Source organism: Rhinolophus hipposideros (genome assembly GCF_964194185.1).
Source record: "Rhinolophus hipposideros genome assembly, chromosome: 5".
NCBI classification, from domain to species: domain Eukaryota; kingdom Metazoa; phylum Chordata; class Mammalia; order Chiroptera; family Rhinolophidae; genus Rhinolophus; species Rhinolophus hipposideros.
The window spans coordinates 19,655,323-19,727,411 of record NC_138051.1 but is presented as its reverse complement, the minus strand read 5'-3'; the positions used below and the strand labels follow the sequence as shown (position 1 = coordinate 19,727,411).

At 42.5% G+C, this 72,089-nt stretch overlaps 1 protein-coding gene across 1 annotated transcript; it reads right to left on the bottom strand.

Annotated features, from left to right (window-relative positions):
• Positions 1–13,757: 13,757 nt before the first annotated feature.
• On the bottom strand, positions 13,758–38,469 carry EGLN3 (egl-9 family hypoxia inducible factor 3). Its single transcript, XM_081047788.1, has 5 exons — positions 37,656–38,469; positions 19,765–19,884; positions 18,142–18,278; positions 16,332–16,405; positions 13,758–15,430 (listed from the first exon to the last, which is right to left on the bottom strand). Exons 1-5 carry the CDS (start codon positions 38,010–38,012, stop codon positions 15,399–15,401), a joined length of 720 nt encoding a protein of 239 aa, XP_080903914.1. The 5' UTR covers positions 38,013–38,469; the 3' UTR covers positions 13,758–15,398.
• Between the last annotated feature and the right edge of the window lie 33,620 nt (positions 38,470–72,089).

The window sequence follows — 72,089 nt, the reverse complement described above, 5'->3', positions numbered from 1 at the left end:
CAGTTCAAAAAGTATGTGTGTGTGTATTTATAATATATATGTATAATATAAATATGTATAATATATATGTATTTTATATATATATATATTATACATATATATGCATATATATATGTATTTGTATATACACATATGCATAGAGAGAAGGTAGCAGAGTGTTAATGGTTGATAAGTCTAACTGGTGTTTATTATTCTTGCAAATTTTCTGGAGATTTGAAAGTTTTCAAAACAAAAAGGTGGGGAAAATTTAACTGAAATGCTGATTCATTTAAAAGATAAAGATTATTATAATAGATTAAAAAAAAGAAAGTCCAATTATATGTAGTACATTAGAGAGCCACATTTAAACCTAAGGATAATGAAAGATTGAAAATAAAGATTAAAAAGAAGAAAGCTCAAGTGGCTCTATGAGTATTAGACAGTACAAATCTTAAACAAAAGCATTATCAGAAAGAGTTATCTCTTAATAATTTTTCAGAAAATTCAATCCACAAAGAAGATACTTTAAAATTCCAAAATGGTGTATGTCTATTTAAATGGCTTCAATATATAAACCAAAACTGACACAACTACCAGGAGAAATAGAAAAATCCACATTCATAGTGAGAGATTTTAACCTAAATCTCAGTTATCAATAGACCAAGGAGCTAAAGTAGCTTTCAAATGAGAGGAGGAAAAATCACACGCAGGATCTGAAATTTAGCACCATGAACACCTTCCAAAACACTATAGGATGATCTCTTGCCAAAGAAAAAAAATGAATCCAAAAGGAAGACATAAAATACAAAAAACAATGGGAAACAAGAAAACAAAACTAAACAAAAAGCATCTGTAATCTTTATTTATGACAGAAAAAAATAATAACCCTAGAACTAATAATATCTGAGATTATCTTAATGTGAGAGGTGGATGGAACAGAGGAAGAAGGAACTGCAAACATGATTATTTTGTGCAAGAAGAAGTTATAGATTCTGATTAACTCTAAACGATAAAAAAAATATTAACTCTAGAGGATAGACACAAGTCAAAAATTTAAGGTTAACTACTAAAAAAATACAGTGTATTGTTTCTGAACCACTAGAGTAAAAAAAACCAGGAAGAACAAAAGCAAACAAAAAATTGATCAAAGACAGGAAGGGATCAAAACAGACAAGAAAACAAGAAGCATGGTAAAATATGGCATGTCAACCCAAACACGTCAGTGATAAAAACAGATGGTTTGTGTGAGAGAAAGCAAAGCTCTGGGCTATTTATAAGAGATACCCCTAAAATAAAATGAGCCCAAAAATTGAAAATAAAGGGATGAAATCAATATAGTCCAGAAAAATGTTAACTAAAAGGAGATGGATAGAATAACTTTTTAAGATTTTTATTAAAATATAGCTAAGATGCAATATTTTCAGGTGTCCACCATAGTTATCCAACATTTATAGACCTAAAGAAGTGATCGTGATAAGTCCAGCAACTGTCTGACTCCATATGATACCATCACAATATTACTGACACAAAACCATCACAAAATTATTGGCACAATATTATTTCCTATGCTGTACATTACTTCCCCATGACTTATTCGTTTTATACCTGGAAATTTGAACTTCTCACTCTACTTCTTCACCTCCCCACACTTGTTGAATTTTTCAATTACAGTTGACATTCAGTATTTATATTAGTTTCAGGCGTACAGTAGAGTGGTTAGACATTTATATAAATTAAGAAGTGATCCCCTGAGTAGTCTAGTACCCACCTAACACTATACATAGTTATTACCATATTATTGGCTGTATTTGCTATGCTTTTCTTTACACCGCATGACTATTTCATAAGAATAGAACAATATTAATCTCAGACAAAACAGAGCTCAAGGTAACAATCACTAAGAGGAGACAAAGAGGACTATTATTACTTTTAAAAAATTACAATCCACAAAAATCATTATCGTCACAGAGAGTTGTGCATTATCCCCAGAATTTCAAAGAGCATAAAGGACTTAAAGGCCTTGTAAAAATGTAAGAAAAAAATTCATAATTCCAATAGGTCTAACACCTTTGGAATTTACTCCCATACATATTCTCCAGGTTTCTCCTGATACATTAGCAAAGTCTTACAATGAGTTTAGTGTGTAAGTTATTTCTTCCCAGGTCATAGTAGATTCCTGACCCTAAGGCCTGCTGAAAATGGACCCTACTTACAGGTCTAATGACTGGTTGTGGGTCTTAAGAATGAACCCCTTTTAAGGAATCTACTCCCACATGAGGTTATCATATATCCTCAGGAGGGGTTTTCAAGCAAAGGAAGGTGTGTCTCTTCCAATATCAGAAGGCCCGATACTTCCACTGTCCAGAGAAGCTCAGAATGAGTTGAGGGGGGCGGTCTCAAGATTGTTAATTTCGTCAAAATCTACGCAGATGTTCCCATTCCAAGTTTCAGAATGTCATTTTTTCCCAGTCAATACCCTCAACTTGAACATAAAAAACTTGGCAACACTGTGAATTTTGCAGTCATAATTCAACAACCAACACAAGTAAATTTTGTATCTGATTTTAGCAATATCAGTCCTGTAGCTACTGTCATTCTATAGTCAGAGCATGACTTGAGCTGCATTAAAGGGCCTGAGCTTGGCATTTTCTTCTGTAAATACTCTAGTACATGCAGGAGAACCCACTCCACGTCTGCCTTGGTGGTTTTCATTATCACCACAGTCAAGCCCAACAGTTGCTTGGGATTCCGAGGCATTGGTTTCCACTGACATTGCATCACAGGTGACAGCCAGCCTGATGAATTGTGACGCTACTGCATGTCACAGATTCCTGGCATCCTCTTTCCCATTGGCAAGAAGTTGATCCCTGCACATAAGCCCAGACAATTCCCAAAACACCATTTGTGGGAGTGTGTTTTGTGTGTGTTTGGGGGTAGGGGCAGGAATCCATCTTCTGGGACCACTTCTGGTACCAATTCTGTATCAGTCAGAGTCCCGATGGGAGACAGTAACTACATAAGAATTTCAAGATGGAAGGTTAATATGAAGAACTATTTACAGCAGATCTATACAAATAGAGAAAGAATACCCTGGGGCTGAGAAAGAGTAGCTAAAGAAGCAACCAGCTTGGAAGGGGGTCCCCTTCCTCAGGCTGAGATTCACATCTCCTTCCAGAAGACAAGACTGCGGCCTGCTGGACGGTGGCGAAACACTCTAGGCGCCCAGGGCCAGTGGGTGAGCGGAGGCTCCAAAGTGGGTGAGCGGAGACTGGTGGTGAGCAAGCCTCCTGTTGGGTGCCACAAGCAGAGCGCATGGGTTGGGACTGGCAATAAAACTTGCGTGAGAGTAAGGCCACTCAAGTGTCCTCTCCATATTCTGCAGGTGACGGTAGGGTAAGCAGAATAGAAGCACACTGCAAACAGGAAGACTCCCCTTTCCTCCTGCAATGTCCCTCCAGCAACCTCTACTGACAAAGTATGGTGTGTGCCAGCTGGCAAAGGAGGAATGTTTACAGTGTCTACCTCTGTTATCATGGCAATGGAGAGCAGAGTTGGAGCTGAGAGGCAGTACATTATTAATTGTCTAACTTGTTTGTTCTCTATTGCAACCCCTTTTCCTTCAGCTAGCTCCATAGAGGCTCTTTACCTGGAACAGTACCCTACACTCTCATTCTCAATAGAGATGAACACTGGGCAGTGCTGCATGGGGCATGCTGCCAGAGCTGCCCTGTTGTGTTTATTCTGGGCACAGTAGTCCTAGGACACCAAGGACAGACTCCCGGGGAAGCCCTGATATCCTCTATCCATCTTTCTCTGAATCCTCCTTGGGCAGCATTGACACAAACTCTCCCTTGCCAATTTCAGCAATGACTCCAGTCTGCACTGGGCTGTATTGTTGTCATTCATTTTTGCCCATCGACCTGGTAGTGACTCCTAAAGCCACAAAAGACCAGGCAACTCTCTCAACACAGTGCCTCGCGGAGGAAGCATCTGTCCCGTGGGCCCTAAAACCTCTAAGCCAGCAGAGCCCAGATCCAAGCAGACAAGAAATGCTGTGTAAGTAGGTGAATCATTAGAAGGAGCGGAGGCAAGGTTAGAGGAGGAAACTGAGGCACAGATAGCTTACAGAGGTTACACAGTTAGAAACAACTGAACTGAAATTCAAAACCAGGCCTGACTCCAAAGTCCACATTATTTCCAGTATACCATGTCGCTTCCTTCCCATCTGTGAGAGACTATGAAGCATTGGTCACCAATAGTGTCATAGCCCAAGCAACAAGTGCTTTGTCAGCATCTCAGAGAACCATCTCCATCTCACAGACACACAACATCCAGAGCAGTTCTTAGCAGCTCGCAACATTTCCTGCCTGTTTGTGTTGTTAATCAGCCCCCAAAGCAGCACCGTTTACCCAAGAACATCCAAACAAAGTGTCTCACCTGTGTAGCAGGAGTTCCCTGCCCTTATCTCAGAGTTGCACCTTTTCCAAGCTTGAAAATACTACAGCAAGACCTAGCTCATGGGTCCAGACCTTCAGCAGGGTATGACCACACTTCCTCCCCCGTGGGCAGGGGACATAGTCTGGCTCAAATGTGGAGAGAGTGGTCTTGCAGGAAAAAGACCTAACTGGTGATGAGCGTGGGGAGGAGTGTAAGCTTCTGGAGGAGAAACAGCTGGTCTTTAAGGACACCTCTAAGCCCAACCTTGGCTGTTTAGAAAAAGGAGCCACAGCGGGAAGGGGCTCAGCCCTTCTGGGTGGTTAAGCGTCACTCAGGCCTCTCCTTCAAAGATGGTGTGGTGCGGTTAACACAGCCTTGAAACGTCTCTATTTTATGATGATCTCTTCTTCCACGGCACACTAATCGGAGCAGGAGAAACCCATGGCTGGGATTTGGGGAAAATGATAACTAGTACCTATAGTAAAGGCAGAGTTCTTTTTTTCTATGAAGCAGTTGGTTATAATCTAATAGGGAAAGAAATGGCCATGATGTAATTATTCTCCTTGAAGATGAAACTTCATAATAATATTACTTTGATTTGTATAGGTCACTCCCAAGCCCAAGCTCTGATGGGGGTTTTAGAGACATTATCTAATTTGTACAGCTCAAAGTGCTCAGTCCAGTCAGACATTATTCATTCCATTTTACCAATGAGTCAAGTGAGGTACCAGGCCCGCCTGGGGAAATATGCAGAAATGAGAAAAAGTGCCTTCAGCTGTTGCCGCCCAGCAGGGTGCCACCCCTCTACCCCTCTCTCTAAGCTCCCTAAGGAGCTCTGCTTCCTCCTGATGGAAACTTACTTCCTGCATCTCATGTTCTCAGAACCAGGATGTCACACAGTGAATCGGATTCACAAATCAGTGCGCATGTGAAGAAGCAAATGGGCAGCCTACCACTATTTCAGTATAGTATTTTTTAGTAAAACCTAGCTTTCACCTCTTGTTTAAGTGAGACGAATTGCAATTACTTCACTTCTGCTTTTCACAAAGACCAAAAGAGTGAATGTGACCCTGTGTGACTTGGAGGGGCCTGCCCTGCCCACACCCCCTTCTGAGAGAAACAGCCCTAAACAGCCTTATAGGGAACTATGACGCTCCCCTTCCCCTCCACCTGCAACAGTGGCGAACACCTGACCACAGAGCTGTCAGCCCAGACCTCTGGGCTACACCAAAAAGATAAACTTTGCAAATCATATTCTTAGGAATTAGAAAACTGAAAGCAGCTGGCATGTCACGTAACTGGAAAGTCACATAGGAAACTCTTCAACTGAGAGAAGGAGCGGGGCTGGAGAGAGAGGTGGATGGCTGTTCTGAGGGCTTCCTCAATCCCGGACTGCTCTCTCGGCTTCCATGGCTAGCCCAGTGAAGCGTCCAGTCTTTTGACTGTTCTTGGAAGTCCATGCCATTTCCTCTTGAATCCAGACACCATGAGAGCGCTACCGAGCTAGCAGCAGAACTTGGTACAAAACCTTGTCCTCCAAAGCCAAACGGATGTGTCTGTCCTCAAAAGCAGGGATGCAAATACTTGACAATTGTATGGCAGAGGTCCCACTCATCAGAATGGAGGTCTGCCCTGTCAGATGCCAGCAGGGGTGTCCTGGCTGCCAACTTAAGTCAGGAAAGTCATGGCAGTTGGATGAAGGCCATCAAGAAGGTCTTTACGCCCTTCCCTAAATAGGATAATGCCCCACAAGCTCACTAGAAATTATCAAGTGAGATACAGTCTTCAAATAGCTCTGACCCAGACTCGGCTCCTCAAGCCTCACTCCCTGGTCAGCGGTGCCTATGGGGGATGGGGTGGGGGGAGCCCTTCTGAAAGACAAGGGAAACCCTCTGGTCTGGCACACCAACCAAATCCTTGGGTGGAACTAAAGTAGTCATTTCAAAAGTTGCTCCACATCCAGAGGAGTTAGAATGGGTCAGGGCGTAGCCATCAGAGCAGGGAGAAAATCTCTCTGCAGCTCCTGGGGGAGATTTGGTAGCTCCCTGTAGACAAAGGAACACGGTGCTGGTGGCCATGGCAAACAACACAGGCACACCGCCATGCCAGTAGAGTGGGAGGCCCACTCACTCACTCCTTCAAACAACCCCTGTTGAGCACTTAGGCTCTACCTGTGATGTCCAAACATTTTTGCACACCCCAAATGAAATTTGTAAAAATAGGTACCCTTTGCATATCTTTTCAGCTGACATCTAGATTTTTCATCTTAAGCTTAAACATTTGCAAAGAACACAACTTCCAGTTATATATCAACATTTTAAAATAAAACTTTTTCATTACTCTTAAATACAAATATAAAACTGGATAGTGAGACAGAATATGAGTGGAGGGTGAGATGGGAGGAACCTTAGAAGTAGAAATGACCCATTATGATCCATGCAAAGCAGTAGGGGAAAAACGCTTTAGGCAGAGGGAGTAAGTACAAAGGCCCTGGGCAGAAACGAGCCTGCCTTGTTTGCAGAACAGAAAAATGCTAGTGTATTGGGAACATAGCAAACAAGGGAGAGAGCAGTAAGAGATAAGGCATGAGGAGTAGGTGAGGCGGAATCATGTACAACTGGGGAGGCCATTTGTGTTGATTCTCTTTTTTCTTCTTTTTTTTTGCCCCTCCACACTCTCCACTCCACCCTTAAGCCCCTGCTCTGAGCCATGGGAACCTGATCTGTCTGCCTGTGGACTCGGTTGACTGGTGACTTCTAGATGTGCTTAGCCAAGAGGACACTCCGGCAGGTCTGAAAAGGGAAAAGCAGGAAGGCGGGGTATTTATTCCCTGGCTCCCTTCTTGTTGGGTCCCATAGGCCAGCTGGGTTCCTCCAGCAAAGGTCCCACCTCCTGTCACAGAGCCTCTCTATCCAGCCTCTGTTTCTGATTACACTTCTTTTCCCTCCTTTCCTGTACCCCATCATGCCCGGGTTGATACCACCTGCTGCTATAGCCTTGGGTACTGCACAGTCTCTTATGGTTTCTGTTATAGGAGTCTCGATTCTTCTTGCCAACACAGTGAAGAATCAAAGGTCAGCAAGTTGATTAATACACAAGCAGCATGTATTAGTGATACATTCCAGGGAAGGGAAGAGAATGGGCACAGCAGAGGTTGGGGAGAGGGGGAGAGAGAGAGAGAAACCTAGGTCCCCAGTATTAGTGATACGTTCTCAGGGAAGAGAACAGGTCTAGCCAAGGTTGGAGAGAGAGGCCTAAGCCTCTGGTATTAGTGATACATTTAGAATGGGCCTAGCTGGGGGGTGGGGGAGGGGAGAGGGAGGGGGGAGTGGAAAAGAGAGGGAGAAGAGGAGGAGGAGGGAGAGAGCGTGTGGGCAAGAGAGTTGGTGCAAAACAGGGTGAGAGAGTTCTTGTCTTGAGGACTTATAATTTGCTGGATGGGGAGATGGAGTTACATGTTGATTTGGTGGGAAAAGTGGTGCATGATTTTCCACAGGAGGGCCGGACCTCCTCAGATGGGTGGAGGTCTGTTGTCTCAGATCCTTATCTTGCTCTTCTGTTGTTGTAGAAACCAATACAAGGCTGGAAGCAGTTAATCAAAGCTATTTATGAGCTTTTTCTATAGGCACTATGGACCCCCTCTCACCCTTCCTCCTTCTCCTACATTTTCTAACTTCTACCGAACAGTTTCCCTGTTTCCTCAGACTGGTAAAAAGTCCCTTTATTTAACTCTCCTCTACTTATCCTGATTTGTATGTGTCATCTATTTCTTCCTGGGACCCTGGTTGGTACATGATAAAGTGCTTACATTTAATAGTATTCTTAGACCCTTTGCTACTAGTCTTCCCTCCTGTGAAGCTACATTACAGATCTTTTTGTTTTTTAGCTTGTGTTTCCAAGTGCCTATTATAGTGTTATAGGAAATGCACAGTGACTATATACGTGACACATGACAGTGAAGTGATACTTGAGAGACAACTGGTCTACTGAGAACAAAATGCAGTTGGAGGCCATGAAGTTCAAGTCTCAAGCACATTCTCATGTACAACCCTCTCTGGGGAATGCAGCCAGTCACTGCAAACTCCATTCCCCTCTCAGGTTAAAAACTTTCTCTTCAGCCTCATGTTAGTTGACAAACTTGCAGCCACAGCCATATTTAGTCATCTTTGGGGAGGGGGGAGTGGCAGGGCAAAGGTTAAAAAGAAAAAAAAGAATGTATATGGACTTACATAGCTGCGATCAGTTTTCTCTTAACATGCTTGTCTGGGAAACACTCAGTCAGTGGTCACATGACAAACAAAGCCAAACAAAGCCTTTTTCCTTCACTTGGGTGGACATTGGCTGCTTTCATTAATCTCAATCCAAGAATCACCCTGTCAAGTCATGGCTTTGTCACAGGGTGGGAGCCCTAAGTGGCTGCAAGGCCACCGGAGATGGTAGACTCAGTCCATGTTAATCACTGCAAGCCACAGTTGTCTTGTTTATTTTTCAAGTGTGTTTCCTTCATCGAGATAAGATAAATTTACTGGCAGAAGGAAATTTACAGACAGCCCAGAGGGGAAGGAGAAGAGCGAATTGCCCAATTTAATGCTAGAAGGAACCTGGGCAGAGGAGAAAGTTTCCCTGACCTCAAAAGCTGAGCCAGGTTCCCAGCACCCTGAGCTGCTGCTCTGGGACCAAAAACCCCTGGTGCGATATGTTGTAACCAGACGTTCTCCTCACACCTTCTGAGGAAGCCAGAGACAGAAAGGAAAAAAGGCAGAGAAGGCTCATGAAAATAAGAAGCGGGGATGAAAGGATATAGAGGCTCGTTAAAAATAAAATGTATCAGATGAGAATTAAGTCCTGAGAATGTTATCTCTCCCCACAGGAGGGTGGAAAAAAATAGGCATGTCAAGGAGAACACAGGCCACAGGATGAATAAGCATAAAAATAGAAGGAAATGACCAAGCAAACGTGCCAACTACGCAGGGGGAAGGCCTATCTTGAGGTGCTGACTTTTCAGGATAAGCAGATAACCCTGGAGGGATACAGAAGAAAATACCCAAAGGGCTGTTTCCAGGGGAGACATCTTTCCCTCTGTATGTTTTTCAAACTGTTTGCGTTTTGTTTTCCATGTGCATTTACTACGTTTCAGAACAATAAAGATCTTTGGAAAAGGTTCTTGGGGAATTCCTACCTCCCAGAATTTTTATAGTGGGTCACCTGGTCTCCAATGAATTTTCCAAAATCTAGATGGTTGACAAATATGAATACTTAAGTCCTTCTTGGCTGCTGTCTCCTGCTTCCTTCATCCTCACCCAGGCCTCTACCCCTAGAAACAGCTACACCCACTGCCCCAAAGCTTTTGAGATCTGACCTGAGTTTGGGCTGCTCCCAAAACTCTTTTCCAAACAGACCCACCACCCCCAGACCCTGTTCTTTTAACTCCGATTTCTCACTACTGATAAATGAAATGTTCCTTCCATTCTTCAGTCCCAAGTCACCTTCTACATCTACCTCCGCTGTTCATCCATCATAAGGGATATGCTGTTTGCCCCGAAACACATAGGCACAAAACAAAGACTACTGTTAAATTAATTTTGAATAACCCAGTGGTTATCTGCTCCCAAAATAATGAATTTCTCTCCACAACTGCTCTTAAATCTGTATGCACAATTGGGACAATAAAACACAACAACCCTTCTGTGAGATGTTCCTCACAAAATGTTTATAATTTTTCTTAAAAAATCTCAGCACTAGGGAGCGTGAGCACCAATGATTTCAACAACAACAACAAAAAGGTTAAAAAGCTGACTTTTCTAAGTGCTAGATTTATCAAAGGTCAAACAAACAGGATTCAAGAAAGCAATCTGGTGCTTTTTCACCCCTCATAGTCTTTCACAGCATTTAAAAAAGCAAAAGCACTGTGTGTTTTAAAGTGATTAAAATGACATCCTACAAGACATCTTAAAAATTTTAGGTAGAGATCACCCAAGTGCTTCTGAGAATTACAAATGTTTGTAAATCTCCACTCAATGTCATTCAGAGGTGATAAAAGTATTCTGAGATGACAGGGCCTTGCTCAGTCTCTTCCCTTAGTTTCCATTTATCAGATGTTTTCATTTGTAAGTAACAGAACTCCACTAACACCTCAGTTCTACCTCAAGCCCAAACTGGAAAGTTGACTATATCAAGAAGAAAAAGAACTGTTTCCTTTCCTCCCCTCAGATTGCACTGACAGAGGGACATGAGTGTGGCAGCTTGCACACCAGCTGAATGTCCCAATGCACTATGGCCTGCTGGGAGGCCTCCAAATTGCACCCAGGAAATCCAAATGTTTTCACTTCCAGATGGCCCACGCTGCTTAACTCTGCCATAGGTGACAGCACACCCCACACAACTCATGCCCAGCTAGGGTTTCCAGGTGGGAATTCCCTCCCATTCTCAGGAATTTTTTCACTTTCTTATTCCCGAATCCCGAGATAGTATAAACTATTTTCTGTTCTCCATGATAAATTGTTTCCACAAAGTGACAGCCGATACTACCAACTACCTGGGTTTAAGAAGCCTATTTTCCTGATTTCCCAACCATCTTTTCTCGGAATTCGGGAACGAGAAAGTGGAAAAAAAATTCCCATTCCCAAGATCGGGTGGAAATTCCCGCCTGGAAAACCTATGAATAGCATTAGCCCCAGAGGCCAACGTTGGACGTACACCCAAAGTTTCTCCTGGATCCTGTGAGGCAGGCAGGAAAGATCCCATTGCACAGTCATGGGAGAATTCAATTATGAAGTTGGTGTTTTCTGTTTATGTGGTTTATATTGAAAGATTGACATTCCTTTAGGGTGCTGGGCATGAGAACCTTGTTGATAACCAAAATATATAAAAATATCAAGCAGCAAGCAGTTAAAGCTTCCTTCTCCCAACTCCACTCACTCCCACTCATTTGGCATCTCCTCTGCAGGAAGGAGATACCAAAGAACAAATGCTAAGAAGCTGGAAGTCTTGATTCTGTTACCCCATCACCATGTAACCTTTGACAAGCCAACGAACCACTCTGAGTACAGTTCCTCATCTGTAAAGAGGAAGCACTATCTCAGAGGCTACAAAGAATAAACACGTGAGAGTACGTAGCACAGACATGGCATAGATATTCTCTGAGTACTTAAGACTCATCAATTGTTTTATATCATGACTCTTTAACCACTGAACTTGGTCTTGCAAACATAAAGGAGATGGGCCATAGTAAATCCAGCCTCTTAAAGGGCCTAACCTATCAGCATGGTGAGACAGCAGCATATTAAAAATCACATTTGGATAGTAGATTGGGTCTGAAAGTAGATTGGGTCTTTAATATAAACCAGCATCTATTATCCAATGGAGTTCAACTAGAGCCAGCTTCATTTTGAAAAGAATTACTTCTACTCTGTTTTGACAAATCTAACCATCTCACTAATCAGTATTCTTGTCATGCCACTCAAGAGTCAAGATTGAAGCTAAGTGATTTTGTATTACTTTCATTTGAAATAACTTTACCAAGAACATCCCTTGTGCTTATCCTCATGGTTATCAAATATAAAAGTATCTGACATGTCCAAACTCCTATTTTATACAAACTGCTGACTCAGCATGGCACTTCCCATCATTGCTTTCTAAAACACAAGAAATTTCAAGACTGAATGGCCAAATAAAAAACCTGAGTTATTTAACAAAGGAAAAACAAAATCGTATCTGAATGGATAATTCGTGATTCAGACAGCCTAACATTTAATTGGTATTAACTACTCTACCAAAGATCTATTTAATGCACTTAGGTAAGACTTTTTATTTCCATGAAATTGGATCTTTGGTTCAAAACTTAATCTCCTGCCAAGGACTCTGTACTATATAGGTGACGTAACACTAAGTTAGGCTCTTATTATTTCATTGCCAGGAATATAAAGGAAATTGATCAGATTATTTGCCAAATAATATTGCTTCAGCCAGGCTAAGTCCTTCCTTAAGTGGGCTGTCAAAGAGAGAAGCGAAATAGCAGACACTATTAGGGTTGCATTTTCCAGGTTAATCTTCCAGGACTTAAATTCAGCCCTGAAAAAAATCTGTGCATTAAGCTGATTTGAGGGGCGGCCGGATGGCTCAGTGGTTGGAGTGCAGTGCTCATAACACCAACGTCGCCAGTTCGATTCCCACATGGGCCAGTGAGCTGCACCATCGGATTGAAAAATGACTTGATTTGGAGCTGAGCTATGTCCCCCACAACTAGACTGAAAACAACTTGACATGGAGCTGATGGGTCCTGGAAAAACACACTGTCCCCCAATAAAAAAAAAATTTTTTTAAAGTTGATTTGATATAGAGTTTATTATTTTATAGGATCTTTGTCTGGAAGAAATAAGCAAGGTCTAGGAGGTCAGATCTTTTGGCAAATCAAAATATTGACTGAGGGCCGGCCTGGTGGCTCAGGTGGTTGGAGCTCCACACTCTTAACAACGCAGGCTGCCGGTTCGATTCCCACATGGGCTAGTGGGCTCGCAACCACAAAGTTTCCGGTTCAACTCCTCGAGTCCCGCAAGGGATGGTGGACAGCGCCCCCTGCAACTAAGATTGAACAAGGCACCTTGAGCTGAGCTGCCGCTGAGCTCCTGAATGGCTCAGTTGGTTGGAGCACGTCCTCTCAACCACAAGGTTGCCGGTTCCACTCCTCGAGTCCCGCAAGAGATGGTGGGCTCTGCCCCCTGCAACTAGCAATGGCAACTGGACCTGGAGCTGAGCTGCGTCCTCCACAAACTAAGACTGAAAGGACAACAACTTGAAGCTGAACAGCACCCTCCACAACTAAGATTGAAAGTTCAACAACTTGAAAAAAAAAAAATATTGACTGAAATGAAAGATACAAAACATACTCTTGGAAAGACACGATATTCCTTCAGAATATTGTTAGTCATTCTCATGACACTAGTAATCATGGAAAAAAACTTCGTTACAATTTGATAGAGTATTAAATTCCTAATAAACAACCTTCTTTCTTTGTCTCTTCATGAAGTTTTTCAAAATTGTTCCAAAGGAGGAATGTACTCTATCTATCCCATTTGAAGCTGTTCATGAGTTACTCCTGTAGTCCCAGTATACCAAAGGGCAGAATTATTCTTTGTTCAGTGTTTATATTTATAGTGGTCAATGACCTGTTCAAACAGGTAAACAAATCTGAAACGACACAATGATCAAAGCTTTCAAAAACTATTAGCCTAAATTTTTAAATCAACAACACAAGATGGGTGTGCAAAAATTCTAGTGAACCCTTCCAGCCTGAGATGAAGGAAATTAATCAAACCATTGAAATGCTAAGGTAGGAGAGTGAGTTTATTCATTCCATAAGTATTTACTGAGCCTTTACTGTGTGCGAAGCACTATTTTAGGTGCTGGGAATACATTCCATTGATTAAAAACATACAAAAATCCCTGTCTTCTTTGTGCTTACACTCTAGAGGAAGGATACAAGATAATAAACATAATAAATAATTACATAGTAAGTTAGAAGTTGACAAGTACTATGGGAAAAAGAGAGTAGTTATGAGAATGAAGACACATCTTATTTCAAAATTTTCTAAAACCAGAAGAAAAAATAAGCTTCTTTCTTAGAAAGCCTATGTATCAGTAAATGACAAAATATTTCTGGCTCTCTGATGTTAAAGCAGGAAATTAAAAGGATTTTAAAACTATAAAAATGCAACTGAAAACCAGGAAGAGTAACATTCATAAAATAGGCACTCGATAGAGTTCTTGAGGCAGCGGATTCTGTGCTTCTGCAGTGATAGGACCCTCCAGAGTTATAGCAAACTCCTGATTCTGGCCACACTGGATCTGGACAGGCAAGTCTGTTGAAAAAGGCAACTAAGGGGAGAATATAGGAAAGAACTCAAACAGCTTTTCAGGATTTTTTGTTTTATTTCCACTTCCTTTTTAAAATACAGCACCCTATTTTTTGTTATTTTCTTATTTTGCTGAAGAAGGGTGAGCTCATTAAAAAGGAAAACTGAAAAATAAGAATGCCCAAATTTCCAACTTCACCTCCACTCTCAGACTGTTCAAGATGCACACATTTGTCGTATGTCGGAAGACCCAGGTCTTTCGACACCATTATCAGAGGTTGCTGACTAAAATACCAGGTAGATGTTTTCCCCCTTTGATATAAATTCAAAGTCCATTTCAACAAAGCAGCTAAAACAATTAATGTTTAGTTTTTGCCTCTGAGGAATTAGGTTCTCCAAGTAAGAAGTGAAAATTGAAAATAAATGGTGTTGTCATCTTTGATCAGAAGGTCATATTTTCAGCAAAATGGGGCGGAGGCAGAAGGTCCAGGTTGCAGGACCAGGAAAAAGGAGTGTCTACTCTCAGGACACTTATAAATTGATGATAATGACAGCAGCCCTTTCTAGAGGTAATAAGGTCATTAAGTTGTGATAACTCTCCAGAAACCCCAACAGCCCTGGATTAAGAACATCTGGAAATTGTTCAGATGACACAAATTTCTGTTTCTTACTGTTAAGGCTTCAATGACACCTCTCTATGGCATCTATCATCTTTTTTTTTTTTTTTTTTTTTTTTTTTATCTTTGCAAACCTCCTCCTTTCAAATCAGGAAGTGTACATAAAGTGCAAGTAAGATTTATTCCCTCACCCATGTTTCCGGACTCTCATTTTGATAGACAGTGTTACGAAATCTATCAGCTAAACCACTGGCCAGCGACGTCGTCTACAGGTATTTTTGGAGTTAGCAAATGAGTTCATCTGGCAAAGAGAGTGTCTGAAGGTGGACGCAGTCTTGGCAAGAAAACAAAAAGTACCACTCGCAAAACAGGGATGTGAATGATATAAGCTGTAGGGGGGTTTTCTCATCACAGAATCACTGAAGAGGCCTTCTTTTTCTTTGGGTATCAACTCTTAGGATTCAGGAACCGTTGCTAAACTGAATGAGGCCAGCAGATTTCAGAGCACACTCTGTCAGTCTTCAGTGAGGGCAGATTCTGTTTTCCCTGGGTTGGGGACAGAAAATAAAATGAAATGGGTAAGGAGCCAGATCTGATGAATTTAATGTCACAACTGTCATCCCAAAAGCCTCCAGTAAATATTTCCCATCTTACAGAGCAAAGCTGAGCAGCATGCCTCCCACTAGGGCTTAGCAATATGTGTTTTCGTAGGTGTTTGATAGGTATAGAGTCCAAATGAGTCAAGCATAAATTAGGCAATGTTACATATGTCTCTACTGCAGGATTTCTTGGACTGATTTTTCTTGATTGATATTTTTCTTGATTGACAGTGCCAATGAGCACTGTGACCCTTCAAGAGAGAGAGAGAGACATAGTATGTAACCTTTCCCCCATTTTAGGGGCCAAGAATTTTCACAAACCACCTTGGCAGGTTGAGCAGGACTTGTGTTTCAGTGCAACATTATTTTGGGAAATACTGCCTTACAATACTAGTTGGAGGAAACAGTAATAATGTTAAGTCACATTCACTTTCTATGACATGAACCCAGTTTTTATATTGAGAGTAACAGTCCCACACCAATATAATAAATTAACTGTTATAGCTGGGTTCCACTGTATTTCCTTTGCAATGTGCCAAAATCATGGGCAAAATTTAACGTTATGTTTGATGGGTGAACATTAATGATCAAAAGTGACCAATTTCCCATCTATTATAAACTGTCATGCAATTAGTGGGCATTCACAAAGGATGTCCTTTGCATTTTTTCTGATTTTTCCAGCACAGCTAAGGCCAGGGTTTCAGGATTAAGCCCATCAAGATGTCATTATATATGAAGCTAGGCCACAACTAAGAGTGAACAGAATAGGTTAGAATACATATAAAAATCTTGAATGAAAGTCATGGATTGACTTGATCAAAAGTCACAGAAAATTATCAAACACATACTGGTTAAATTCCTGAATTTCTTTTTGGCTTCTGCCCTTTCATCAGCATCAAAGTACCAAACAGTCATAGCGTATCTGTAAAAGATAAGCAGATATAAGAAAAGAGGTTTAAAAATACTACCAAAAAATAAGAAATCCTTAATTACAAATCTCACTGCAGAGTCCTTTGTAAAGCCAACATTTGAAGCTTTCCCTATTATTAGAAGTCCATCCCAATTTCAATTTAAAATAAACTTCTCTGGTTTCAACTCTATTTAAATGTAATAAAACATGGAAGGAATTCCAACTATGCACCAGGCATCACAGTGGGCAGTGGGAATTCTAGTGATCATGTGACTACATCTGCCTCTTCCTCAAGGAGCTCCTGCTCTAGCTGGGGAGACAGGCGATTTAACAAATACTATAACAGGCCAAGATGATCGACATGGAAAGGACTGGAAGAAAATTATTCTACTAAGACTGGCAGACCCAAGTTGGTGGGGAGAACACAGTCAGAGGAGGTGACATCTGAGTGAAGCTCCGAAGAAAAACGTAAATGACAAGACACTTAAAAAAACTCTTGGTTTTCTTTCTTTAGTTTTGGACACAGAGGCAAAGATGCAAGGGAATAACGATGCCCTCAAGCTTTCTACTGAATTCTCATTAATTTGCTTTATCCCATCTATGGGCTAGACTGAACAAAAATCCTTTCATGCCCGAGTTTCTAACAAGTTTCATTTTATAATTATTATTAGCTACTGGAATTTCTATAGCACTTAATTTTTTTTCAAGGGTTTCCCATCAACGTTTGTTTTATTTTCCATGACTCTGGTCATCATGGGACTAGGGAATAACAAGGGAATTCTGGCACAAATGACAGTGTCCAATCATTGAACCCCATTAAACAAGCCACAAGCAGGCTTTGGTGGAAGAATTAGTTACCTGGTCACCTAGGGCACATTCCAAATGCAACTCTGTGTGGGGTTCAGATCTGTGATATCTGGAGGGGGACACTTATAAATCTTAAGCACTTTACACACATGATTTTAATTTAATTAGGCTTGTTAAGGTTTAGTCATTATCCTCCTACCCAAGTTCTTACCCTCTGCCCCCAACTGCTATTCCCAATTCAAGCTGCACTCCACAGCACTCTAGTACTGCCTGCTTTACAGCTTTGGCCATAAAACAAAGGCTAATGAGAGGCAGAATCTGAAATTAAGATTATATGAAGAGTTTCTAGATTAATACTAAATAACACTAAGTTGTTCAGTTATTCTGAAAATCTTCCCGTGCATGATCTAAAGAAAGGATTTTTAAAAATCTAATTGTTGGAATATGATCAGTACAGGGAGACCAGACCAATTTTATGCTAAGGAAAAGGTAAAAAGGAATAGAAGTCAGAAAAAATTCCTCTTTCTTTTCTCAAGGTTCTTTCTCTGCTTGCAACTGGCCACTCACAAACTCATCCAGAATTAACCAGATAGAATTCCTGATATGTGGTAGCCAACATTCTCTAGGATTAGTTCAACATTAGGCATTTTTAAAGGAGGGATGAGGACAAACGGAGAGAGGAGACAATCACTCTGGCAAATTGGGAATCCAATATGCTCACCTAATGGAAAACAATGTGTTAATAGTTCAAAATGACATTAGGTTTTACATACTAAAGAATGCAAAGCTTCCCCTTTAATTTTTGACTCCAAACAGGTTTGCTATCAGCTTTGGGGTGTGATTGCTCCCTCATATGCGCCGGACACAAGTTTAGAGAATTCTCTGGGAACGGGGGTTTGTACAAGAAGCTTCTCAAGAGGAATTGTGGCGTTGGCTATTACCTGGTCGCATAGGAAGGCTGGACTTCATGTGGGTTCCTGCGATCTGACCAGAAGAACAAGAGTCTGTCAAAAATGGGCTCCACATCTGCTACAAATGATTTCCCTTCTGGAAATATCCGGAGGACCCCACCGTGTAGCTAAGGGACACAAAGAAGGGAGATTATTTCCTGGTCTCACACATAGTTAATTCACAATGATATTTCAGACTTGTCTAAAAACAAAGCCATCTTCCAACCTCTTCTCCAAGTATATATTGCTCCCAATCGTTTACTTCAGCCTCATCCTTTATATTAATTTTTATTTCAGACTGGGCTAGAAATATCTCCTTATTCACTTCATCCAAGCGAAGCCTTCCCATCCCATAATCATGAAACCCATGGATACAAAATGGAGTCCTTTTAGGTGGAATCATACAGAATTGCCCATATTTAACTGATTTTGACCTACACAAAAACCCCAGCAATTTCACATGGCTCAATCTAATATGAACAGCTTCCTAAGATAATTATCTCATCTAACTTCCCCTTTGATTAGCATGTACAGCTTTCTTCTGAACTCCCCTAGCTCGCAGGTGTTAGTTGGAAGTGACATACTGTTTTCCTGAACTCTCAGACTGCCTTATCTGTATCTTTTATTACCTATACCACTCCCTTCCTTGAATGACTTTTTCATTTTACATGTATGCCCAATCTGTCCTGCTAGAAAACCCATAGCAGGGTAGAAGCCAGGCTTCACACATTAATGCTTCCCCATAGCACTCAAATACTTGTTGAATGATTTTCTATTTTAACGTTTATTATCACTGACCTGACAACGTTACTCTCTTACCTATAACACCACCTTTCAAGATTTTGAAGGACAACTAAGGGATATATCCTAGTCATTTTTCCAAACAGAGAGAAGAGACAGCCTTGCCACTGATGCACTGGTTTCCCAGGTTTAGTTTTTCTGACCCCAGATAAAATATCCAAGTTTTATGACAGCCGGCATCCACCCTAATGAACAGGAAATGGACATGTAGAAGGTTCAGAAGCCAAATAAGCTTGAAAAGTTCTCTGACTTCTCAGACTCCTAAATCATCCTTAACTTTCGGAAAGCACACAAATTCCAGACAAATGTTTGTAAGTGTGGAACCAGACTTCATATCTCTATCTATATACATATTCAGAAATATAAAAATAAGCCAGAAAGCCTTAGACATTCACAAACCATAGTAAGCCGTGGCAAGCAGCCACCAATGAAATGTATCACCCCGAGAGAGGACTGTGTGGGAAACCTCGCTTGGGGATGGTTTTATATCCTACAGTTCTATTTTTGTGGAATTCTCTCAATGTGGCTGCTGGAAGGGAAAAGTATATTTCTTATTCTGCATGGAGAGTCCTATCGGCACTGGATTAGACTAAAACAGTTGATCCCTAGTCCTAAAATAACAAATTACCTTCTCTTCGTCAACCACTCCTCCCATCAAATTAACTTCATATCCATTATTTTCATCTCAAAAACTTTGGTACTAATACCATGGGGGAGAGGAGGAAAATATGAACTCCAACTCTCATTGAAGTCATCTGAACTCTTTTCCTCTCATTTCCAACCCCACACTCTATACCCATTATTCCAAAGTACCTTGGAATCCCAATTTTTGTTCAGATAGTAGATGCAGGTGATACAGCGGCCGTCACCGTTGGGGTTGTCTACGTGTCGAACGTAACCTGTTCCATTTCCTGGGTAGCAAGCCACCATTGCCTACGGAGAAATCCAAAGAAAGTTGGTTAACAAAGTTGAGACAATCTTCTCCCACTGGGGAACAGCTGAATAACACAGTATCTTTGGGTACTATGTGACATTGAGAGGTGGCTGCTGGCTTCTTCATTGCATGTGCAGTACATAAATTTGGACTCTTCAGCATATAAGATGTAATGGCCAAGTCACACCTATGACTCAATCTAGGAGACAGTGGTTCAACAATATTCCCACAGTTGTAGAATATTTTAGACAGAAACCCATCTATATTGTTTCTTCAATCCTCCTTTTTGAAAAAGCAAGCTCTGGGTTCCCATCCTAGACCCACAAAATCAGAACACTAGGTATAAAGTTTAGGGATAATGCCTGTTTAACAAGTATTCCTGAATCACCAAATCACCTGCTGTCTTTGAATGAGATACTTGCATTTACAAAGAGGCAGGAACCAATTACAAAGGGAAAAAAGGTCAGGCTTTCTCAATAAAATGCTTAGGAAAAAAGGAAGAGGGAAGAGTCAATGGGAAGCTTGTTCATATAGATGACACAGTCAGGTCTGGTTCATAGAAAAAGCTGCAGATATATCTTAATACTGTGTTTCCCCCAAAATAAGACCTAGCTGGACAATCAGCTCTAATGCATCTTTTGGAGCCAAAATTAATATAAGACCCGGTCTTATATTGTATGCTATTGTATAAGACTGGGTCTTATAGTAAAATAAGACCGGTTCTTATATTAATTTTTGCTCCAAAAGACACATTGGAGCGGAATGTCTGGCTCTTATTTTGGGGGAAACACAATATGTATCTCAATGCTTATCTTCTTCTTATCCATAATAGTCACATCAGATGATAACCTGAAGTTCTCTTCCTTTGTCCAAGTGCTACCTGTGTCAACCAGGTGGAGAAAGCAAGCAGAAAACCATACTAAAAATCCTACTGAAAATTACTATTAGAGAATTATTATTATTATAAGAGGGTAACAGACCCCTAACTGTTCCATGGAGAAATTATAGCAAGGAATAGAAAAACACAGGCCAAGTGCAAAAAGCTAGTTCTTTTCACTGCCATAATTTGAAAATATTTTGATAGGGATGAGATATACGCAGGGAAGATACTGAATAGAACTGGCAACATAAGATGAGGAAAGGGATATTTTTCCTGTTTTGGTCACTGATGCATTTTTAGTACCTAACACACAGAAGGTGCCTGTTTAAATTCAGATATAAATAAATGAATGAATTAGTGAATGACTCGTTCCTCTAAAGAGTAAGTTTACATTCTACCTAGATCAACAAAGATTTCTGTCATTTTAAAAACCTATTTTCAAGTATACGTGTAGCAATAATCCAATAAGTATTTTCCCTTAAGAATGGCAGGGTTGTTTCATTGGTAAAGCGATCAGTCTGGTAGAGGCCCAGACTAATACACCAGTGTAGCTCAATGAATGAGTTTCAGTACCGTGGGTGCCAAGTCACTCCCAGTGGTAGCACGAAGACATGAACTAGGCATGTAACTTTAAAGGCTTCACAGATTGTATATTGACTTCATTAAAAAAAAAAGGACCTCTAGAACAATAATAAGGCTGAATGATAACTTGGATTTACAATGATCCTAAAGCTTACATTACCATATCTATCAAACTTTATGTCCCCACGCAGCTAGAAGTCCCCACACCCTGCCTTTGAACACCTAAAATGTCAATGCAATGTCACCTTAGAGCTAAATTTAGGCTGTCAGCTTGAACATCTTTCAGAAGGTAGAATTTTGAGGCTATGGCAATCAAGATTTAACAAATGATGGTACCACCAAGCAAAAAAATGGCTTGGGGAAAGGTGATTGGTAACAGACAGAAATGATGGGCCTAGCTGGGGAAGAAGAGATAAATGAAGTCACCTATAACGACTAGGGAATTACCCATCCCTGGAAGCAGCTGTTAGGATTGTGAGAGCCAGCACTGAACCGATAATGAGTCCTTTAAGCCACAAATAATTATAGGCTGGATTTCCCTACCATCTCAGCCTCTCCCCACTGTGAAGCCCTGAAAAGAAAAAGCTACATAATGCTACATAAACTTTTATTCTCAAACAGCTCAACTCTGAAGAAAAGGTCAGTGGTCTGGATACCTGCCATCTAGTTCAGGCTGCAACTAATCATGTGATCCCAGGCTCACTCTCTTTCCTATAAAGAGGGGCTTGCATTACATGGCCTCTGACAGCCCGAGAAGCATCAACCCCAGAAAAAGTAACAAAGAGAGTTCTTCAGGGTATTATGAAGTATGTATCTGCCTCAGGACTCAGCTTAGATTAAAATATTTTTTAAAAATAGATACAAACTCACCAAAGTACATCTTTTATGAATTGCTGCATCTATAAAACATCCACAAAGAGCTAGCACATTCCAGGGGATTTACTATTTGGATAAAACCTCTTAAGTGTCAGCAAAGTATCTGACTGCTTAAGGGAAAGGAACAGAGAGAATTTCTCCAGCCAGAGTGAATCTTCACCCTCTCTCGTGTTTCCTAAAGCCACAGCATCAGGTTTGAAACAATGGAAGGAAATCATCGTCAGTCTCAGTGGGCCTTGTAAAACTACATACAGTCAATTTTATCAGTGTTCTCTGTACAAAAGCCATAGGAGATGGGTCTTGGCATGGGCACAATCCCAACTATTTGCTGGTCTTTGGCACAGTCTAAAACCAGGTTGCCAAGCATGCACTCAGAAACAAGGATCACCGTCAATAACTAGTTACTCATTTTTGTGCCAATTTGTACATGGGGCAGAAACAAACCCCAGAAACTCATCGGGTCAATGACTATATAAAGAAGGAGACTGCTTCAGAACAAGAACAGGGTCAGAGTACTTTAATTATCATGTGACAAATATGCCAAGCAATGACACTGACACAGATCAGGAAGATGGCTCATTTATTATAGACATTTTGTTTGCCAAAACGTCCTGACTGGATTAATATTGGAAATGTTAGTGTGATCTACAAAAGCCCATACAATATAGTCTTCCAGTTCTATTGTTGAATGTGCAGATAAATCCACATGTCCCCTTGTGCATTCACCATTCCTTCCTCTGACCCCACCACGGGTCCCCTCCCACCATCCCAGAGTCCTCTCCATAGCTCTGTAGTTGAAGGAAAATGAACAGAGGGATGAAGCCCTCCCAGATTCCCAGGCTGGCTCTAGAACAACGAGATGTGCTCTAGCCACTGAGGCAGCCACATTCAGGCAGGATATGTGTATGTATTCTTTGAAGACGTACACAGATATATCGAACTTTAACAGGCAAATCCAAGTAACAGAATCTGCTCTTCAAATGCTACAAGTGGAAAAGAAAACAGTGGTTCTATTGGAGTTATTGGTAAGCTGACTTCATTAAAAAAAAAACACATATCTTATCAATCGCAAAGGTAAAATTGAAAAGTGAAAATCTGGGATTTCCATTCCAATGCCTAAAGAGAGTGCTCTTGGCTGAAACCAACCACAGCTTGATTGCACATATAAACCACTTCAAAAAATTGGTGTCGGCAACCTCCACTGCCCATTCAGAAATGATCATTTTAGACCCACAGGTGGCAAGGGGGTACACTGGTCCCACTCCAGCCTCCAGATATACTTACCACTTCTCTAATAACAGTCAACAACACAGATTTTTATAGAAATACATTTCGCATCACTCATGACTTTGGAGTCATCTTCACTAGTATGACTTGATCTTGAACAAGTTATAGTAAAGTGGCATTTTAAGAAAAGTTTAACTCAGCCAATTGAAATATTAATCAATCTGACTTTATTTGTTTTAAATTATGAATGGTTTTGAGCAGAGTGTACACTGAATAAAATGCAACCTAAGAACAAAATAATCTGTACTTAACCTCTTTGCACCTCAGTTTTCTCATCTGTAAAATGGGTTTACGAGGATAAAAGGAGATGGTCCATGTAAAAGATTTAGCGCAAGGCCCCTGGCACACGCGATGCTGCTTAATGTTAGCTATTTTTAAAGCTGATGATATGCATGTTTGTGTTCCCCTCAGCTGAGGCTTCAGAATGTCTCCCCTTCAGGGATCCGATTCTACTGAAATACTCTGTAGCTTCAAATCCAGGGCTGGAAAACTCAAATAGCTTTTGGCGCTTGTAACAAATGACCGAAGCCAACCAGGTATACATGTGTCAGCACTCTGGAGTGTGTGCTATGCTACCTACACCAGAGAATTTGCCGTCCTTCGCAGTGAGGGCCCAGTATTACAAATCTTCAGATTTTAGGAGAATAGCAGACAGCCAAACTGGACTTGTATGTAAACTCTCCTAAAAGATTTCATCCCCATTTTTAAATAACGGACACAAAAAAATACATCACGCTTTTTTTGAGAGCACTGTCTGAGGTCTCCTAAGAAGTCGGGTTGCCCTGCATGAGCTCCTGAGCTGTACATGGGCACCTTCCCCAGCTCTCTTCACCAGGCTCAGATATATCCCATCCAAAGGCACAGACTCACCCTTCAGTGCCATCCACATTCCACAGGCCTCCACCATACCTCCCTCCTGTCAAGTCCTTCCATTCTGGACAGAGCAACAGGGACCTAGGACCCTTCCCCTCGCCACCATAAGGCACTAACTACACAGAGAACTAGATGTGGAAAGAGTTAAGAAGAAATACACAAGACCATACACCTTCTTTCGCTTGGAAAAACAGCCATGCAGCTCATCGTAGGGCAGACTGCAATAGCTGAAGTTTTCAGGCCAGAAATGGGTCTAATTTATATTCTGGTGACAACAGCCTAGGTGACAAAGTTGCCAATGTTTCTAGTCAGCTGCGGGTGAAGGTGCTAAAGGCTACACTCCTGGGGTCATTTTGCTGGGTGGTTTGTGTTCGGCACATATTTTAACACATTTAATGTGGACCGTGAGCAGGACAGCGTGGGATTGTATATTTTTTGTCCTATATTCATAAAGGTACCTGCTGAGGAAAGGGTCCCATTTGGTAGCTCATCTGGGGGAGGCTGTTAATAAGTGGAACAAAGGCACTACATGTGCTTAGCAGCAGCTCTGAGATTGAAGTTTTCCTATCTTAAAAGAAAACCAAAAATTAAAAAAGATATATTTAAGTATTCAAACTGCTGTATGCAGGCTCACCATAGGAAAGGCTGGAGTGAGAGAAAAACTGGAAGAGGCATGATCTTTGCAAGTTTTGCTCTTTAAAATAACAACAACAAAAAAAATCTAAAGATGAATTAAGCCAAAATGTCATTTTCCATTATTTTCCATTTAGCTGTGACAAGCAGTGAGAGAACTCCAAAAACCCTCTGCAAGGGCAAGTAACTTAAACGCCGCAGACAAGGAAAGCAAACTAGAATTACTGCTTTAGCCTTTCCTCATCTGCCTTGTTCAGAGGTATGTAATCTTCAAGGGCATCTTGTGAGAACCACTGTTGTCACTTAAATTAAATTCCTCCAGTACAGTATTCACAAGGCATCTTTACAAGATGATGGTTAACTGTGCAAAGCTTTCTCCAAGAAGCCTCTGAAACTCTCAGAGGCCAGGAATTTAAGAGACTATTGTCATTCCTTCTGAATTGTGGTTAATTCCCCTCCTTGGAGGGGATTCAACCAGAGCCCAGCAAGTAAACACAGTAAACTGGCTGGGGAACATCGACATATCAATACAGACTGCTTGGGTCTGGGAAGGCAGCCCTTGCAGGAAGCCTGGCTCTTGGCCAGCGGGGTGACGGCTGAGTGACAGGGCTACGTGCTCTGCGTGAGGGTGGCAGTTGGCCCACACCCAAGCACACCGCCAGGCAGACCGCGGAGGGAACCCGCACAGTTGAGCCCTCCCTCGGCACTGCCTCAGTCACCAGAGAAGTGTTTGAGTAAGGACTTCCTTGCAATTATGAAACGGGGAAAAGTCAGCCAGCCTCAGCGTTAAGGACATCAAGAGAGGTATTTATTTAACCACATCCATTCTGATACCTTTCCCCAAAGCATAATAGTAGCTACCATTTCTTGAGGACTCACGTTGCCAGGTGGCACTTTAGGGTTGTGCTCTACACGTATCTCATTTAATTTCCTGGTTATGGGGGGAAGGTGAGTAGCAGTCATCAGCCATGAGTCACACCGCTCACGTTCTCAGAAGTCATTAACCCTGGAAGTTATCACAGGGACCTAGAAGTTATCTTACGCATATAGAAAAACAAATGCATGAGTAATTCTTAAAGCTACATGGGAGTAGGGAGTCGCAATATTTAACTTCCTTTGATGTGAAAAACAGCCTTATCAGGAAAATAAAACTTTACCTGTAGCTCTCTAAAGGCTCCAAGCTTAACAGGGGGAAAAAAAATGCTTGGGGCTGTAGAATTGATTGTCAGAGTATGGCTGTCTTTAAATTCTCATCTGTAATGAATCCCAAAATACTTTAGGGAATCCACGATAACTTAAATACAATTAGTAAGACAAGATTTTATTAATGGGTAATGTACAAAAAAATATATAGATACCCATCAAACCATGTCATGAAAAATGCCTGGAAGCAATATTTTTAAGAGAAACCAGGAAAACACTTTACCTGCAATTCCCAATGAATTTAAAGAGTATTAACTTGGGACAGTGCAACTGCTGCAAAAAATAAAGAGCTTTCTAGGAAACCAGATCTTATATTTACACTGGCATTTTGGCAGTTGGAAAAAATATATCTGCTGAATGAAAGAAATGACACAGAGCCAATCAGTTAGAATGAAAATTAATGAAATTCAGAAGGCACATTTATTTACTGAACATACGTGTGTAGTGCTTACTACATGCCTGATACTGGTACATGTGCTTCACAAATATTGCTTCATTCAATGTTCACTATAATCATGAGGCAGGCACCATTACTACCTCTGTTTTACAGATGAGGAACTGAGGCACAAGGAGGTGCGTTAACTTGCCTTTTTAAACCCTGTTAGTCTGGCTTTAATCATCAAGTCAGGCTCTACCAGGACAGTTGATCTAATTCATTCGTTTTTGAGGGAACTAAGATCTTCAGTTCTACTTGAAGTAATTGACTCCCTCTCACCCTTGCCTATCACCCTTTCCATAATGACAGAAAATCACAAAATGCAAAAAAAACAAAATAACAAACATATGAAAAATGAATATGCTTGGAATTGAGTCTGTGAACTAAAAACTCAATCCCACTATATACTGTCTGTATCCCCCCCTGCAGGGCCCATAGGCAACTGGTCAACAGTCAGCCCAAGTCTTACCCCAAGACTTCTCTTCCTCCATGGGGTTCTATGGAAGAAAAGCAGCCTCTCCAGGACTTTGACAGTTAAGAAAAACATTTTAAGGACATACAAGATGTATTTCCCTTTGGAAAACAAGGGATGAGATAAATTTTCCTCTCAGGTACAAAGTTTGTTAGGGAGACATCTTAACTCTCTACTACGACATACCAAACTTTCTAGAACTACATTAATTAGAATACAATGGATACTGACCCACTGTGGCTTACAGGAGGGGTGAGTTCCAGAAGACCTCTTAGAGGGATAGAAAGTAAAAAGCTCTTCTGAGAGAAATGTATAAACTACTTTGGCGAGCAGCAAGGGGACTAGAAATAAAGGTGTGTTTGGCACTGAGTCTAGGGGGCAGAAATGGTTCATTTAATTGCTCCCATGTTCCTCCAAGATAGATGTAAGTCCCATTTTACAAACATAGAAACAGAGTCAGACATAAAAAGTAACTTCTGGGACATTATAGACCTAAGCATGGTGTTTCCACCACTGAAAGCTGCTTCTAAAATACATATCAGGGAAAATAATTGGTAACTCAAAACAAGTGCTATTATTTCCCGAGTGACCATGACTGACATTGTCTTTCTTCAACTTCATGATAATACAACAAAGGATTCTCAGGTGAGTCTCCTGGCTTACCAAATACAGGCTCAAAGCCGTAGCTGGGAAATCAAAGCCCTCCATGTGGAAGTAGGAAAAGGTAAGTGGTGGCTACTCTCCCACCTCTGCCTAGTCAGACCTTAGAGTCCCATCAAGGTAGATTCATTTATCAGCTTTTCCAGGGAAAGAGCCCCCACACCTCAGCCTTTTTCGGGCCTCCCTAAGGCTGCCGTCTTACCCCACAGGACCAGGAAGCACCTTAGGCTTCTGTGTGATATGCACAGCTAGCACATAATAGATGCTCAATACAGAGAATCATCTGCTCACAAGGCAGTATCTTCCAGTTTGTGCTCATCCAAAATCACTATGATTTGTTCTTGCTCTTCTGATGCCTTCAGCTCACACTCCTGGCAGGACTGTTAGAGACACACAGGGGAGCAATATTCTACATTCATTAACAAAGATTGCTCCCCTCCATTCAACACAATAGGAGAGAATCAGTTGCAAATCCCACTCCCATTCTGGTTCTGGAAAATTAATTTTATTGGTACCAATAATAGAAAAATTGTGTGTGTATATGTGTATGCGTGTGTGTGTGTGTGTGTGTGTGTGTTCTTAACATGTTAATAATGTGTGGTAGGTTTTTCTCAGAAATATCCCAAAGGAATTAAAAATACATGAATTTTTTAGTTTTAGCAATGAATAAGCTGATCAATTGACTAAAGTCTGATTTTTCTCTGTAATAGAGAAACTGCAAGTAGATGTGGCACCATCCCCATTTAGCCTCCTCTTATTAATTTTACTCAGTGGTTCTCAAATGTTAGCATGAAGGAGAATCATCCGGAGGGCTTCTGAGTTTCTGATTCCCTTTGGGTTTGGGGAGAAGCCCCAGCATACGCACTTACAGCAAGTTTCCAGGTGATGCTGAAAACCACACTTTGAGAACCGCAGCTATTTTGTGGCACAACCAAGAGATTGGGGGCAATGCTTCACCCTAACTGATAAAATGTAAAAGGAAATGAGTCAGGTGCACTATTAATGTGGGGGACAGGAGGCGGATGGTAGAACAGGACGTGAGAGGAATTCCTGGGGCAGCTTCTGGCACAGGGTTGGCAGGGTGATTCCTAAAGCTGGCAGGAAGACATTCCAACTGTAACTCTAGCATTGCTAAGGATTACTGTCATGTCAGGGCTGGGGTGTGACTGTTGGGAGAGCCAGCTCTCTTCCGGAATCCAATGAGAAGCACTGACAGCATCTATTTGCCCTCTCAGAGGAAAAATTTAGTGGCAATTTTCATTTAATTCCTTATAATCCTGGGGATAGGTGTTTAGTATTGTATCCATGTGAGAAAAGTCAGGCTCAGAGAACTGACTTGCCCAAGATCACAGTAAGACGAAAGAAAACATAAAATGCCCATCCTAGTGCCTAGTAGTAAGTAGGTGCTGACTAAATTCAGTTTAAAAAAAAATTGAACTCGTTCCTAAAGAAGTGGAAATGGAGGTCGTGAGAAGCCACTCGCCAGGGGCTGATCCAGACGAGAAGTCGGGGCTCCAGCCTCATATTCCAGGGGTTTCTCCTGCTTCTCTGAGCCAGACCTATACTTGTATGAGCTGCCAGAATCCAGGTGTGACTTTCTAGGGTGAAGCACAGAATTCCAACACTAAGGGAGAAAAACCTTACAAAGTCAAAGTCTCTCCTTTGAGAAGGTGCCTCATAGCATGTTAATATAATAAAATATTTAAACATGTTGAGATTGAATTAGGGACCACACTGCAAAACCTTTTATTTTTTTTAATACCCTGACATCCTTTGAAATCAAAGTTGCTTTTGAAGATGAAATTAAGTCAACAAGCACCTATGAATTGTAAAGGACTGTTCGAGGCACTAAAAGTATATATTAAGCTTAATAATCTCTGCCTTCAAGGAACTTAGAAGTAAATGCGGGGCAGGGTAAGCAGCCAAAGAAATAAATGTACTAGGGTGGCCTGCACTGAGCCACCCACAGAGTTGTAGGGAGCAGAAGAGGAAACTTCACGCAGAAGGCACTAAGATGGATTCCGAAGAGTGGGAGACAATGGGGGAGCTTAGTATGCTTGGCAAATCAGTTTCTACCATTTCAGGGATTGGGAGGGAAAGAAGGCAGTGAGCAGGAGATTAAGTGTAGAAAGGTCACTGGGATCAGATAGGGTCAGAAGAGGAGGGTCTTAAATGGCACACTAAGAAAGTGCATACAGCATGTACAGTAGACAATAGGGAGAGAGCGCAGTCATTTGTTTTTGTTTTTGTTTTGTTTTTTAAGCATGGAGACTGCATGATTCGAGTTGGGTTTTGTATGACTTACACTCTGGCAAAGTACATTAAAATGGATTACAGGGTGAACGAGAACAAAAGGCAGGTGGTCTGTGGTTAAACTAAGTCTCTTTGAAATACTTTCCTTAAAAACAAAAACAGGAAAAAAAAGAAAGAAATACTTTCCTTCTCTAGGGATTCTACTATGAAAGCAAAACAAAATTTAATTTACACACACACACATACACAAAGACAAAACTTGAGGTTCCACAGTGAACCTAAAAAAAAAAAAACCAAGCAAACAAAAAAGCCAAAACACAAAATCAGCCAAATTTCGACCGACAATATTGCGTGTTCCTGCTTGGAATCTTCACTATGTTGTGTTTTAAAAAGGTTTTGTTTACCTGCTCCAATCACTCAACTTAACCTACAAAACAATATGAATAGGAAAGAAGCTCTCCCCCCAAAAAAAGACTAACTGTCAATTTTGTGTGGGGTATTGAAATTTCTGAGTAATAGTCCCTCAGTTTTGACTAGCTAGATGAGTTGAAATAGGAGGGGAAGCGCAGGGAGGGGCACAAACAGATTCTTTGTTCTATGTGTCTGGAGAACACAGAGCAAGGTCCAAAGATGTTCAGACTGTTTTAAACAGTATATCTTTACTACTTCCAACCAATACTCAAATAGAAGAGTATTATTATCCTGAATATTTCAAGTTCCCCTAGAGAACCAATAATAGCTGTCACTGACACCTGGAACTGAGTTTCCCATTTTATCTTCTTCCCACTGGCAAATAATCAAGACTTCTATCATATTCTTTGATTCTTTGTATTTTAGAATTATTTTTACATGATAATAATATTTTAGCCCCATTTTGGAAGGAAAAACATTATTTAATGAAGACAGGTACATTCACTCCAGAAATTGAGAAACGTTGATCATTGTATCTCCTAAAGAATCAAAAATTGGCTTGACTTAATAAAGAGGTATTAACATTGTACTGAACACGGAGGATATTCAGTAAGTAGGTACGGTATCAATCCAACATGAGATCTGAAAGCCTGCATTATACAACTGCAACCCCGTGTGTCTGTAAGGCTGGGAGTGGGTTGGCGCATGGGGTGGATAATATAACAGTCACTACCAGCTCACTAAAAAACAAAAACAGGAACTCATCCACAAATCCCAGTATCAAAAAAAGATACAAAATTAAGGTAAGTGCCATACTGGTTTAAGATTTAAATCATCACGGGGAACAGGGTACAAATTCTATGTATAATGAACCCAGCTAACTAATCTCGCTTGGCAAACAGACACATAGCTCTGAATCCGAGCCAAATCAACGGCTCCTGGCAATCTGCCAAAGCCAAATTCCTTAGTCTGGCATCATAAAATGATTTGTCTGTCGCATTTACAATTCCAGTGCCTCTAGATTCAGCTACCCGTTGGGCACCCCTGGCAGTTGCCCAGCAGAATACATCTGAACTGTCATTACTGTCAGAACAACATGTGCATTTGACAAACACTGGAGAAAAATGACACCCATTTCTTGGTGCAATATTGCTTAACAGCGACCAGGTGCTCCTACAAAGGAATGATCAAGTCTGTTGCTGTAATAATTAACAAAGAATTAATAACCTTCTCCATATTGCTAACCTGCACGCTGCTCCTTAGTATTCAATACGCACAGGTCAGAATGTCACTTAATTTACCTGAGACCACAAAGGTGAGTCAAAAGCAGAGGTCTTGCCAAACTGAGCAACCACAGCCCATAGGCGAGGTGCCCTCGGAGCTTTATAATGAAATACAAGATGCAGGCGTGCTTGGAGCTGCTTCTCAGAGGTGCTCTGCTCATGATGCGATAAACTCCACCCCTACCTTTAAGCTTCACCTGAGAAGTCTTCCATATGTGGTATGTTTTCAGAAAGGAGTTGAAACATGCATGGCTGCTTGTTCTTTACAGAATTTGAAATTTTTCTAGCCAGAATCAGGAATCAGGAAGGAATGAACCAATGTGCACTGGGCTGAGAGAGGCCAGAAAGGAAAATAATTCATGACACCCAAAAGTCGAATGCACTGGTAGGCTGCATAATTCCACCGAAGGGTGTTTTAAGTTAGAATTATATTTGAAATTCCCAAATAAGATGCTGATGCAGCTGAATTAACCTACCAACCCTGTCTCCCAGCCTACCTGACTTATGGGGTAACCCCAGCTAGGCTAGCCCCTCTCTATTAAAGCACCTGTGCTTAGGCCCAAGACTCACCCCAATCCTTTCTCAAGGGCCTGCGCGAGACCTCATCTCTCCAAACATAAAAACTGCTGAATGCTTAAGGGATTGAATAGATGTGATTTCTGATACCTCTTTAGCTCTAAAAACGTGCATCATTAAAGTCCTCTGTGGTTTGGTTACTTATTTTGGTCACTTAATTTTAAGTAAATAGAGAAAATGGAGAAAGCCCAAAGAAGAGAAATGACCAATCAATGTAAAAGTAAACTGTTTAACCAGAAAAAGAGAAAGAAAAGTTGGTGGCAACTATTTCATACCACTCAACTTTCAGCTTCTTTAGGTGGTTTTATAACCACATTCCACCTCCTTGCCCCCAGTCACAACATGTAATGATTTGTCAATGAGTAAATTAAATTAATACCCCCCTGATTTCCTACTTCACTGCAAGCAGATAAAGTTGTAGTGGAATGGCCAGTGGCCCAAAATTGAACAAAAGAAGTGATAAAGTATACAGACTCACATACACACACTGACACACACATACACACACACCAACCTTCTTTTCTTTGTTCCCAAGTGTCATTCAACAAAATAGATAAGGAACACTCTGAAAACCACCCAGTGGAGAAACTTGCTTCATTGTCACAGAGGCTGTATTCTGTATATTCTTTCCTTGGATTAATTTCCTTCCTCCAAGAGAGTAAGTTATTTTTAACACAAAACCTTTTATAGGAATCCCTCACATCCTTACAGAGAGATGTTCCAGTGTGTCCTCCCCCTAAAATACCTCATTGACAGATAGATTTTTAAGATTTTAATTGCAGGGACACCACTGATGATGTCTAGTCCCCAAACCCCATGCTCTAAGAACTGCACTTCCCATGGGCTGTGGCAACAGTATTTGCAACACATGATTCTACTTGCTCCACTACCACCTCCAACCAAGGCAGATGGGTCCCCTGAAGCAAGGCAAGACCATCATACTTTCTCCTAGGGAATGAAAATGGATTATAGAATGTTGGTCAAGAGCCTATTTATCTCAAACTGAGGCTGTGGGGCAGCCACTTTGAGCCATGTGCACGGAAAAGCAGCAAAAACTGGATGGCAAGTAGAGAGGGGAAGAAATTAAGGGCACCAGCAGAGAAGCAAAGATGGAGGCCATAAAGCGCCAGAGGACAAAAACACACCAGCTGCCCTGGATGTTAAGGACTTTCTGGTTCCTAGTTCACAGCTCCTGTCTTCTGTAAACCATGACTGCATTCCCTGCACCCGGATCCTGAGAGAGATCCTGATTTTCGAAAACTATTATCTCATTTTAGCTTCAAGTAGTTTGCAACCGTGAAATACTCCACTGTGTGATGGATATTTCTAACATCACATGAGAAGGCTGTACCAAAACTGTTATTGCTAAACAGCAAAGGAACAAGCCCACCACTTTGCAACATATTTTCTTTTATTCATAACTTATTGCTGTTTCATCATGTCTCTGCATTGTTTTCAAGGGAAGACTGATCTGTCTGTTCACAGTACAACACCCATAACCCCATCTTCCAGAACTACTCCAGTCAGGAACCCTAACAACCAACCTTTTTAATAAATACTTTTCCTGCCAATAACAGTAGGAAAACATTAGCACAGCACGCCATTTTCTTCTTCAAATGTACTTAATTGACCCACTTCATTGTCTGGGTTTTGTCTTTTTTCTTTTTTAGGCTTGAGAATTAATCAAGTGTGAACTAGACGATCCTACAATTCAAAAGTGAATGTCAGCCCCATGAGGCAGGGATTACGCCTGTTCCCCTTTGTATCCCCCACCCCTGCACAGTCCCCCACACTGAGGGGGGACTGAAAAATGAAAGCCTGAAAAGGAAGAGCATCATAGTCAAGAACACACACTCTGGAGTCGGTCAGAACTGGGTTAGAATCCCAAACTTTTTACAGGCTTGTAACATAGGTGAAAGCTCAGAATTCTGCTAAGAATTTTAAGTACATCCTTTTATTTAATGCTCTTTCCCCTGGAAAGCTTTATGGTATTATTATCCCTCATTTGAACACTTGGTGAAAATTGAGCAACTTACCGAAGACCACAGGTTAGTAACCCCCAACCTAAGCCCCTAAACTTTATGATAAACTGTCTCTTACCACTGACTTGGTGACTTTGGGCAAACAATTTCGTCACTCAGTTTCCTAAAGATTGTAGTTCTGAAGACTAAGTCAGACAGGTCGTGTTTGTAAACTGCTCATTAGCACAGTGCCAGACAGAGCAGACTGCTCATTAAAAGGTAGTTATTATTATTAGAAGTCACTAACTAGTGAGCCTACCAGTAAGGTGCTTCTAGCAGAAGGACTTCTGGTTCTATAAATTACGCGTTCTCTGGAAAACAGCCATTTTCAAGATCTAGGCAGCCAAAGCAAAAGGAGCAAATTATAACCAATATTTATCTTGGAGATGGTCTAAATTCTCCAAACGAGAGTAACAGATCAGAAATCTTTTGATAGTCTGAAAGCAGTGACCGTGCTTGAAGTTAGGGGGCGCCATACTGCTGTACTACATTATAAGAAGCCACTTCCCCGGAGTCTTCAGCACCTGAGGTCTTTTCTCCAACAGTGAAGGCAGATAAATTCTGACCAGCAGTAAGTTTTGGGGCAAGAAGGGGGAAACCTTTATTATTTCTTTCCATACTCTTCCACAGTTTCAATTTCAATTCTAGTATATATCTGTATTTTATTCCCAATGCTTTTGCTATTGCTTCATTGATAAAGGGCTTTATTACATTATTCAATGGCCTTTTAAAATCCAGGAAAAAAGTATTGAATTAGGATCAATACATTAATAAGCAGAACCCCAAGAAATTTAAGGTACCTTTTAAACAGTTGGTCTAAAATAAATGACCGTATCGGCAATTGTTGAAATGGGTGATGGGAGCTCATTATACTAGCCTCTCTACATTTACATATGTTTGAAATTTTTCAAAATAAAATGTTACAAATAGATTTTTTAAAAATAAATTGTACATATTTTGCCTTTTAAAACTTCATTTTTTGCTGAAAATCCACTTGAAGGATACAGCAGGACACGGGGTTCTATATCACTATTCTGGGAAGCAGCACAGAATAAAGCACTCGGCCGAAGGAAGAGAAGTAAATAAGAAGGTTAAATTAAGGTGAAACTAACATAAATCATGTAGAAATGGAATGTGTGTCTGCAATGCTTTCATAATAAACTTCAAACAAGAGATCCAAGGTCACAAGGCATTACTAAAGAGACTTCTTGATACGAGCAAATCAAACTTTTTTAAATTTTTTTACTATAATAATTGTTTGCTCAAGCCTGGTTTGCATTTGGTTCTAATTGGCCAGGGAATATCCCAATCTAGAGGTGATTTTTCTAAACAACAGGAACGAAGAGTTTTGTGCCAAAAGAGCCAAAGGAGAGCTGGAAATCTTGCTATGGACCGACGTCTCTTCAGTGGACAAAAGATGAATTTTCTGTTTTCCATTCACAGTCACCTTCTGTTAACTGAAAGGATTAGCTAAAAAGTTATTTGTTCTACCTAGAAGATAATCCATAATTGAAAAATCATATCTATAGATCTTTTTTCTCTATCCAGACATACACAGTGCTTTTCATTCAATTTGTGTTGTTAAATTCTAGCAAAGCTAAATAAAAATACTTAACGTTCAAATATGTTAGTGACCTCTTTCTACTAATTAATTCTGATCTTCCTCAGAGCAAATTCTGTTCCCAGAATGCTGGTGGAGGAAATTCCTAACACCTAAGTTTAAAAGAAAGTTTAAAAAACTGTTAAGAAGCCACCTGCTTTTTCAGGTTGAAGCTACCACAGTACGTCTGCAATACTGAGGAGAGCCATTCCCCTCCCCCACTCCGCCCCAGAGACAGGCAAGATGCAAAACAAACAAACAAACAAAAAAAAAAAAAACGAGACCAATCAAGACAAACAGCTTTCTAATCCACCACCAAAATGATGGAGGAAGAGAAAAGAAACACTTTAATGTCCATCTCCGACTGAGTCCGACTAACGCTGAAGTTTTCCCAAATCAAAGTAAAAGTTACAAAGCATGCTCTTCTAAGACTTACTTTTTGTGTCCATTTAATAATGATGCTTTCAGATATTCTATTCATGTCCTCCTAGCTTGAAAGATGTACAACAATCTATTTTTCCTTTATTCCATTTGCCCACTCCAAGCCCTTCATTTCTACACATTTCCAGTCTTCACCACTTGCCCTATATTAAGAGTGTTCCTCTCAGCTTATGGGACAAATGAGACAACAATGGTATGTTGTATTACAGGATCAATCTTAACTTCAGAAATGTTACATCTATGGTACATAGGGGAATGTTCAACCCTCCTTCTCACACTAGTACGTGTTGCCTCACTCTGTTCAAGTTTCCTACAGTTCTGAATACCCCTTGACCAGTCCACAGTAAAAGAAATGCAAATCCTTCTCAGAACTGCCACTGGAAAACTGGCTGGATTATCATTTGTAGAAGAAACTGAATATCTAGACTACCCCAAAGAAATCTATGTGCACCAATACCATGGTCCCACACTTTCCCATATTTCTGCCAATCTACCTGTAAATGTTTCCAAGCTAAATTACACCCAGCGAGTCACAGTGTGTCTATGTGAACAAAAATATGGTTTCTTTCCAGAGGTAATTGACTAGTCTCTTTCGAGTACTTAACTGGTTGTTTTAAGTGGGTTCCCCCTTCAACTGCATTAAGAAAGGGAAGTTGGTGGTGTAGGCTCAGCACCAGGAGAGAATTTTCACAATCAAGTCGATGATGGAAGTGTCCCGGGTTCAACCAGCCAAGGGCAGCACTCAAAAGTGAAGAGGAGCTTTACCCTTTCACAGGGCAAACTCTTCCCACACCTGCCAAACTCCACAAGCCAAATGCCACCCTGCAAAATCACAACTGTCTCCAGCTTCTTTGAGTGCTTTGGTAGGAAGCCCCTCTGAAATCAGTAAAGGGCATGAGGTGACTTTAAAGCAGATATTTAAGATGAGTTCACGTGTGTCTCAGATCAAACACAACGTTTCTAATACCCTGTCCCTCGTTTGGACCTTTGAGAACCCCAATTCCTAAACTCAGACCAAAAAGCCATAGCTTTTCCGGACTTGTACCACCCACCGGAGCCTTATTTCAAAATTAACAGAAGGCCACTATAATTATACACCTGAGTCCCTCGGCACGGATTTTTACGGCGGGTGGGGAGGACAAACTGACTTCTTTCTTGCTTCTTGGTTAAAACCCAAAGTTGGCTTGTAGCCCTGCGAAGGCGACAGACAACGGACTCCGAATGCCCCCGGCCCCAGGTCCCCGCGGTCTGCAGTCGCGGCGGGGCGCCCGCACGCGTCCTACCTTGGACCTCTCCTTGACGTAGTATTTGCCCAGACGGCTCCCGCAGTACAGGACCAGCCTGTCGATAAGCGACAGGAGGAAGCTGATGGCCTCGCAGCCCTCCTCGTGGCCCCCGATCCACGTGATCTGGTCGCCCCGCAGGTGCCGCTTGGAAACGCCGGCGCGCGGCCCCGCCAGCTGGCCGTCCCGCAGCGCTCCGTTGCTGTGCAGCTGCTTGACGCGCTCCAGGACGCAGTCGCCCACCACCTCGCCCAGGAAGTTGTCCAGGTAACAGAAGCCGACCTCGTGCAGACAGGGCACGATGTACTCCAGGGCAATTTTCTCCAGATCCAGCCTCATGATGTGTCCCAGGGGCATCTCGCCCGCAGAGCCCCGCTCGGGGACCCCCAGCGTGCACCCCGAGAGAGAGCGTCCCACGCGCGCGCGCGCAGCCGAGGCGTGGGGAGCGCGGTCCGGGTTCAGCTACCTGCGGTGGCCAAGGTCCGCGAGCCTCGGCAGCGCCACGAAGAGGGGAAAGTTGCTCGCAACTCTGGGGAGGAGGGATCCCGGCCAGCGACCAGCGGGAGGTGTGCGAAGCTCCACCACCCAGCGCTGTACTGGCCCAGCGAACAGTCCGAGGGTCCCTTTGGGAGACGCGGAGCCACCAATGGTGCCGCGGCGGCCCCAGGCGGGGAAAGGCTGAGGTCCAGTCCGGCAGCCGGCCAACTCAGCACGTCACGGGCCCCGCCCAGGCTCCGCCCTGGGACCGCCCCCGGGACAGCCCTTCCCCCCGGCCTGTCACCCCCTCCAGGTCTACGGCTCAGCCCAGGAGCCCGACGGGCTCCGCGCCAGACGCGGTTGTTTGTGACTAGGGGCGGGGCCGGAGAACTGACGGCGTGTTTAGAATGCTACGATTTGCATGTGTTTTGCATAAAATCCCAGCACAAACTTGAAAACTTGAATCCCACTTCTGAAAAAGGTAAATGGAATTAACAGCACACTTTGCTGCCTGCCGCATTCTGGGCTGCTCATTTCACAAGTTTTTGAACAAAATAAGCCAGGAACAAATAAAAGATATTAAACAAAGATCTCGTTCTAGCTTTACGTGGTGCCTTTCCTTCTCCTTCCCTCTGCTGTTTGACCCAGGTCAGGAGATTCAAGCCACTGACAGACTAGACTGGGAGGAATACAGTTTTAACGAAAATTAACAAACAGTTCTCTACCCCCTACTATGTTCAAGGCCGTCTGTGCTCAATGAAGGGGGTTGTGAACGATGAAGAAATGCTAGATCATATCAGAACCCTGAAAATACTGGATTTTGCTCTGCTGTTTTCATCTACCTGTCTTTCAAGCTTACTAAAATATGATGTTCTGAAATTCTGCTTTCAAAATTAATCACGTGCTCATGTAACAGCCAGTATAGGTATGTCCCGCAAAAGACAGACCATATTCTAGGTCTCTTATCTCACTTTTCCCACAAGGAGCTGCAATTACAGAGGAGGGACAGACATTTCCTAGAAGATTTTTTAGTTATCCGAAGGTAAGGTAAGCTGACTGCTTTATGGATGTTTTCATTCCCTTTCATAATGAGCACCAGAGAGCAAAATCGGGGGGCGGGGGGGGGAGGGGGGATTCACTTCATGAATTGCATGGAAAGCCATTTCCATATTTTTAAATTTTACATTACCTTGCACTCAGGTGTTTCATTTAAGTTGATCAAAAGAATATACAGTTTTTACAGGTATCATTTATTGTGTACACAATCCCCTACAGCTTTTTCACTTTTATTCTCCTTCCAAAAGTCCTCTCCTCTCTGCATCTAAGGGGAGAAATACGAAAGGAAGAATGCAACGCAGTCCAACCAAGAACAAAAAGTAGAATAGGAAACGGGCACTGCTGCTACTTGGTGGGAAGAAGCAGACAGAGGCACGTGATAGAGGAATGTTCAAGAGGAGCCGTCAGTGGGAAACTCTGGTGAAACGTCTAGCTGTATTTCAAGGAGGTTCTCTGACATGAAGGTAATTAGTTGGCACCGTTGGTATGACCTTTCAGCAGGAGGTACACAACTAGGGTAAATGTACACAACTAGAGTAAATTCCCACAGCAGCGCCATGATGCCAAGAGCTCACATCCTTGGACCTCCAGCACCTAGCAGCTACTAGGTGCCTAATAATGTGTGCCCAGGTAAGCAGGGGCTTTTGGTTTTTGCAGCTTTAGGGACTGTTGTTGACCTCAGAATTAAATATCCCTAAAGAAAGACAGAATTTTAAAAGGGGGGAAATGACAGATAAACCTTGGTAGCTGGCTGAAATTTTCCTAGCTAAAGGTTCTTTGTAGATACACCTGACACTCCTAGGAATAATTAGAAGGGAATTTACACAGGACCGGAAAATCTGCAGTAGCAGGTAGAGGAGGTGTGTGTGTTACGTGCCATTGAGTCAGCTCTGACTCCTGGTGACCCTACAAATGAGTGATGTCCACAATGTCCCATCCTCAGTAGCCCTGCTCAGCTCTGGTAGTGTCATGCAGTGATAAATAAAATACAGAAAATTACATAACCTCTTTCCTGAATGAATTCTTGTATGTTGACCCAAGGCTTGAAATCCCAGGATGGGGTAAATTTGGCTTACTCTTCAAATAATATTTCAATAATTGTAAAGTAAAGTTCTAACTAGTCTAGTTGTAACCAGAGTAATAGTCTATAAGCAAATTCTAGGGACTGATAGCCTTAAGCTGTTCTAGATTATATATTTTGGTTGCAAAACGTGGGCAGTTTAGAAGGATATTCAATCTCTTGCTGCCATCCCTGCTTGGCAAGGGCACCGATCAATCAATCAAGGGCCTCCCAATCCACGTGGAGCTGCCAGCACTGCACTTGGCTGAGGAGCATGAGATACCGTGACTGGCAAAAAGCACAGTGTGTGATTACACGGAGGGGTGCAGACAGGCTGGAGCCATGCACGGGCTCTGAGCCTGAACATCAGAGTGGCAAACCCCAAGCTAATTGTTAAAGTGCATTTGTTTTAGTTGTTTGTCCATTAATTTGTGTCATTGTAATAATATTAAGATACTTTTCATATTAATAACTAAAACAAATTAATTTCCCTGTAATTTAATTACAACAACCTTGTCTTCCAGCGTACATCTGCAGTACACATGCAGTCATTTTCAAGCATGTGGATGAGACAGGGAAAAAAGGAGGATGTTAAATTTCTTTATCTTGGAATTTGAACTGAAAGGGGTCCTAGAAGTCACCAAGTCCAACCTCATTTTCTTACAGATGAGAAAACCAGGGCCCAGAGGGGCATGATGTTAGGTAACTTTCTCAAATAAAGGCTCTGGTGAGTGGAAGAAGAAGCCCGGAATGCTCTGTCTTCTCTGCTGGAACACAGAGGGCACCCACTCTCATCCTATTTCTGTATCTATGCTTTTTTAGTGAGATAACATTTACAAAACATAAAATTAACCCTTGTATATTGTACAATTCAATGGCATTTAGTACATTCACACTGTTGTGCAACCACTGCCACTCTGTAATTCCAAAACATAGTTACCACTCGAAAAGAAAACCGTGTACCCATTTAGCAGTTATTCCCCAATTCCCCAGCCCTCATAACCAACAATCTGCTTTCAGCCGCTATGGATTTACCTATTCTGGATATTCCCTGTATGTAGAATCAGAGGATATGTGACCTTTTGTGTCTGGCTTCTTTCACTTAGTAAAATGTTTTCCAGGTTCATCCGGGTTGTACATATATCAGTACTTTGTTCCTTTGTATGGATGAATAACATTCTTGTATGGATAGACCACATTTGTTTATCCATTCATAAACTAATGGACATTTGGGTTGTTCCCACCTCTTGGTTATTTAAGATGCTTTCAATTCTTTTGAGTATATATACCTAGGAATGAAATTGCTGGGTAATGTGGTAATTCTATGTTTAACTTTTTAAGGAACTGCCTGTTTTCCAGAAGGCTGCACCATTTTACAGTCCCACCAATAATATGGGAGGGTTCCATCACGCTATTTATTTCTCATGAAACTGTCTACATTTCTTCTGCCCCTTCAATGTCCTGCCAATGTCCTGAGGCTCCCTCCCTGAATATTCCTTTTTGTTTTTTTGCCACGCTATACCTCAAGAGATTTATCATTACATTGAATGACTTTAACATGTGCAAGGACTAGCTTATTTATTAATTTATCAAACACTTTTGTAACTCCATATTCCAGGCAGTGTGCTAAAAGTGTTACAAACATTACTTCGATTAATTCTTATAATACCACCAAGAAATAGGTACTATTATTATTCCCCATTGTGAAGATGACAAAAATGAGGCATAGAGAAGCTAAGGAACTTGTCCAAGGTCACATAGTGAGAGAGTAGAACAATGATGGACAGAATCTGAGAGATTCCAATGTGGCAAGATCAGGGGAAAAATCATTTTGAGCCATTTGCTTAGCCTGGTAATGGTTTTGCTCTTAAGTACTCTTTTTTGCTGTTGTTCTAACTCTTAATTATAACACTCTCACTTTCAATGACAATTTTAGTTAACAGTTTCCTTACTGATAGTTGGTGGAAAAGGGAGAGAAGCAAAGCTTCCCATAAATCATTTAGCTGATTATATTAATAGAAGTCTTCCAAACTACAAATTAGGACTGGTTCCTTGCTCCAATCCAATGATGGCCCAGTGTTTCTAGGAATTGCATATTCCAGTGATGTACTGTCTATTGAAAGTAGTCTATTGAGAGTAGTTGTGGTAATGAGCCACACCTCAGCCCGCTGGGTTGCATGGCTCACCCCCCAGGACACAAGAAGTGCATTTAATTTAAATGGAGCTGGTGAAACAAGAGGACAGAGCTGGAAGGGAGTTTATGCTCGAGCTCACTGCTAGGAATTGGGTTTAGAGAAAGAGGCATTTGATTATGTCCCATTCCCTGTGGTTTCCAATCATCTCCTTCTTTCCAGGTCTAAGGGGATGGCAAAGAAAGTGACTTTCTATGTTGGTTCTTAATTATTTCTAAGAATATGGACAAGTTTAAGCCTCTCTCGTTAGCTCTTTGATAAGTCTGACCACGTACAGATTCTGGGAAGTGTGATATATCACGAGTATTCACAAGTATTTTTCAATTCAACTCTTGTTTAAACTGAAAATGTCTAACAAGCATTTGCCCTGACGTAAAACGTAGCAAAAAACATGGTTTCAATCATAAAAAATACAGCAGTGTTGTTTCTATCAACATGGAGTATTTTAAGAAAACTTTGACGCTTAATTTTATAAAACCTTTTACAAACGTGTTTTATTCATTAGAATTTTACATCTCAATGTATCTCATTTAAAATAACCGTTTTATTTTAGAATAGTTTTAGATTTACAGTTGATACGATTTATGTAGAGTTCCCATATTCCCTACACCCAGTTGCCCCTATTGATGATATCTGCCATTAGCCTGGTACTTGTCATAAATTTATGAACCAGTATTGATACATTATTAACTAAAATCCTTATTGTATTCAGATTTCCTTTGTTTTTACCTCATAGTCTTTTCCTTTCCCAGGATCCTGGTGAAATTGTATAGTGGTTGAAATTAGTTCACAGCGTTTTCAGGAAAGCGCGTGCCAAGTCAGTCTTTTCAGCCCTTTCGCTCCTGCAGAAACTTGTAGAGATTCCCCAGGTTACCAACAGAACATGCCTTCTTCCCTTCCTAACAGCCCATTGCAGTGTCAGAGGACCTCCATTGGGAGGTCCTCTCCATACAGCCTGGGGTCTCCAGCGTTCAGGTCTCCTCCCCTCTCTGGCCTGGTTTTGGGAGGAGGGAGTGCTAAAGGCTCCGGTGCCTTGGGTTCACTGTCCCAACACACTTCTGCTTTCATCCCCATATATGTCTCCTCCCTGGCTCCAGAGAAGTAGCTTGATTAGTCTAAGGCAGTGGGTCTCAAACTTTAGTGTCTATCAGAATCACCTGGCAAGCTTGTTAAAACACAGATTGCTGACCCCACCCCCAGAATTTCTAACTCAGTAGGTCTGGGTGGAGCCAGATAATTTGCGGGTCTCTAACAGATTCTCAGGAGCTGATCCCGCCGGTAGGGGAAGAGGAACACCCTTTGAGCTTCACTTTTCTCAGCCAATCAGATCATGGCACTAGACTGGTGACTGTTCCTCTAGGTAGGGATGGCCAGGTGACCTAAAGCATCCTAACCCAGTGGTTCTCTGCCCTGGCTGTACATCAGAATCGCTTGGGAGCTCCTCAAAACTACCTCCAGCTAAGCCCCACTCCAGACTAATAACTATTTCTAGAGATAAAGCCTAGGTCTCAGCCGTTAAAAAATAAAATAGCAGGTAAACAAACAAAAATGAAATAATAGCAATAAACAAATAATTTGTAAAGCACTCCTGCTGATTTTAATCAGGAGGGAACCACTGGTCTCCTTGAACTAAAAAGAAAAAAGAATTTATATGGAATTTATATTCTTTCCTGCCAAACATGTAGAAAGGAAACAGGCAGTTCTGTGGCCCTGGCAGCCATCTAGTCACCATGAAGGGAGCCAACACCAAGAAAGGTGGGACAGAGTGTTGAAAGGACTTGGGACCTTGGTGACATCACTAAGCGGCTTATCTCACTAATGCTGGATGCTGTCCTATCTCTGGACTTCCGGTCATGTGAGATAATACATTTCTTCATTTATAAAGGCAATTTCAGTCATAGCTTGCAGCTACTAGCAGTCAAAACCATCCTAACATCAGAGACACAGTTGCATTGTGGCCATAATAAAGACACCTTGTCTTGGTATCACCGCTTCTGCACATATCAGAGGACCAGCTTTCTTATCAGAAGTCTGACTCCATGGAGACCGACAGGGCAGAAGCGTTGCAGTGCAGTCTGTAGCTACAGCTCCTCTCCACCTCCGGACTGCATTTCCAGCTCTGAAATTCCACAAAGAGTGTTTTCTTCTCAACAAAGGAAATAAACAGGGTAGAAAAAGCCCTGACATTTTACCTTATGTTTAAAATAACTTTATCTTTCTACCTAAGCAAATAATCTCATAATAGTCAAAACTGGAAGTTACCATTGATTCTTTATAAACTGTTTTCTTGAACTGCAAATTTGTTTTCAAGCAATAATTCCTTTTTTATGTTTAGACTAGGAAAATGTTGGGTAGAACATAAATATTCAACACTGGCAACTAGCTGGAACAAAATAAATGTCCGGCAATGTTTTATTGCAGAAATTTAGTACAGTAGGTTACAAAACCGAAAGTAGAGTAAGGATCCCTTTTTGAGAGAGAGAGAGAGAAAGGGTGGGAGTGGGAGAGAGAGGGAGAGAGCGCGAGCCCAGGATGTTATTAATGATTGTTTCTGGGTAAGTAGGAATATGGCAGTTTTTAATGTTCTGTTTATACGTATTTTTAAATTTTTCTCTAGCGGGCACATATTGCTTCTGTAGAAAGAAAGAAATATATACTTTTAAACACTATGGGATTCATTGGCTTGTTGGCACTAAGTACCATTCCCGCCATTCTGTGCTCTGCTCTGGGGGAGGGGGCTGGAATCCGATGACTTGCCCTTTTTAGACTCCCTCGCCAGCTGGCCCAGTTTGACGCTGCCAGTGGGAAGCACTGGTGGGAAAAACTGGATGAAATGAGGAAGAGATTCCTCCTTAAAACAAAACAAACAAAAACAAACAAAAAAACAACAACAAAACTTCTGGCAGTGTCTGTGGCAGGAACAGCAGCCCAGAGCTCCAGTGGCCTCAGCAGTTCCAGCATCAGCATCAGTGACCTGGGTTAGTGGCCCAGGTGCAACAGCGTCAGCAGCTTCACACAGGGTCAGATGCCAGACACATCTGGGCTCTGATAACATCACCACCGCTTATTTTTTTCCTCCAGCCTTAGGAGTGGTCCTGGCTTCCTGCAGATGTTCACCTGTAGATTACCACACCTTCCCCTTTCTGTTTCTCCCACCTTTCCAACATTTTTGTAACTATTACTAGTCAAAACCATTCTAACAGATAACCTAATTTCCTTAGGTTAAATTCCCTCTGTTTAAAATACCTAGAATGGTTTCTGTTTTCTTAAATGGACACTGACTGATATACCTACGTACTCTCAGTTCCTGCTTCGAATCACCAACAACTGTCAATTCTACCACCAATTTAACTCCAATCACTCCTCTTCTCCCTATCTCCATGGCCACCATCAGTCCAAACCCATCTCCCATGCGGATTACTGCAACAGCCTCTGTCAAGTTTCCTTACTGTTAGACTTGCCCACAGCAGTCCATTCTCTACACAGAAGTCAGAACAATCTTCCTTAGACATAAATAAGATGGTGTCACTCTCCTTTGTGAAACCCCTGCACTTAAAATAAAACCCAAGGGGGCCTGGCTCAGGCGGTTGGAGCTCCATGCTCCTAACTCCAAAGGCTGCCAGTTCGATTCCCACATGGGCCAGTGGGCTCTCAACCACAAGGTTGCCAGTTCACTTCCTTGAGTCCCACAAGGGATGGTGGGCTCCACCCCCTGCAACTAAGATTGAACACGGCACCTTGAGCTGAGCTGCCACTGAGCTCCCAGATGGCTCGGTTGGTTGGAGCGCATCCTCTCAACCACAAGGTTGCCAGGTCAACTCTGGCAAGGGATGGTGGGCTATGCCCCCTGCAACTAGCAACGGCAACTGGACCTGGAGCTGAGCTGCACCCTCCACAACTAAGATTGAAAGGACAACAACTTGGAAAAAAGTCCTGGAAGTACACACTGTTCCCCACTAAAGTCCTGTTCACCTTCCCCAATAAAAATCTAAAAAAACAACAACAAAAAAACCAGTTCAATTCCTGACTCCCACAAGGGATGGTGTGCTGCGCCCCCTGCAACTAGCAACAGCAACTGGACCTGGAGCTGAGCTGCGCCCTCCACAACTAAGACTGAAAGGACAACAACTTTACTTGGAAAAAAAAGTCCTGGAAGTACACACTGTTTCCCAATAAAGTCCTGCTCTCCTTCCCCAATAAAAATCTAAAAAAATAAAAATAAAAATAAAAAATAAATAAATAAATGAAATCCAGGGGCAGCCAGATGGCTCAGTTGGTTAGAATGTGAGCTCTCAACAACAAGGTTGCTGGTTCAATTCCCTCATGGAATGGTGGGCTGCGCCCTCTGCTACTAAAGATTGAAAAACAGCAACTAAAATTGGTGCTGAGCTATGCCCTCCACAACTAGATTGAAGGACAATGACTTGACTTGCGCTGATGGGTCCTGGGAAAATACACACTGTTCCCCAATACTCTCCAATAGAAAAATTTTGTAAAAAATCCAAACTTATTAACATGGCCCATGAAGCCCTGAGGAACAGCTCATCATTGTGCCACATATCTTCATTCACTGTGATCCCAACAGGCTACTTTCCTTCCACTTCTTGAAACAAGCCAAGCTCTTTCCTACCTCACCAATGTTGCATATGGTATCTTCACCTTGGAATAGCCTTTTCCCTACCCTTCATAAAGTAGCTTCTTCTCATCATTCCCTACATGTCATTTCTTCAAAAAACCCTCCTTACTACCCTATCAAAAGTGGGCATTGCCTATCTCAGTTCCTTGTTTATTTCCTTCATGGTGCCTATCAAAACTCAGCTTTTTTGTTTGTTTGTTTAAATGAGTCTGCTTTATGTCTATTTCTCCCAGAAGTCTGAGGGCAGGGATGTGCTCATTATAGTGTTTCCAGTGTCCATCACATTGCCTGACACAAATCAGATGTTCACTATACACTGAACAAATGTGCTGCATATTAACTGTGTTTCTATGTTCATGCACAGAAGTCAAGGAAGTCAGATTTATTTCGATAAATTCTTGATTGTTGGATGCTTAAATTATGTTTCCCTATAGAATAAGCCCAAAGTTAATGCAAATCTAAAAAGTAGAAAGAAAAAAATAAACATTTTAGCAAAACAGACCAAATTGATAAAAGATAAACAGCTGAAAAATCTTCCCATGACATACTAGCAAAATTGTTCGACCAAATCTGATTTGGTCCAAATTCTTCTGTTGACAAATTTGCTTTTGTCTAAATTGATTTAACTCCATTTGCTAAAAACTGATATAGTTATCCAAGCTGGGTTCTGAGTCACTTTTAAGGCTATGTATGGGGTAAGCAGAGAATTTCACTTAAGATCCAATCTCATTCTTGAAGCACTTTTAGCTCTGAGATCTTATATCCTTCAGTGAAGCATTCATTCAGTGAGTCAGTCAGTGAACAAGTATTTCCCTGCATGCTTTCCATGTGCCAGACACTGTACTAGTTAGAGGATATAGAGGTAAACAAACAAGACAGTCAGAATTCTTGGGCTTCTGAGGCCTACATGCAAAAGGACGCACATAAATAAGCAAAATAATTTCAGGTGGTGATTAAGTGCTGTGAGAACATACAAGAGTGGAATGTGATAAGTGGTGGATGGACACCATCAAATCACTGGTGGAAGAAACCTTGCCTGAGAAGGCAACCCTTGACCTGAGACCCTGGTTACTAAATACAGGGCCAGCAGGGCCACACTGAGACTTTACAGCCCTTAAATAGGACAGGATCATGATGTCCTCCCTCCTTCCCACGCCATCCCTGCCCCCAGGTAATTCAAAATAGAAAAAAAAGAAAAAAAAGAAAAAAAAACAAGGCTTAAAATAAGTACAAAGAATGTCAGCAAAGTTCTGATCCTCCCACCTGCCATCCCCCCATTACAACTACTTGAATACTTTAGGGGAAAATATCTCAAATTAAACTTCTTCCAAAATATTTTCTCATTTTTAGGGCTCTTTCCTAGTTGGTTCTCCAAATGTACATTTAATCTTTTTACTGAATTATCTAGTACTTGGAGCCATCTGTGCAAAAGATTGAGGCAAGAACATTCCAGGAAGAGGCAAGAGCAAATGCAAAAAGTAGGACGTGACACGTAACTTGGTAAGTACAGCCTGTAGGCCAAATACAGTTTTAGTGAAGCACGGCCATGCTCACTCTTTCCATATTGTCTGTGGCTTCTTTCACACTTTCATAGAACTGAGAGTGACCGTCTCCTATAACTTTGTTTTAGCGCAGTCCATTATTGCAGTACAACAGCACAGTAGGCCCAGTTCAGACAAAGCCTAAAATACGTACTATGAGGCCCATTACAGAAAAAGTTTGCCAACCCTGGGTTTTATTTATTTATTTATTTTTTATTTATGAAGATCAAGAGATGTTGGGTATTTTTCGGCTGTGGAAGGAGCACGATGTCATTTTCCTTTTTTAAAAGATGACTTTGGTGGCTGTATGGAGAATGGTTGGGGGGAGGATGGCAATGCAGGGACCAGGTAGAAGCTCTGAGGGGAGCTGGGGTGAGACGCTGGGGCTTTGACTTGCATGGGGGCAGGAAGGATCACGTCTCCTGAAGGGCCAGAGCTCTGTAGTTCCAATCACACAGGCTTACTTTTCTCCTAAAATGGCTGTAGGTGTCCTTCTGCACGATGTCCAGCTCTGTTCAGTAGGAAAGGATGCCTTTTGAGCCTTCCCATCTGATTAATCACCTTACTTGAGAGGCCTCTGATGGGCTTCTGCCCAACTGCAGACCTTCACAGGAACTTCTGGAACTTTTGCGAATAGAAAAGGGCTATGTTATAAATCTGACAAGCTCAGTGACAGAAAGTAACCTCACAGGGTGATTGGATCATAAATTCCTAACTGGGCAGATCATGGTGGGCAACTTCCCTAGTACATTTATCTTTGCTGTAAGCCAGCCCTGTCCATTGTTCTTGTGCATCTGGGTTACCTTTGAAATGCGCATCTTTGACATGCCAGGTCCCTTGGAGGTGTAACCACCCTCAAGGGAGCACCTGATCTTGTTGCCCATACACCTTCCCTATTTATGGTAAATGGTAACTATCCTGTAATCCAATCATAGAGATTTCCCTCCTTGCTTTTCTCCTGCCTCCTTAATTTATCTTCAATGGATTTCAGGTAATCTTCCCCCCCCCCCCCTTTTCTTCCACCTCCCTCCCCCCACCACTCCAGTTCAAGCCATTGATTCTCAGTTCAGTCTTGTTGTATAGGACACAGCTCCCTGGCCCATGCTGGTATTATGACCTTTGCGCTCCCCCTAGCTGAGGTAGTCAGTCACCAGTCCATCAGCCACTCACAGCAGCTCACAGCAGCTTTCCCAGCTGCCAGCAGCTCTCGATGGCTGCTGGCCACCGACCACTCGTGGCAGCACACTATAGCCCACGCAGCCCAGCTCCAGGGAGCACTGTTGTTCACAATCTTAGCTGTAGAGGGCGCAGCTCACTGGCCCATGTGGGAATCGAAGCAGGGACCTCAGCATTAGGAGCATGGCGCTCCAACCACTTGAGCCACCGGTCGGCCCAGATAAGTTTTGTTACATTCCCTCCAGGAGCATCTTCTCAGTTGAGATCTTGCCTTCCAGGCATGTCCTCAGTTTGCCTCACATAAACTCTTACAAAATTTTCTGTCAGTTTGGAAATTCTTACTGACAGTTTGGTATCCCATTTAGTTCCCAGATGTGTAGAAAGTCCCCCAGATCCTGTGAGCCATCAGAGCAGTAAGTTACACCCAGTGGATGCTGATGTCATTCTCCAGCTTGTCCTGGTGACAAGCTGGTGAGAACCTCAGGGCGCTAAAGGCAGAGTTGTGGGGCTGGGCCCCCTCTGCTCCTTATCACGAGGCAGAGTCTTCTGGGGTTTTGCTCACATGCCTACCTGTGTGGACTTTTCTGCTCAAGAGTGGAGACTATCCAAAGCAGGCCTGCATCACCTGAGTGTGGCCCACAGCAGTGGCCTCTTTCCCTACCTGCAGTGAATGGAGTTAAATCAATTTAGGCAAAAGTAAATTTGTCAACAAAAAGAATTTGGACCAAATCAGATTTGGTCAAAAAATTTTGCTACTATATCTTGGGAAGATTTTTCAGCTGTTTATCTTTTATCAAGCAGCTTGTCTGGTGGCTGCCTTGTTCCACTCTGTACCTGCTGTCTTCTCCAGCATTGGCTCCTACTGGGAGGGGAAGTGAAGTGGGGCTGGTGACTGCCATTGGAGTTTCTGACAAAATTTCCTTGATTGCTCGAGAGTGGCAGGTTTCTGCCATATCTCTTATGCTCACTCTAGATATATAACTGTATTCAAGGTTCAGTTCAACTTTTAAAAAATAAATCGCTTTCCTCAAGCCATTGTGGATTTGAATTGGAATCTTCGGTGTGGGGACTGCTCAAAGGTGCCTTCGTTTTATAAGTCTGAAGGCAAATCAGATGAAGACAGAACCTGAGTCATCACAACATAATATGAACAATAAAAAGAAAGCTTTATAGAGTGTTTTTAGCTATTTTTATTAAAAAGATAGAAAGAAAGAAGGAAGGAAGGAAGGAAGGAAGGAAGGAAGGAAGGAAGGAAGGAAAGAAGGAAGGAAAGAAGGAAGGAAAGAAGGAAGGAAAGAAGAAAAGAAGGAGGGAGGGAGGGAGAGGATGAGAGGGAGGGAGGGGGAGGGAGGGAGGGAGGGAGGGAGGGAGGGAGGGAGGGAGGGAGGGAGGAGATTTAGGAGAGTAAATGGAATACAGTGGAGTTGTTTGTCCCCTATTTTTCCAAGTTCTCTGCTTCCTTCACTTTTTTAAAAAAATGTGGTTACAAAAAGCCCCACAAAAACCATATAACTTAACTTCTTGATTTATGTGCCAGTAATCTTTCCTGCCAGCCTGGTTTACTCCCCACCCTCCTCAAGATTTCTCCAAACCTCCCCAGCAGCAGCTTGTGTTTGTCTGACAACTGGCAAAAGGGAGAGAAACAGAAAGTGAATATCCAGGTGATTTTTAAAAGACAAGAACTGTTTAGAGGCTGTCTGCCTCCAAGGAGACTGATCAGTTTGGAGAATGATCTGGGAAATTCTGTATATCACCATCTTCTTATTAAACCGAAGGTGAATAGTAGCTGATTTCAAAGGAGAGGTTGGAAAAGCCAGGGAGATGAAACAACTCTGGAGTTAGTATGCAGGTCCGAGCTCCTTTGGGCTCCTCAAGGACTGAGAGAACTAGGCTGACAAAGGCAGGCGGGTGCCATGAAATGGGTGACGGCCACCTGGACTAGCTTCAGAGGTTAGGCTTCATCTGAGAGGAAGAGTGGTTTGGGATTCTTAAGGAGAAGGTGTGTTGGTAGGGGGTGGGGAGGGGGCTGTGCAGGATTGGGGATTTGAACACAGAGTAGGGGTGAATCTCAAAGGGGTGGAACATATCAGAATCACCTATGGAACTTGTCCAAACTCTCAAATTTGATCCATCCCTGCCTCTGTTCCAATCACCCTTCCTATCCCTCCACATCCTCTCCTTGTAAAATGAACCTCTGTCACTGACAGGAGTGTATCCAGGTTTTGTGAAGCCCTGAAGCTGATACAAGTTTAGGAGCCTTCTTTAAAGAAAAACGACAAAATAACAAATGCCTGCAACCTAATACAAAATGCACTCAAAGCATTCCTGGGCCACAAAGAGATCTACCTCATTCTTTTTAATAACTGATACTATTTCATTGTATGAATGCACTATAATTTATTTATCCATTCCCCTATTGATAGACTTGTACATTGTTTCTAACCTCTTGCTATTACATAAAACACTGCCAGGAGTGTTTTTGTCCACATATCGATTCCCATGCTTGGGAGCATATCTGTAGGGCAAGTTTCTATAAGTAAAAATCACTGGATGAAAGGGTTTGTGCATTTGTAATTTTGATAAATATTATCAAATTACTCTCTATAGAAATTATTCCAGTTTACACTTTCACCAGCAGGATATGAGGGTACCTGGTTCCCATGCCCTTGCTGAAACAATGTTATTATTGTTTTATCTTTGCTAATCTGATCAATGAAACATTCTCTCTCTGTCTCTCTCTCTCCTCTTTCACCATAGGTGCGTTTGAGTACTTTTTCATGTTTCAGCAGTATATGTAGGTTGCTTATTTAGTGAAGTGTTCATATCCTTTGCCCATTTTTTTTTTTTTACATTAGACCAATAACCCAATTGGTCTTTTTCTTCTTGAATTATAAAAAGCCTTTATATTTTAGGGAAATTAGCCTTGTAACATGTAATCTCCCAGTTTCTTTCTTTTTTTTTTTTTAAATGGGTCTTTGTATTGGCTTATAAGGGCTTTGCCAGCCGTTTGTGTTTTTTTAAAATGTTATCAAATTTAGCCTTCCAGGAGAACATTATTTGCTATGGTGGTCAGGGAAGCCTCCTCTAGAAAGGCGGCTCTTGAGCTGAAACCTGAAAGATCTAACGTGCGTCTGTTTGTGCTTGTGTCTCATACAAAGAGCAGAAGACAAGAGCTGTAGTCAGCAGTCTCTCAGGTGGGAATGTGCTAGGTGTGTTACAGGAACATAGCGCAAAAGAAGTGCCAGAGCTAGACAGGGCCCAGAGCAGAAAGGGTCTGAAGACCAGGGAAAGAAGAGTGGGTTAGTTTTAGGGCTCCAGAGGGGAACCCAAATAAATGAGGCAAAAACGATAGGAAGGCAACTTATGGGTCTACATATTATTAGAACATGCCAATAATGATCACTGTGTAGTGTGGAATGGGCTCCAGGAGTCTTCGTCAGTGTTTCTGTCCCTGGGATTTTTCAGGCAGAAATGTAACACAGCTGGGCTGAAACACTAGTGGAAACTCGAGCATTAGATAGGAGTTCGACTAGGTAACATTTACAGTATATACCCGTTTTTCTCTTTCCTCACGGTTTCTCTCCTTTTCTGTTCTTAAATTTTGTTTCCTTTCTTCCTTCCTTCCTTTTTTCCTTCCTTCCTTTCTTCCTGCCTTCCCTTTCCTTTCTTTTCCTTCCTCCTCCTCTTCTCCCTACCTCTCTTTCTTTCTTTTATCCTTCTCCATGTAATAGTACTACCAATGGTTTATTCTTAGCTCCACTGATAGCATTAAAGGCCAAGGCGATACAGTGTTTCCATGGAAATAACTTTCTATTTCCAGCGACACCTGCTTATAGCTATGCCACCCACATACCCAGCACTGGGACCCTCTCTAACTCAGAAGTCCCCGAGGGCAGCAGCAATGTCTTTTCCCATCTGCGTTGTGCAGAGACATGGATTCACTAGGTGCTCAATAAACAGGGGATGATAATATGCATTCACAGGCTGTTTCTGCAAAATGGCTGACTGCAGATAGTATGGTCTCCTCTTAACAGTTGAGACCTAGGAAGAGTGAGGGCCAAGACTGGTCCAAGGAGTCAGGACAGGAAATGGATTTGAGAGCCTCCCTTGCAGATGAGGTAAAGCCACAATAATGGATGGGATGGCTAAGTCAGAATGCAGTGAGAGGGTGCCGAGGGGCAAGAGAAGAAAGAAAACATCCATGAGATGTCTAGCATAGAAACATCTTCAAAACTTCAGGCTGACATTGTCATACGATACTAGATTTGGAGAGAGGCCAGGGTAGGATCTGAAACTGAGATGAGAAGAAAACGAGACGAAGAAGACAGAGGAGGCTGCTCCCAGAACCTAGCCAGAGCAGAAGCATCCCAGGAGGGGAGTTGGAGAGGAGGGACAGAGAGAAGTTTACAGCAGTGAGGGCCTTCGCTAGGCCGGAAACTGCTAAGTGCTTTAGCTCTTTTGCCTCATTTAATTTCACAGCAGCTCTGCAAGTTACAAATATTATCCTGGTTTTGCAATTGTGGAAACTGAGTCTAAGAAAAGTCAAGTGATTTCCCTAAAGTCACATAGCTGGTAAGTGATGGTGCTGGGATTTATACCCAGTCTGATTCCAAGGCCTCCCTTCTTTTGCTCCATCCAGAAAAAAAAGTGAAGTTCCCCTGTGATCATAAAGACTTGGCTGAGTAACCCAAGCAGAGACTGGGAGTTCCCCAAGTGAGGGTAGGAGGTGCCTTCAGCCAGGTGAACTGGGCCAGTAGATATGCTCTGCTCTCGGCAGAAGCAAGGAAAAGCAAACTGCAGTTACAAGTTTTCTCATCTTCTCTCTCCAGCCAAGTCAACATCATGTTTGTTCTAGTCATCTTTTATCCAAACAATATTTTAAGGTTTGCTTTCCTCAAAGAAAGACATCAGTGTGTTTAGCTTGAATGCACCGATTTCTTTCCAATGTCTGATTTTCCCGGGGCCACATTCTCTTGCCACATCTCTCTTCTACATGTAGCAACTACACTCATTTGGAATTAAAATCCTACACAAAAATGGAAAACATCCAGTAGGAAAATAAATCCTTTTTTTTTAATGCTTTTTGTTAACCCATCATGGATATTGTTGGACATCGCAATGGTCCTGCTTCAGACACATTGTCGTGCAATTAGATACACAAGCATAAAGAATCCTAAATTTTATGATTTGCTTAGTGTACATTACAAAATGTATTGAAAACAAGAACAAAGGCAAACATTTGCAAATGGGGAAGAGGAGTAAGCAGCCAAAAGGAGACCAGAAAAGAGGAGCTGGTTTTCTGCTTTTTAAGAAATTGATTAATCCATTCTGCATGACTGTTTGTCTGCCATATATTTTTTCTTATCAGTGGGTACATAAAGTATATTTGTGAAGTTGTTATTATGGAACAAGTTCAAACTAAAAAGAAAAGAATTATGGAACATAGACACTATTCCTTATGTAAACCCTGAATTAGAGAATGCCAAAAACCAATAGATGAGTGTGCTGGCTGACTTATGACTTATGTATGATTAGACCCTCAAAGAAGTTTCCACTTTCTAAGGCTTCCCATTTCAGACTTTGTTTTGCTCACTATTAGCCATCATAGTCCCAGCGGTGTCACTCACTTGGTAAGTGTGTGAGACTTGGGGTAAGTCACTTCCCCTCTATGGGCCTCAGGATTCTCACCTGTCAAGTGAAGGGCACAGGATTGGACAGATTTTCCAGATATCACCTCCCATGGTGCATTGCAAATTGTACATCTCGTGCCTTTCCCATTCATTTTATGGTCTAAGCCAGAGCTGCTGGATTTGTGAATGCTAGCATTGTAGAAGGAGGTGCGTCTGATCTTCTGTGCTTTTCTTGAAGTAATACACATACACTCTGCACAAAACACCCCACTATCACCCAGGAAGGGGTCCTTCTGTACCTTCTCCTTAAGGGCCAGGTAGGACTATTGGCAGGAATGTGATCACATGACTCAGGTATCATAAAGGTTATCTGGTGAACCAAAATACCATGGCTCAATTTTATTCAAAATCTAGTCTAGCCTAGTTGTAAGCAAAACATCCCATATATAAAATCACCTAGAATTTGGATACTTTTTTGAGTTGGTTCAATTTTTGTAGTTCAAAGTTATTTTTATTTGTCCTTTGACACTAATGATAATAGGAAATTATTAATGATAAACAGGAAATTGTTCATCGAACCTACATTTGCGTAACTTTTGCCGCGTGTGTCCATTTGATGAAACTTGATACTTGCTTAGAAAGTAAATGTAATCTCATAAGAGCAGGTTTCCTCAAGACAAACCACTCTTGAAATTCACCAGCTAGAAGTTTTTGTCTTTAACTCTTGTTTTAGACTTGTTATAAACATGCAGATTTATTTCCCAGTTGATTCAATCTGCCATCTCTAAATCTCTAGGGAGAATTACAGAAATGGAGATAAAATCTTGGTAATTTATGCAATTTTATCACTTCTACTGATCCCATAAAAAGACTCCATCTGTCAAATTATCGTCTTAAAAAACAACAACCTTTTATAATTTTCTTTATATGGGAATGTTGAAAACGAGTAGTTTAAATATCTGTGTCATGAAAACTATTGACGTTCCAATAAAATCTGTTCTTCCTAAATTATCTGTTTTTTAGCTTCTTTTGAGAGGAAACTTCAACTTCTATCATTTGTTTATAATTTGCTTGTGCAGCTTGGGATTTATTGCTGTGGGTGAATATATTATGGCATGTTTGGGAAGTGTGGAATAAAATATTCTTATGTTAACATATTCTGTGATTTGGATTCCAATCCATAATCAGTACATCTTTCTTTTTAAAATTTCTGCTTCCTTGGTTTTATGGAAAGCACAAATAGTAAGCATAAAAAGAAGAGAAACCTGGTTGAATCCCATCTTTGGCCATATATTTTAAACCTCATTTCTGTAATCACAAGCTGGATGAATGGCAATGCAACTGAGCACCTGAGCTCCATTAGAGAAACACCCCACCATCAGCACCACCACCACCACCACCACCACCACCACCACCACCACCACCACCACGAGTTTTCTGATTTCTAACCTTAATTGGGCTCTCATTATACTAATCTTTGGTTAGCTCTCTCATTCTTTCAATGACTATGCCAGAGCTTCACTTTTCTTTTTAAAGCCCCACACAGGATTGTGAGACAAAATACAGAATGCCCAGCAAAATTGGAATTTCAGTTAAACACTGAATCATTTTTACTGTAAGCATGCCCCAGGCAATATTTAAGATGTCCTATATTTGTATTTGCTAAATCTGGCAACCCTTCCTCTCATAGCCAACTTTGTCTCATGAGGGAGCCTTTAACAAGAACTCCCTCAACTTCCTGCCAGCTTCTCTTCAGATATATCTACCTTAGGATACCCTCTTGCCTGTCTTTCTCCCACCTCAGTGACTAGCCTGTTCAAGACCAGCCTCCATGTTGAGCTCTTGACCACTGTTTCCCTGGACATCTCCTGTGTGAGAAGTCCCAACCCAAAAGTGCAGAGCTAGAGGCTGTATTGCAGTCTGAATGCCTCCTACTGAACTGAGGGATGGATGCATGTGTTTAGTGGAGGAGAAGCAGGTTTGAAATGTATGGAGCCAGAAGCTAATCTATGGAAAACTCTTCCGAATTTTACAGCTCATATAGGAAAGAAACCTGATAGTTTTCTAAGATTTGACAACAATCTTAAACATTTACATGGCATCATCAATAATTATTCTGATGCTAAAAGAACCCCTTTTAAACTGGGAGTTTTTAAAAGTGCAAACAATTATGCTAGAGGAAAGATTGAATTACCTTTCTATTTATTCTATGGAAAGTAATAATGTCCTGCAGGGTGTCATGCGGGGTCTCAGCTCTGGCTCCCCGCATAAGAGAGCAGGACATGGTGAGGCCAAAAAGGAACACCCACGGAGCCATAGATAGGGGAGTCATACCACTATATTCTTGCTGGAGGCTGGGTTGGAGACACAGGAAGCAGGAGCCACATGATCTGCAACCTACCATCCACTTCTCTGTCAACCAACCAACCCCACTTGCTAACTGCAATCTGCTGTGCTAACTGCAATCCACGCTTACTAGCTCAGCCACCATCTTCTGCCTAGCCCCCATTTGCTGCTAGTGTAGCCACAGCAGTTATATTAGTGGCCAATGGCTCACTGGTTACAGCTGACAGCCAACTAGCCACAGCTGATGGCCATGCAATCACAGTTGATGGCCATTTACTACTGAGCCAGCACCTTTCCACGTGAGGCCGAGAGCCTGGAAACTGCACTCCTGGCTTTGTCCCCATAGATAATTACAAAATCGTTGTCATATGAAGAGCTGATTGAAAACTAGAAAGTCAAAATTTTAGGGGAAAATTATGTTAGAAGTATTTAAAAGTTAATTTTTTTCTTTAAATTACACGACTTTCTAGATTTTGTGATGTTTGTGATATCTGTCAACTTTTTAAAATTTGTAATTATTGTCTTTTCACATTCTAAATAAATATATATTTTTGTACCTTAATTTGTATTCATAATTTTGTATGCTTTTCCTTAAAATGTTCCCCACTAGTTGTGAACTAGTTGTGTCCCATTCAAACCTGGATTCATCCCTGTGTGGAGAAATGCCAGAACGGGAAATGCAACTGAGTCATCATCAGTCAAGATGGAAAATTCACAGAGCCCACACCAAGTGGGAAGGGGAGTGGACAACGGATCTGGATAATCCATTGAGGGAAAACAGCAGTGAACTTCATAAATTGCAGAGATGATAAGCAACTGCCTTTTTGGCAATTCTTCACACATTCCTTGAGTTCTCTTCACTGACGATTCAGGTTCACTTAGGGAGAAATGGCTCCTCTTCCTTTTCTCACTCCTTAAGTCATATTCCCCAGGATTCTGTTTTTGTCCTTCCCTCTCCACACAAGTGAAAATCAACTAACAATCTCATCTATTCCCATGTTTATAATCAGCACGTTTAGTCTCATGGTGCTCAACTCTCTATCACTAGGACTGACGTCTCTCTCAGGCTTCATGCTCATGGGGAACTCTTCCGAGCATTTCCCCAGTTCACAGAAACCACTCTGGCTGCCTCCCTCCCAGGGAGCCACCTCGCGTCATGTGCTCTTGCCTCCTAACCACAGTTGGTTGGGTCAAGGGCAGTCATCTAATCCAGGCTGGATCAATCAGAGTCACTTTTGCTATAAATTTGGAAGTGGGAGAGAGAGGGCAAAGATCAATAGACTTTCTTTCTTCAGAGAGATAGACATATAAGAGTAACGTTGAGCTGTGGGGCGAGCCCCTCCCCTGGCAAAGAATTAAGAGACTCCAGTGTGCAGGGAAAGAGAAGAAGGAGCCAATGTGCAAGGAGGAGCAGGGAAGATCCATGATGAGAACAGTCACCCAGCTTTCCAAGTCTTTGTGTCAGAATGTCCCCAAGACCCTATCACTTAACAGACTTCTCATTTTAGCTTAAGTTAGCATGAACTGACTTCTATACTTGTAACTAGGAAAGTACTTCTCGCTAACTGTTGGATATAACCACTAGGTCATATTGCAAACTCTAGTTAACCAATCCAAAAGCATTACCAAAAAAGGATCCTCTTTTCCAAACAGAGAAAATCTGCTATGAGAACTCATTTGAGGACATTTGAGAAATTTTTTTTAGGTAGAATTTTTGGAGCTCACTTCAATTTGATTACAGAAAACTTTATTGTTAAATATCATGTCGGCTTCATTACAGTTATTTGGATCACAGTCCAGCTGTTTTTTTTTATGGATACATAACTTCATATAAATTGGATTTCCCTATAGGAGTCTGAGATAATTCCAACTTTTCCTGGAGTGATGAAATGAGCTGCAAATTGACAAAAAAATTATCTTTAGGAGGTTTACCAATAATAATTATAGGAAATATTTTCTAACATGGCATACCATATTGGAATATATGCAAATAAGCCCTTATTTAAATTTTTAAAGAGCTGCCTTTACCTAATGAAGCAACAATATAGCATTGCTTTAATAACCATCATTTTCTAAAGTGACTGCACAATTTCATCTTAAAGAGCTTAAAACTGCAAAGAAAAATAAATTCCCATAGTGTAAGATGTGTATAGTAGAGTGGTTAACTTCAAAAGTTTTTTGGAGAAGGAAACTTTTTAAACCGTCTTTGCAAGATATATGTGTTAGAATACTTGTTGCAGCATTATCTAAAAATTAGAAACAACCTGAATATCTAGCAATGACACCCAGACCTAATTCATGAGGAACTCATTACTTTCCAAGTATAACAAGTTACTTCTGATAATGGCTGAATTCCATTTAAGACAGGAATAGAATCTGGAAAAATACAGACTACAATGGGGCTCTGGGGTATGGTGAGACCCCAAGATCACGGTGTATACCCATGCTCTGGTGCTCTGCATAAGACAAGAAGAATAATTTATGTTCTTCCTGGAAGGAGTGGAGGAGAGGTTTGCAGGTGAAAGATGAGGAGAGAGTGCATTTAGCAAGGAGAAAAGCTGAAATCACTGCAGCCTTCTCTGAGAGGGGTTGGCAGGAGGTCTTTCTGCCTAGTGCACCATAGGCTTCTTGGGTTTTTTTCCTGTTATGTTAACAGCGCCTTGACTCTTCCGCTTTGCCTTCTCCCACTCTTAAGTATTTTTGTGAAAATCAAAGCTGAGGTGAGTTCACTATCTGGACTGACGTGCTGCAAAACAGACATAGCACAGCTGAAAGCAGACACCCAGAGCCAGCATTAGCACAAGGAAAAGAACTCGCCAAACTCTTGGGAACAGCTCAGGACTCTCACCTGGTGAAAATGGAGGGGTAAGGGTAAGTCCATTCAACTTAGATTTCCACAGGCAGAGGCCCCAGGTGACATCTGGGTCACACAAGATATCCTCCCATTGTTTCACAGCTCACCTTCTGCCTCATGGCCACTCAGAATTCGCTTCCCTGTATCTCCATTCCTTTGGTCCTACTCTGTAACAACACAGAGTCGGTTTAATCCCCATTCCAAATGAAAGATGATACCCTTGAAATATTAAACCAAAGTAATTTTCATTCCCTGTAAGTGGTCTTGTCCTCTGACCCCTCAGTCATTGAATCAATGACTTCACTACTGAATCAATGGTTTCACTACTTCAGGGGAAGGCTGAATACCTAACTAGAACAAAGTCATCACTCAGCTTAGAGTGTCAAAGTAAATCTCTTAAATTCACAGCAAGATAATTCCAAGCTTTGTTAAAAGAAAAAAAAGGTTTTGCTTAGATTCTACAAGTTTTCTTTTTTCAACATTTAAAGAGCAAAGCTCAGGGACTGAGCACAGAAGACACTGGTTTTCTTTCACGTAGGCATGCGTGTACCCCAGGGAGTACATGAAGGCTTTCTAAGGGCTGCTTGATCACTGGGGATTTTAAGGGAACAAATTTTGAGATTGTCAACTTCCATGTATATTCTTTCCTAAAATCAATCTGCCTTTAAAATTTGCAGATTACACTGCCTTTTCAAATTGTTCCTTCACCTTTATATGAGAAAATCATACCTCTCACCATCCAAGATCCTAAATTGGTGCATTGCCTCAAGGTACAAAAACCTCTGGGTCAGCAAATGACTGGACAGTTGGAGAATGCACACCCCTGAGGGAGGGTTCTGAGAGCAGCTCCAGATGAGCTCACAGGAAAATACTGAGGGCCACAGAGCCTTATTTCATTCAGGCTGCAGAGTTATGCACAACTCTGTGCCTCATTTATGTACCTTTGTTTCTATGCATTGGAATTCAAAAGTGATATGGTTGTCATGAGGATTTATACTGAAACATCGACTTAAATTGAGAAATAAATTCCAGACTTATCCTGACAAAGTTTGGCTGATTTGGCTAAATGGTTAGACAATAAAAGCTAACTTTGCCACTCAGGTTCTGTGCAAATGTTTTCCATACATTGCATGAGCAAAATCTAACATTGTGAGATTTTAACAAAAATATATTTAGAGCATATATACTGTCCCGACCGGCAGGACAATGCAACGTGGGACGAGGGGAAGAAACCTGTTGAGGATGAAAAAAAAAGGGAGACAGGAGACGCGAAGAATGGAGGCAAGACAGGGATCTGATCAAGCCTCAAAATTTTATTACGATGGCGGGTTATATATATAGCTATGTCAGATGGGGGTGGGATATGCTATGTCATAGGGTGGCGAGGTACTTGTCGCGGGCTGATAGGCTAGGACAGGGCGATGCCATATGAGGTACAAGGAAATGGGCAGGCTCTGGGTTTGGCGCGCGCGGGCTCTGGGTTTGGCGCGCGCGGGCTTTGGGTTTTGTGACCAGGAAGTTCTGCCTAGGCAAGGCCTGGGGATTTCTATGGCTTCCGACATCTCCTCCCTTTTTGTTTGTTTTAAGGAGGTGGGCCTTGACCGAGTGAGGGAACAGAGGCCTGGTTCCTCCAACGAGCAGAGCTCGTTATTGGATGGTTTTGGGTATCTTTTGTGGAGGAGAGGTAGAGATTTTTTGATACCAACCTCTATGCAAACCAGGTATGTTCTCAGGAAAGTTAAAGGGAGCCGACCGTTGTGAGTCGAGCCCTTTCCTTGCAAATGCTTTGCTTTGCACTCACCTCGGTGCCCATACCCCTCCCCAACTCGTGGGGGGAGTAGACATACCCTTAGTATTATGTCGTCCCCGTGGGGAGGAAGCCAAGATAGCCTTCTTCGAGGCCGTCCCCTGTTGCTAGCCGCTGATAATGGATTTGGATTGGTTTGGCCAAAACAGCATCGATTTGGTTTTTAATGAGGTCAGTAATGCGCCTAAAAGCCCATGGCCCGAAGGCTATTAAGAGAAGGATGCATAGGAGGGGGCCAAGGGTGGGGAGCAGGTAGGGGAGAAGTCCGTTGAGACCCGTCCAGAGTGGGTTTTCGAAGAGTTCTTTGCGTCTTTTTACTAGGTCCTCTTGTAGTTTTTTGATCTTGTCTCGGACGATCCCAGACTTGTTAGCATAGAAGCAGCAGCGTTCCTGTAAAGCTAAGCAGATACCTCCCTGTTCTGCAGTGAGAAGATCTAGGCCTCGACGGTTTTGTAAGACTACTTCAGCTAAAGAGTCAATCTGATCTTGGAGATCATTGATGGTCCCAGAAAGTGTTTGGACATCATCTATCAGCTGGCGTGATAGTTTATTGTAGGACTGGACTGCAACACCTACTCCCGCGGTACCCGAGGCTATTCCAGCAGTAATTCCTAGCCCTACGAGTAAGGGAATGGCTGTAATAGCACGCTTGTGGCGCCCGGTGGCAAATTCTAGGCTGGGGAGAGGGACAGGTGTGTCTCCTGGGATAATAGAGATATCAGGGAGGAGACTAGCTGAGACACAAAGTCCAGTCCAGTTGGTGGGTAACGTGGTGTAAGCGAGGCTGTTCCCACATATGAAAACTTGTCCAGGGCTAGAACACAAGGTTCCGTTAACTTGAATGATGTCAGAACAGTTAGTAAAAGTGACAAACCCTAGATCTACATCAAAAGTGTTGTTTTGAAATCGTCCCTGATAGCAGGGGGAGGTATTAAATCCTACAGGTTGAACTCTAAGAGGAAGGGAGAGACGGGAACAGTTAGAGATTTGTGTGTTTACTGTGATATTGGAGGGGATTGCAGTAGGTATGGGAGTTCCCATAGTCATGCAAAGCCAGCAGTCCTGGGCAAGAGAAGGGTTGGAATGATTTAAGGCCCAGAAGGTGGATTCGAGAATGTTGTTGGTTTGTGTGTCTAAATCCATATCCCGGGATTTTGGGAGAGCCAAGGGGTGGTAAGTTAAAGGGGGGAATAGGTGGTGGAGTATTTTTTGAATGTGCTCAGTGACAAGAGTCTCTTTTAATATGTCATTTGGCCCTCCGCCATCTGAAATGTGGACAGGCATTTTAGTTGGCCAACAGACTTTATTTCCAATTGTACCACTGCAGCCCGCCTGACTATATTTGTTATTGTCAGAGAGGGAGGTGGAGTCCCAATCGCCTCCGAATGTGGCGGACCTACGTCTCAATAACATGGCTGTGAGATAAGTTTGGTTGTCTGAGCCAGTACAAATTTGGGTGGTTGTGTAGCAGGAAGAATGCATTTGATCAAAATAGCTGCATTCGCTGGGGCAGGGCGGTGGTAGTCCTGCAATGGGGGGAATAATGCGGGGCTTATTGGTACAGGTCCATTGTGTTTCATCTATTCCTAGTCCGAATCCCCCCTTTATATTAGGATTATAGGCGAGGTAGGCTACTTTATTACCGCAATCAGTGGATGCTAAGTATGCTAAATCTACCTGTCCTTGTGGGGCTGGCTCCTCGGTGTGGGCACGGAGGTATCCACTGGGCACTGTGCCTCCCGGGCAGTCACATGGGTTGCCATAGAGCTGTCTGTATAGCTGCTCGCGGCTTACGGGGGGCCCAAACCCTCCGTAAACGGGGATGATGAGGAATGTGAAGAGTGTCAAAGTGAAGGACTCCATGAAGAACTTTATGTCCTGTGAAAAGAGAGAGAGATTTTCTCAGGGAAGATATCCCTGGAGTCTTTATGTGTTATTTGGATTTGGGGTGTTGACAGGCTTAACGAGACGCTCTGGCAGCCATCGCGCGCCGCCTTCCTGAGAATCATAAATGCAGGCTGACCCACGTCCCCAAATGAGGACTGGATCGGGGCCGTTCCATTTGGAGGTTAATGGATCTTTCCACATAACTGTAGCATATTGATTTTTTGTTTCTTGGTGCCAGAAGCGATCGGCAGCCGATTTTCCCTGAGCGTCAAGTTGTAGGAAATTAAGGGTAAATAATGCATGGCTGAGAACATTACGAGGAGATCCTTTGGTCGGATAGGCAGTGGTGGTTTTTAACTTGTTGATGGTGTTTTTGAGTGTCTGGTGGGCTCGCTCTACAATGCCCTGGCCTTGGGGATTGTAAGGGATGCCAGTGACGTGTTTGATTTGGAATTGAGCACAAAAGGCTTGAAATGCCTGGGAGGTATACCCTGGTCCATTGTCTGTTTTTATAGTTTGAGGTTTTCCTAGTGTGGTAAGGCATTGGAGGGTATGGGCTATGATGTTTTTTGTAGCCTCGCCCCCATGAAGGGTGGCAACCATGAAGCCGCTGAAGGTATCTATAGTTACGTGTACATACTTTAAATGGCCGAATTCAGGAATATGTGTAATGTCCATCTGCCAGATTTGTCCAGGGAGTAAGCCCCTTGGGTTAACTCCTAGGTGAGGAAGAGGCAGAAAGGTTATGCACCCTGAGCAACTTTTAACAATGTGTCTAGCCTGATCTCGGGTAATTTTGAATAACAAGCGAAGTGTGTGGGCATTGACATGATGTAAGTTGTGGAATTGGGTGGCTCGCGTTATAGGATCTAAGGTTAAGGGACATACTAAGCGGGTATGATTGTCTGCTATAGCATTGCCCTGTGAAAGGGGTCCAGGGAGGTCAGTATGAGCCCGAAGATGACTAAGGAAAAATGGGGTCTGTCTTTGTAGTATGAGATGTTGTAGTTGTTGAAAAAGTTTGGCAGCGCTGGTAGAGGGCTTGATATATGGCACTGTTTCTAGTTGGGGCACAGACAGGGCGATATAGGCACTATCAGTGTACAAGTTAAAGGGTGACTCCTGTAGTTTTTTAAACACTTTTATAACGGCATAAAGTTCAACAAGTTGGGCAGACTGAAATGGAGACTGCACCTGAAATCTTTGTGAGTTAATGACATATGCTGCTACGCCAGAAGAAGACCCATCCGTGAAAACCAAGGCGGCATTTTGTAATGGTTTAGTGGCTGTTATCTTTGGAAAAACAAAGGGATGTAGTCTGGAGAACTGTAGGAGTTTATTAGGGGGATAATGATTATCTATCTTGCCCTGAAATGATGTAAGGGAAATGATCCAGTCATCGTTATTTTGGGTTAGCCAATTAAGCTGTTCTTTAGTGTAGGGGAGAATGAGCTGATCAGGGTCCCTGCCAAAGTGTTGTCGGCTTTTTTCTCTTCCTATCTTAATAAGTTTGACTACCAGGGATGGGTATGTGACTAGGACCTTAGACGGGGAGGAGGGTAAATGAACCCAGAAGAGGGGATTATCTTGCCATAAGACCCCAGTAGGTGTATGAGGGGTTGCACAAATAATGAGGGAGAAGGGCTGTTTGTATGATAGAAAGGTGACTTGTTGTTGTTGAATTGCCTTTTCTAGTAATTGAAGAGAGCCCTTTGCCTCAGGCGACAGCTCTCGAGGGGAGAGAGGGTCTGAGTCTCCCTGAAGAATATCAAAGAGGGGCTTGAGGTCTCCTGTAGTGAGCCTTAAGTATGGTCGAAGCCAGTTAATATCTCCCAAAAATTTTTGAAAGTCATGTAAAGTGTATAAATGACTAGTTTTAAGTTGGACTTTTTGGGTGGTTATGGACTGATTATGTAGCTCAAATCCCAGATAGTAGTAGGGGTCTTTGAGCTGGATCTTATTGGGGGCAAATTGGAGTCCATAAGTGGTAAGATTGTGAGTTAAGTGTTGGCAGCATTGGAGTACCTCTGTGGTGGTCTTTCCTGCTAGAAGGATATCGTCCATATAATGAATAATATAAATAGTGGGCCATTGTGTTCTAACAGGATCCACAGCTTGTGCCACAAATTTTTGGCATAGGGTGGGACTATTGGCCATGCCTTGTGGGAGGACTTTCCACTGAAAGCGCTGCATAGGACCCTTGAAGTTGGTTACAGGCAGGCTAAATGCGAAACGCTCTCTGTCCAGGGGGTGTAAAGGAATGGTAAAGAAACAATCTTTAAGGTCTATAATAATCTTGTGATAGTTAGCTGGGATAGCTGTCGGGGAAGGGAGGCCTGGTTGGAGGGCTCCCATGGAGAACATGGTTTTATTAATTTCTCTGAGATCCTGAAGGAGGCGCCAAGACCCAGACTTCTTTTTAATAACAAAAATGGGTGTATTCCATGGCGAAGTAGTTGGTTCTATATGTCCTGCCGCTAATTGTTCCTGCACTAACCGAGAAGCTGCGGACAACTTTTCCTCAGGTAGTGGCCATTGGTCCACCCAAACGGGGGAATTATCTTTCCATTTTATCTTCTCCGCATGGGGTGCAGGAGGATCAATGGCCGCTAGGAAAAATCCTGACTGCCTAATCCTTGTCGGTTAGGGTTGGGCTTTATAGAGAGGGGATTTTTTATCCCTTGACCAGCTTTTCCCAGTCCCTGTCCAGGGAGATAGCCTTGGTTAAGCATCTGTTGAGCAACTATTTCGTTGGGGCTGCACATGATAAGTTTGAGTTGTGATAGGATATCACGGCCCCACAGATTAATGGGAATTCCAGAAATAATATATGGCTGGACCTTACCAGTATTGCCCTCTTCGTCTTCCCATGAGAGTATTTTAGAGCTTTGTCTGGGATTGGCTGATTGTCCTATGCCCTGTAGATGGGTATATGAGGCTTTAGAGGGCCATGTTGAAGGCCAGTATCTATCTGAGATGACTGTTGCGTCCGCTCCCGTGTCTATTAAACCTTGAAATTTTTTTTCATCTAAGTACAGGGTTAAAAGTGGCCTCTCTAAAGTGACCTGTTGTATCCAATAGGCATCTGAGGAGCCGAAGGCGGACTCCCGTCTCTTTGGTGTCAGATATTGTTTATTAGAGGTGTCTAATGGGAGAAGCACAAGCTGTGCTATCCTTTGGCCTTTTACTATGGATACAGGGCCCAGAGGGGCCGAGGCTAAGAGTTGTATGAGTCCTGTATAATCATTATCTATGACTCCTGGGATTATATTCAGGCCGGCGAGGGAAGAGCTGCCCCGTCCCAATATAAGGCCAAATGTTCCCGGGGGCATAGGTCCCGTCGTGGTGGTGGGAACGAGTTGGACCCCTTGGTCTGGGGTTAGTATCGAGTCGGCGGCGGCACAGAGGTCCAGTCCTGCGCTTCCGGGGGTAGCCCGGTGGAGGGAACCGACACTTGAGCTGGGAGGATCTGAGGACTTGGTTGTTGGGGAACAAACCTGACAGCCCCTAGGTTGTGTCCCGATGGAGGGGCCAGGGGCTGGCCCCGACTGGGGTTTCCCGGTTTCCTGGAAAGGGGGATACCTTCAATATCTGTTTTAGAATAACAATCAGAGGCCCAATGTTTGCCCCGTCGACATCTTGGGCACACGGTGGAAGGCATTGGTCTGGAGGGTGTCGGTGGGGGCTGTGATGAATTTTGGGGTTGTGGACCTCTATTTTTTATTGGGCAATCTCGACTAAAGTGTCCAGGTTGTTTACAGGAGAAACATAATCTAGATTGTTGATTAGGAGGCTTGTTTGAGGCAAAGTCTCGGAGGGCGGCTCCGATAGCGAGTCCCAAGGTATGGGAGGCTCCAACCCCTGAGCATAGTTTAATGTAGTCAGCAAGGTTGCCTCCACGGTGGGGGCGAATGGTTGCCTGGCAAGTGGGGTTAGCATTTTCATAGGCTAAATGTTTAACAAAGGCGCTGTCGTTCTCGCCTTCTCCGACCAACCGTTCGGCGGCGTCGGTGAGTCTGCTGATAAACTCACAATATGGCTCCTCGGGGCCCTGACGAATCTTTGCCAGGGAGGTGGTAGCGGAGCCTCTTGGAGGTAGGCGGCGCCACGCCTTGAGACCAGCGTTCTGAATTTGAGCTAACAGCCCCGGGGGAAAAGTTGCCTGGATTTCATTGGTATGATAGGGTTTTTCTCCTAGTAATTTATCCCGAGTCCATGATCTTGTTGTTCTATTTTCACTATTGCGCTGTGCTATCTCTCGGCAGTTTTCTTTAAACTCTGTGTGCCAGAGGACGTGGTCCCCCCCAGAAAGGGTGGCACGAGCTAATTTAAACCAATCATTGGGTGTGAGCCAACGGTCACTGAGACCTTCAAGAATTGCCAAGGTGTAGGGCGCTGTCGGGCCATAAGAGCTTACTGCACCTTTTAAATCTTTAATATGTTTGATGCCTAGCCGGTGATATTTTTGGCCAGTGGGATCATTGGAGTTGGGAGTGTTATCTTCTGGGTCTTCTGTGTCAGAGGCCTCATCGGCCGAGGGGGGATTATGAGAGTCGGGGGGTTCATTGTCAGTCTCTTCCATTGTATCCTCTTGAGAGGGTGGGCCACGGTTTTGGCTGCGGGTAACTGGAAAGGTCATTAGGGTCTTTTTATTAAGTATTGGGCCTTTTTGAGGTTTTTCAGGGTTTTGGTTAGGCATTAAGGTTTTAAGTTCTTTTTCAAGGGCATGCAGCTCCTTTAGGAGTTGCATATGTTCGCGTTTTTGTTGGAGTGTCTCTCTAAGAGAAGAAATTTCTTGGGTTAAAGATATTTTTGCCTGCCTAATGGGATCGGTTAAGGATGGGGTGTTTTGAACTAGGGTGTCTTGAGGGAATAGGGGTGGGTTTGGGTATAAGACTGGGTCATAGAATGTTGGGAGTTCCTGAGGGGGGACATAAGGGGGAGGGGTATGTATTTTTTGTGAAGGGGCGCGCAAGGTTGGCGCGGCAAGGCCCCAGGGATCTTCTTTTTTATTATAGCGGGCAGCTTGTTCCTCTAAATCTATCTGGTCTCTTGGGGAGAGCTGGTCCTGATTATTAAAGGCCAAAAGGGAAGGGTAGATTTTAGGGGGGTCTTTTAATGGGTGATTCTCTAAGGCAGAGGCTTCCTGATTATCAGCTTGTTTTTTAGGTTCCTCTGGCATGTCTATTGAAACAGATTGGCAGACAGAAGGAGGGCGGGAACTCTCTTTTAGGACTGTTTCCCCTGTCTGTAAGATCTCTCTAACATCTGGGTCTGAGGAATGTATTTTTAGGATATCATTAATCAGATTCCAATATGAGAATGCCGATACAGGGACCTTGTTGGGTCCAAAAACCCGATAGTAATCATTAAAACAGTCTCCAACTCTCTTCCAATATTTTTGATCAATCGTTCCTTCTTGGGGGAACCAGGGGCAGATATCAGAGACAAAACTGAAAAACTCACGTAAATCTTTTTTTCTAGCCTTAACTCTCCGCATCTTGAGAGATTCCTTAATACCCTTAAGGAAGAGTTCATGTGAACTCAACTCCTGTCCCATGTCAATCACCTACTCACCAATCTCTCGTCCTTCGCTGGGCGGCTACTCCAACGTCGGGCAAACTTGGAGTCTTTTCTTACGGGTGAATACCTCGTGAACTCCAAACGAGCCTTTTTACTGCCGAGGGGGCTGTCGAGTCTTGTCCCTTACGGGCTCGAAACAAGCCACACTCGCGCCGGGGAGGCCCTCGAGTCTTGTCCCACGAGTGAAAACTGCGTGGGCTCGAAAGAAGCCAGCCCGTGGAGGCTCAGGGAGGGGGGGGGGGCCGCGGCGGTTTCCAGAGTAGGTGTCCTCATAGAATCTTCGTACCTCGGGCCCCACGTTGGGCGCCAAAATGTCCCGACCGGCAGGACAATGCAACGTGGGACGAGGGGAAGAAACCTGTTGAGGATGAAAAAAAAAGGGAGACAGGAGACGCGAAGAATGGAGGCAAGACAGGGATCTGATCAAGCCTCAAAATTTTATTACGATGGCGGGTTATATATATAGCTATGTCAGATGGGGGTGGGATATGCTATGTCATAGGGTGGCGAGGTACTTGTCGCGGGCTGATAGGCTAGGACAGGGCGATGCCATATGAGGTACAAGGAAATGGGCAGGCTCTGGGTTTGGCGCGCGCGGGCTCTGGGTTTGGCGCGCGCGGGCTCTGGGTTTGGCGCGCGCGGGCTTTGGGTTTTGTGACCAGGAAGTTCTGCCTAGGCAAGGCCTGGGGATTTCTATGGCTTCCGACAATATACAATACAAAATACACCAGAGATTATACCTTGTGCAAGTATAAAACTTATGATAAAACAAATTTAGATGTCAACCTAAAAATGTTCAAGTTTTTCAGAATTCTTTAAAGGGTCCAAAAGGAAAATGTTTGCTTTTTAGAGGCAAGATAGGATGAACAGGCATTTTTTGTTAGATGTGAAGGTAAAGGAAGAAGAGGAGAAGAGGTTAAGGGACAATGGTCAGATGTGAAAGTGGGAGCTCTCCCCCATCCGACCCGGTGGCAAGCGTAAAGATCTGAGAGTCAGTGGGGAGTAGGGAGTACTAGAAACGAACAGATAAATTTGGGAGAATCCAGCACACAAGGACTTGTTTCTTGCCCTCTAGGAAATAGTAGCTCAAGAAAATTTCAAGTATCTTAGTTCCACAGCAACATGAAGTAACTGCAGGGAATAAAAATGGTGGCAAAATATTGTTAGGTAGAGAAAGCACTGAGAGATCACCAGGACTGACTCCCTATGTTGGTCATGTGATATGGAAGAAATTCCCAAACCCACATGACCCAATAAGGGATATACATGGTGACTAGAAATTAAGAATGGCCTCATCTTTAGGAGAAGGTAGCTTAACTCCCTGGGCGCAATCCTGTTTTCTTCCTCATTTCCTTCCTGTGCCCTGATGTCATCCAGGGAGAAGAAAGGAGACTGGACACTGGAAGAAACACTGAAGGGGGTAGTTTTAAATCAACCATAGGATTCCTACCTGTGAGTCATCAAATAATTCAGACTTGCAACAGCTTTCTCATCAGAATGATATATAGAGTCATTGAGTTTTAGAGCTTGAAGGAACTTGAAAGATTGGCCCTCTGCTCTCATTTGACAAATATGGAAATGGAACCCAGGGTAATAGAGTGAGAGGCCGATGTTTGGGAACTGGTATCAGAAGTGGTGATTCTCACTGGATCACCTTAAGACTGGGTCTTTGCTGGTGCTTTACGGTACTAACCTTCTAATATTTTTCAGAACATAAATTCTCCCCTCACAGTTTGGATGCTCTGCGATGTGCTCAGAATATCTTAAGGCTGACTAAGCTGCTGCCACCTCCAGAGTTTTCAAGAACACCTGACATTTTATACTGGTTAAATGTACATGAAGAGAATAACAGTGAAACAACTTAAAAAATATTGATATTAGGAATCATGAAAACATTTTATAGCAGAGCTGCCCAAAAGCACCTCCTGCAATTTTGGAAAATTGTTCTATATTGGCACTGTCCGATCCTGTGGCCACTAGTGATTGAGGACATTGAAAACTAGAAGTGTAGCTAGTAGACTGGAGAACTGAAAATTTTATTTTACTTAATTTTAATTAATTTTAACTTATATAAATAATCACGTGTGGCTAATGGATACCATACTGGACAGTGTATGTACACTGTATAGACACTATAATGTTCATAAAAATAAGGTTTCTCTTCTCTTTTGTCACAACTGTCAGGAAAT

Coding starts and splice junctions, on each gene's coding strand:
- EGLN3 (XM_081047788.1), bottom strand. CDS start 38,012: ATGCCCCTGGGACACATCATGAGGCTGGATCTGGAGAAAATTGCCCTG. Junction 18,279..19,764: donor ACAAAAATTGGGATTCCAAG/GTACTTTGGAAT, acceptor TGTGTCCCTTAG/CTACACGGTGGGGTCCTCCG. Junction 16,406..18,141: donor CAGCCTTCCTATGCGACCAG/GTAATAGCCAAC, acceptor TATCTTTTACAG/ATACGCTATGACTGTTTGGT.